At 47.9% G+C, this 61,817-nt stretch overlaps 2 protein-coding genes across 2 annotated transcripts; one reads left to right on the top strand and one right to left on the bottom strand.

Moving 5' to 3' along the window:
* Window positions 1–3,491: 3,491 nt before the first annotated feature.
* SPHK1 (sphingosine kinase 1) lies at window positions 3,492–6,940 on the top strand. Its single transcript, XM_026860809.1, has 4 exons — window positions 3,492–4,339; window positions 4,644–4,738; window positions 5,002–5,117; window positions 5,655–6,940. The coding sequence occupies exons 1-4, from the start codon at window positions 4,297–4,299 to the stop codon at window positions 6,436–6,438; spliced, it is 1,038 nt and encodes a 345-aa protein (XP_026716610.1). The 5' UTR covers window positions 3,492–4,296; the 3' UTR covers window positions 6,439–6,940.
* Window positions 6,941–8,829: 1,889 nt separating this feature from the next.
* UBE2O (ubiquitin conjugating enzyme E2 O) lies at window positions 8,830–39,863 on the bottom strand. Its single transcript, XM_026860792.1, has 17 exons — window positions 39,788–39,863; window positions 34,533–34,643; window positions 33,439–33,536; window positions 31,914–31,977; window positions 29,995–30,138; window positions 29,237–29,346; window positions 28,237–28,387; window positions 26,936–27,438; window positions 24,003–24,157; window positions 22,458–22,570; window positions 21,247–21,372; window positions 19,996–20,085; window positions 16,952–17,609; window positions 15,897–16,033; window positions 15,234–15,437; window positions 14,470–14,527; window positions 8,830–12,875 (listed from the first exon to the last, which is right to left on the bottom strand). The coding sequence occupies exons 1-17, from the start codon at window positions 39,797–39,799 to the stop codon at window positions 12,112–12,114; spliced, it is 3,498 nt and encodes a 1,165-aa protein (XP_026716593.1). The 5' UTR covers window positions 39,800–39,863; the 3' UTR covers window positions 8,830–12,111.
* Between the last annotated feature and the right edge of the window lie 21,954 nt (window positions 39,864–61,817).

Genomic DNA, 61,817 nt, shown 5'->3' with positions numbered 1-61,817 from the left:
CCCCCCCCCCCTTCTCTCCGCATCGCTTTGGTTTGATAACTAGGAAAGCTCCAAAGGGCAGCATGTTAACGAAAGGAAAAAAAAAAAAAAAAGTCATCGTTGCTGACGCAGGGAGGACGGGAGCCAGACACCGTCCCCGGCAGGTCCCATCCATCACTTGGGAGCCAGCGAATCCCCCGGGACTCCCCCAAGACTCGCCCGGGGTCCCAGGGCAGGACGGAGAGGTCCGGGTTTCAGTCCCCCCCCGGAGTTGCCACCAGCTCAAAGGGGAGCGGCTGGTTTGGGGGCCAAGTCCCCCAGCCCCTGCAGTCCGGGCAGTGCAGGCTGGCATATATTTGAGCATCTGAGCAGAGATTCAATTATATGCACTACTTCATTTATTTAGCTGTCCAGTCCCACTGATCAGACTTGGAAATTAAGAGGCATGCGGTTAGAGGGATCCTGTCAAATCACATTTAGCCCAGCTCTTCCCTGCTTGGATTTTAAAATGCAGATTTTTTACATGACCTGCAGCTACAAAACAACTTTCTGCTACTCTTCCTAAAGAATAAAAAAATCCAGTGGAAATGGGTGAGGGTGAAACCAGTTCCTCGGCTCTATTTCCAGACTGAACTCTGCAGCTGTAGGTCTCCAGGCATTTTAAAGCCCTTGCCTTTTTGCAGGCCGTGCGAGGGTGCTGGGGCGGGAGCAGCTCATTGCATGGCAGGAGCCTCGGGGGAGCCGGAGGAAGGAGGACGGCAAAGGCGGTGTGGGATTTTGCAGTTATTTTTCTAGCTGAGGGCCAGCAGGATTTGCAAACCTCCTCCCCCAGTTTGGGACAGAGCTAAAAATGCCTCTCGCCACACCCTGTGCTCGCACGCACCCTCACGTGCGGCATCGCGGTGTGTGCGGGACCGATAAGGCCGTGCCGGGAAGCTTCGTGCGAGTCTGTGTGAAGCAATCCGGCCACCCTGTCCCTGTGGGGCCACCAGCCATCCCATCCCGCTGCCCTCTCAGCTCCAGCACCCCCTGGGATAAAAGCCCTGGGGAGAGCTACAGCAGGGAGGAAGCTTCTCCCTCCTTATTTCACCCCAGGGGGACCAAAAAAAAGTCCCTCAACGGTGAATAACCCCAGAGCTGGGGCTGCCCTCAGCATGCAGGGATGTGTCCCACCCTGCAGCTGGCTGGAGGGGGGAGAAAACAGCCCTTGGAGTTGTGTCCTGATGGGGAAATCATCCCCTGGGCCGTGGCACTGAGCTGCAGTTAGCGCTGCTGGCAGTGAGTGAGACCTGGCCCTGCCACAAGCCCCTGTTTTGAGGGGACTCCTTTGCCATGCTCATCCCCTCGGTGTGCAGAGGTGACACTGTGGAGAGGGGATGCAGCCTCAGGCCAGCTGGGTCACCGGGCAGGACAGCCCTGTCCTCTGCCAGCTTGTTACACTTGTTCCCTGTGCTCAGAGGGTTTCCAGAAGGATGCAGGGACACAACGGAGCAGCTGGGGCTGCTGATGGCGGAGCCGCGGCAGCGTGGTCCCCGCCTGAGTGCTGCCAGGACACGTGTCCCGTGGGGGGATGCGGGCGGACGGGGGAGAGCAGAGTTTGTGCGCTGGCAGCAGCTGGAGCCCCTTCCTCCTGCTGACTCAGTGTCTGCTCTGCGCGGCGTTTGAGGTTGAAAGCAACCGCACTGTGCCGGGAAGTGGCTGAGCCTCGCTGAGATGCCAGGGGCCGGCCGGTGTTGCGCAAGGGAAGGGGATGCTGCTGAAATCTGTCCCCTCTGCCTGGACATCGCTGCTGCCGGCTCCGGCTCTGAAGCACCACCCTCCACTTCTGCCACGGAAGCCTGGGCTGAGCCTGGTGCTGCTGGTGTCACCGGTCCCGCATCGGGATCACGTCCCCATCCCCATTCACACCCAGGTACCAGCAATCTGCCTTGTGATGGAGTCACGGCGTCCCTCTGTGCCCTGAGCAGGGTTTGCCTTTCCCCCTCCAGCCGAGGAGCAGGTCCCTGGGGTCCCAGCTGTACCCCACTGCCCAGGGAGGCCATGGGGCTGCAGCCACAGGTCCAGGCAGTATTTTCAGGCAAGACCCAGCTGCAGGTCTGTGTGCATGTCAGAAATGATCGGGCTTTAAAATGCTGTGGGTTTAAAAATTGCATTTAGGTTCTTGTCGTGCCTCGTGCTCTCACTCTGCATCCTCCAGGGATGAGGGGGGGTGGGGGGAAGAGAGGAAAAAGCCCCTCCATCACCGGCCTCCGCAGCTGGGGCTTGAGGCCTCTGTCCTGGGGGCTCGGCTGTGTTTGTCAATAGGGGATTTTAATGCCGGTTGTGACCAGGGAAGGCTCTGGAGGGGCAGGAGAGGGGCCAGCCCAGCCTCGGGGTTGCTGCCCGTTATCCCTGACCCAAGCTGGGGTGGCCTCTGCTCGTGGCACTTCACCACTGTCCCCAAGGGCAGCTGGTCTCCTCACGTCTGGCGCCCACTGATAAGGGGCCGGGGAGGGAGGGGGGCAGCTGGTGGCTTCCTCTGGCCCTGGGTGGCAGCAGGGAGAGCCGGCCCAGCGCCAGCACCTGCACCCAGGCTCAGCCCTGGCTGACGGGGCTCCCATGGGCAGACAGACCTTTGCTGTGGGCTCGGTGGCAGGTCCCAAGCAGGTGGGTGATGGCCTCACCGGATCGTTCCCAGGGGCAGAAAATCAGCCTGACGGTGCTGAAATCAGGAGCGCTCTGTGTGCTCCCCAGGTCTGGGATGGGCACAGCCATGGGATGCTCCAGGCAGCTCGTGGAGCTCTGCTGGCCCATGGGGAAGCCCCTGGCGTGGCCGTCACCAGTGTGATGCTGGGTGTCACCTCAGGGAGTTGGCACATGTGGGGACCTCCATCGCCCCAGGATCCCCTCTCCTTGCCTCCATCCCTGGTGTGGGCAGCAGGAGGGGGTTTAGCTGTAAAACTGCTGCCTGCATGTTCAGATGGCTCGAATCAAAGTGTACAGACAAGGGGGGAGGTGAATGCTTGGACCCAGCCCTCCTGCCCTAGGTTAGAGAGGGGTTCCTGGCCTGGGGCTAGTGCTGGGAAATGTCATCTGCTTGGTTGACTCAGCCCCTGACAGAGCAGCAATTTCTGCTGAGTCAGCAGGCCAGCCCCCACGCCGTCCCGCAGAGCCCACACGCCCGCGCGGGAACCGCTGCCCCGCTGGGGCCCAGGTCAGGGCACAGAGCGGGAGGGGACGTCCCCACCCCCACAAAACTGGCTTCCCTCTGCAGGGCCGGGACTTTCCAGAGGCGCTGCAGGAGCTTGAGGCACTCTGCCCTGCTCATTTTGGGGCTTGGGGTACCCAAGCAGCACACAGGGGTCCTGCCCTCGAGCACGCTGTCACCAGCACCCCTGGGTGCCATCACGTCACTCCTCCTCCCTGCGCCTCCCTCGTGGGGCATCTGCAGCCTGGGCTCACCCCGTCCCCCTGAACGGGGACCACTGGGCTTGGGTGGGGAGGGGGGCTGGAAGTTAGTGGAGAGAGGGCAGAGGGATGTGGATCCCTGCCAGGCTTGTAATTACAGCCCAACCGGGGCCCTCGCATGTGAAACCTGAGCCCCGTGGGGAGCAGGGGAAGCAGAAGCGTCCGTCTGTCGGTGCAGGTGTCTGTCCTGGCCCGGCTCCATCTGGGGTGGATGTGGGGAGTTGGGAACCTCGAGTCCCCCTGGCCCTCACAGCTCCCCCTCCCCGTGCTTGGCTCCGGGTGCTCTGGGGACTGAGCCGTGGGGCCCAGCAGGGAAAACTCAGAGCTGAGGGTGTTTGGGGCCGGGTGCCCCAGGGGGGGTTGGGTTTCAAACCTCCCCTTTGCTTCCACCTTCCCTGTCTCAGCGTGTCCGAGAGCACAGCCAGCAGCGCCCCGCGGCACAGGGCTGTTGGGTGCAGCAGAGCCCCGGCTCCTCCGCGGCATCCCTGGCTTGTTGCGGGTCTCCGGCCTGGGCATAAAACATCTCTGGTGATTGTGGGAGAGCTCCAAGTCCCTGCAGGACCCCGTGTCCCTGCCACCTCCCCAGCAGAGATCCTCCATCCCTGCTCACCTCTGGGTACGGAGGTGGCCCAGGGAGCTTGTGGGGATCCGGGGGCAGCTCCTCGTCCCCTGGGGCTGCGGCAAATGCTGCCCCAGCTCGCAAAGCCCTCCCTGGGCAGCGCCTCGGCCCCAGTGCCCTGAGCCCCACTCTCCCCCCGCCCAGGTGACAGCTATGGGGTGCTGCCCCGGCCCTGCCGTGCCCTGGTGCTGCTGAACCCGCAGAGCGGTGCCGGCCGCGCGCTCGAGGACTTCCAGGCCGTGGTGCAGCCCATGCTGGCTGAGGCCGACATCGCCACCACCGTCTTCGTCACTGGTGAGTCTGTGAGCAGCTCCACCTCCTCCTCCTCCTCCTCCTCCCTTCCCAGGATCCTGCCTGGGTGCTGCCACCCTGGGACAGGCTCCTCCGAGGGCCTCGCGCTCCCCCCGCATTGCCGTGGCTCCAGCGATGGTTTGGACAACGCGATGGGGGGTTGGCTGCGCTCAGTGGGGGTGACTGCCTGACCTCCTGCACCCCTGGGGCTGGGACCCTCGTGGGGGCAGTGGGGCTGGGGTCACCATCTGGGGGAGGGCAGAGGGATGGAGGGCAATGCTCGACATTCCTCTACTTTCACCCGCAGAGAGACCCCACCACGCACACGAGAAGGTGCGGGATGAGGACCTGTCGCAGTGGGACACGCTGGTGGTCATGGCTGGGGACGGGCTGCTGTATGAGGTGAGGGGCACTGTGGGGCAGCCCCCCGGCCAGGGTGGGCAGAGAGCTGGGAGGAGAGGGGTGCCTGCGGCAGGAACCAAGCTTGGAGACACAAAAGTGGGCAGGGAATGGCGAAGGAGAGGTGGCACCTAGCTTGGAGCAAAGCCGGGCAGCCATGGCCTCGGTCCTGCCCTGCCCGACGGCACTGTGGGCACCGTGGGCTCTGCTCCCAGCGGGTCCCTGGCCCAGCCCTGGGTACCAACAGGTCCCTCCCTCCCTTGCAGGTGGTGAATGGGCTGATGGAGCGGCTGGACTGGGAAGACACCATGAAGAAGCCGCTGTGCATCCTGCCGGGGGGCTCTGGCAATGCCCTGGCTGCATCCATCAACCACTACGCAGGGTGAGCCCTGACACCTTGGGGGCACCCACTGCTGGCACCGCACCGAGCTGGGGGGGTGATGAGGGGAGTAACAGGCTGAGTGTGGCTCCAGCCCAGGGGGGTTGCTGGGTGCGGGGATGCCCAGCACAGGGGTGCCCACCTGGGCCTCCACCACCCCGCAGGCAGGTGCTGCACAGGCCCAGCCAGTCCCTGCAAACACCAGTGTGTGTCCCTTTGTCCCCAGCTCCCCCACCAGCCTTTCTGCTCTCTGGACTGAGCCTGGCAAAGCTTTACCCTGAAGGATCCACCCTGGGGCACAGCTGATCCTGCTGTGGGGAGGGCAGGGACTGGGACTGCCCTGGCCCAGCAGCCCCAACTCAGTTCCCTCTTTCAGGAGCTCTTTTATCCTTCCCAGCCCCACCAAACCCTCTCCCAGCAGCTGTCCCAGGGGGACACTGTCACCCAGCTGGGATATGTCCCAGCCGTGACCCAAGGTGGGTTGCACACAGAGGCCCCAATCTGGGTCCAGGATAAACTCACCCTCTTCATCCCCTGCAGCAATGATCATGTCGCCAAGAAGAAGCTGCTGACAAACTGCACCTTCATCCTGTGCAAGGGACTGCACACGCAGATGGACCTGGTCTCGCTGAGCACAGCCTCGGGCAAGCGTCTCTTCTCCTTCCTCGGCTTTGGCTGGGGCTTCATCTCGGACGTGGACATTGACAGTGAGAAGTACCGCCGGCTGGGCAATGCCCGCTTCACTCTGGGCACCCTCCAGTGCCTGGCCAAGCTGCGGGTGTACCAGGGCCGCCTGTCCTACCTGCCTGCTGTCCCCGAGCAGGACACCTCCCCAGCACCCAAGGACCCCCACGTGCCCATCACCAACGGCCAGGCTGGTCACAGCGCGCTGCCCGCGGGGACGGATGCACCCGGAGCTCTGCCCAGCGACTCGCTGCTGGTGCCGCTGTGCCAGCCGGTGCCGCCACACTGGACGGTGGTGCCCGAGGAGGAGTTTGTCTCTGTTTACGCCATCTACCAGTCCCACTTGGGCACCAACCTGCTGATGGCACCGGCGGCCCAGCTGCACGACGGCTGCATCCACCTCTTCTACCTGAAGGCCGGCATCAGCCGCGTGGCGCTGCTGAAGATTTTTCTGGCCATGGCCAGGGGGACCCACCTGGACTTGAACTGTCCCCACCTGCACTATGTCCCCGTCCGGGCTTTCCGCCTGGAGCCACGGGCGGCCGCGGGCATCATGACAGTGGATGGCGAGGCGCTGGCCTGCGAGCCGGTGCAGGGTCAGATCCATGCCCGCCTCTGCCGCGTCCTCAGCGGCTCCTGAGGGGCCAGGTTCGCCCCTCCCCGCAGCGCTGAGCTGCTGGCACGGCCCAGCACGAGGGCGGCAGAGCCTTCCTCCCACTCAGGAACCTCATCCTCCTCCCATAGCAATAGGTGTTGGGGGCTGCGGGCACTCGTCCCCTCGCTTGCCCCCATGCTTAGCTTTACCCCCTTGGGACAGCCACCAGCACTGCCCCAAAAATGAGCTGCGAGCCACATCAGGTACTTGGTGCCAGCAAGACGCCAGCGCGGCCTATCCCGGTACAATATCCCGGCCCCGGGCGGCTGCGCCGGCACAGCCCCGTCCCCTCTCCGGCTCAGACGCACACGGTGGCAGCGCTCGTGTCCCCGCCGCAGAGCCAGTGCCACCTCCCAGAGATGGTCAGGACCAATATGTCTAATACAAGAAAATGGCTTTTTTAAGAACATTTCTACCCAAAGCTTCCTGTAGAAGCAGAATTTATTCTTGTGAGAAATGCAATAAATATCTAGTGTTTGCAAAAAAAGTGCCCCCTGGGTTTTAAATCTGGGTTCCTGGCTGTGGGCAGGGGTGCTGTCACCCCGGGCTGGGGTCACACACAGCCTGGCCACGTGGCCATCAGGACAGGTTTAGCTCAGCACCGCGGCCCTGCGCTTCCCAGGATCCTGCCTGTGCTGCCAGACCTTGATATCTTGGGGCCAGGACCAGTCTGGAATGATGGCCCAGGAAATGCTCCCAGGGAAAAACACCTCAGGAGCAGGACACGGGGCACTGCTGTCACCAAACCTGATTTTTGGGGTGCACCAGTGCCTCCCTGCTCAGCCTTGCACAGGGGCTGATCAAATCCAGGGAGCTCAGCCCTGCAGCGATGCTTTTGGCTATCCTGGGGAAGGTTCAGCGCCTCTGAGCAAGCCCAGGGAAGGGGTCAGAAAAGAGATTCAAGGAGGGGGTTGTTGGAGCCGAGGGGTTTGGCTTTCTGCCGGGAGCAGGGGCCCTACGGGGAACTCGAGCATCCCCCTTCCTGGGGAACCCGGGGCCAGCTGGAGCTCTGCAACAGGTCCCTGCCCGGGGGATTGCCTGGGGGCGGATTACTGAGCCTATTTGGTATAAAATTGCAGTAATTAAACCTCATTTACAGCGCTCAAGTACAAAGTAGAAGAGTAAACACTGGTGGCTGTTTGCATTTATTCATCTGCAAACTATGCAATTAGGATTGCGGAACCGGGAAAGAAAAGCACGATTGTTCCCCCCCAGCCACGTCCCCACTGGCTCCTGGGGAGCCGAGCTGTTCCCGGGCCAGCGAGGCAAGCAGCAGCTGGGAACCACCTCCCAAAATAAAGTTATTTCTCCCGTGGCATTAGGCCAGGCCTAAGAACAGGCTCAGCCATGCTTCGCTGAACTCTAACCGTGTGGAACAGCCGCCACTGCAGGAGGGGGCTGCAGGGAGAGCCCGGGGTAGGGGACGGGCTCAGAGCTCTCGGCTGCCTCCTCAAGTGGGACAGTTCACAGAGCTGAGCCCTTGGGGACTGCAGCACCCAAAAGGCTCGCTGGAGTCCCCTCCAGGGCTCTCCCAGAGACAGTAGGATTGCTCACAGCAGCAGGTTGGTTGGGTTTGCCCATGCCATCCCTTTCCCAGGTCTTGACCCGGCCACTTCTACAACCTGGAGCCCCCCCCCAGCTCTGCCCATGCAGCCCCTCGCTCCTGCCACCCAAGGGAGGGGGCAGCAGCAGCCACACACCCCTCCAGAGGCAGATTGTTGCTGTTTTTTAACTCCAGCAAAGCTGCAAGTCTGACAGTGTTGCCCCTCTACGCTGCCTGTACCAGTCCCCTTGGACCCTGCCTGTGCAGGCAGAATGGGGCCAGGCAGAGCAGCCCTGGGGGCAAATGTCCGTGGGGGTCAAACACCCCCCCAGCACCCAGGAGGGGCAGGAGGTCCTTGGCTGGACATGGCTGCATTTGCCTCCCATCACACACCTGTGCTGGGTCGAGGGGCTGGGAGGGCAGCACCAGGGGAGAGGTGCCAGGGCCCACCAGGCCCCCTGCCAGGCTCTGGGGGCTGCAAAGGGTTTTGCTTTGCTCCAGGTCCAGCCCCATCTGCCAGAGCAGCAGTGGGTTTGCCACCAGCTGTGCTGTGGCACAGGCCAAGCCACCAGCAGCCAGTGCGCACCCCGTGCCAGCAAAGCACAGAGAAAACAAACCAAAAAGAAGCCTGACAGATGTCTTGTGAATCAGGGTTTTGGGGAGCGAGGTCCTGGAGAGCCAGAGGGGCAGCCCCTCACTGCCAGATCTGCCTGGCTCCCTCCGGCCTCGCTGCCCTCCCCACGCTGTCAGGCTCAGCCACAGGGAGCCCGTCCAGCCCAGGGCAAGTGCCAAAGCATGGCAGAGGGGAGAAAGAAAGAGACAACAGTCAGAACTACTCACAGAGGCAAAATTTAATGGCAAGTCATCTTCCCTCCTTTATTACACCTTGGTTAGCCAAACAAAAAAAAAAATTCTGCAGGTAAAAAAAGTTTTAATGGTCACACAGCACTTTATACATATATCATAAGCAACCAAGCATCCACATCTGCACGTGAACGACACACCTCTAAGCATGGCCTCAATAGTCAGGTCTTTTTTTTTTTTTTCTTCATTAAATACTGTACAGAATCAAGGCTACAAACTGATTTTGTAATGCTTCTTCCCTAACCCCAGCACTTAAAACAGTTACAGGCTGCTCTCATTTGTACATCACACAGTCGTGTAGCCAGTTTTAAGGCTAACAATATGCATCATGCTTTGGCTTTTTTTGTGTGTTTTAAATTTTTTTAAGGTTTTAGCCTTTTAAATTTTGTTACCCTTAAATATTACATACATACACAAAAAATTACATAGCTGCAGTGTGCTCACCACCAACCTCATCACCCAGGAGCTTCACATTATCAAAAGCTTTAGAAAATTTGTAAACCTCTGTGCACGCCTCAGTTTGGGACAGCCAGCTACAGAGAGTGAGCGATGCCAGGGGTAGCGGCAGCCAGGGAGTTGTGTCCCCTTCCAGAAGGCCAAGGAAGCCCCAGGAACTGTGCAAAAGCTCTTGATTACGATCAGAGGAAACAAAGACTTCTTGGGCGAAAGGGAGGACACGCAGCTCATCCCAGCAGCAGCGGCGGCTGCCTGCCCTCCTCCCCCCGTGGGTGGGCAGCGTGACCAGCCCCTGCTGCCTGCCCACCCTGTGAGAGAAGAGCTGCAGAGAAGACAAGGTGGGCAAAGCAGGGAAACCCAGAGCTCCTCTATCCCTCCATCCCCAGCCACAGCTCAGCCCTGAGGGGTTTTCTCCCTTCCTCCCTGGCCAGTGGGGCTAAGGACAGCCACAGCCTGGCACAGGAGACAGAGGAAGTCAGCATCTGTAGATCACCAACCACAATTTTGTCTGGTAAGAGGTTTAGTCATTTGCGGAACAAGCCTCTCTGCCTGCCCTTCCCCTGCCCTGAAACAACAGCCTCACCCCTCGGTCCCAATCAGCCCTTTATACTTGAGAGACACACTCGCTCCTGGCTCAAAGGGATTCATTCATTTACCACCAGCCACAGCCAGGGCTGCCGGTTACATACGCAGCCTGCACTGCGGCCCCAAACACCTCTGCACTCCGACGGGGCTCTGCCACGCTGCCAGACCTCCCGCCTGTCAGGCAGGGAGGGCTCTGGGTGCCAGAGCAGCCACGCAGCTGATCCACCTGCAGACCAGCACTACGAGAGCTCTGCAGGCCCACGTCTGTGCTCACAGTCAAGCCCTGCTTCCTCGGGAGCACTGGGAGCAGGATGTGCCTGCTAAAATCCCAGCAGGGGATGGTGATGGAAGGGCTCTGGAGCACCTGGGGGTGGGGGGCAGCAGGAAATAACAGGCACAGGGAGCTGGGTGGGGGGGTTTGGGTCAGTAGGTGCAGACCCTGGTGCTTGGAGGAGCAGAAAGCACTGTGCAAACGTGCTGAGATTCGCCTGCTGTTCTCTGTTTCAAAATGAGAAGGCCAGACCCTGGCCCGGGTCAGGGGAAGGGACACAGCCATACCGAGCAAGAACAAAGGTTTGGTTCTGTCCTTACTTCTGGCAGAGTCATCTGCTCAGAGACTCCTTCCTGGGAAGCCTGGCAACACCGGCTCCCCGTGCTGGCTGGAAGGACCAGGGGACTCTCCCTGACAGACTGTGCTCCACATGGATGCTAAGTGGGTGCTTCTCCAATGCTGAAACACTGGGCAAATGCAGTAGTGCTGGAGTGTGACCTCCCAGCTCCAGAAGTGACAGTAAGTGCATGCTCACAGAAAAAGAGGCTTCGGGAAGGTGTCTTGACCAGCAGACTCTGGCAAGTCACTGCTTCAAAGTGCTCACGGTCACCAGCTCAGACAGTTCTCTCACTGCTGAAACATGGGCTGATCTCACCAGGCACTGCCCGGGGTGGCCAGGCAGTGCTGCACTTGAGATCAGGAGTAGCAGGTGCTGTGCCCACAACACTGCCGGCCACAGCGGGCCCTGGCCACCGCGGGAAACAGCTGGCAAGGGAGGGAATTGGTAACAGTCCACACCAGTGTCTGACATGCTCCAGTCGCTGGCTGAGTAACAGCACAGGAAGGGTCACTAACTGCTGCTGCTACAGCAGGAGCTCGTCAGGACAAGACAGCTCCTTTCCCTTGGGTGAGCCTGGCTCAAGCAGCTCCAAAATACCCATCTACAGCCAAATGACAGAGAAGCAGCAGCCATGCCAGGTTCACCATCCAGACTAGCTGCTAGATCTACAGTACACCCCAAAAATCACTCGCTGCTGCCTGCCCAGGCGAGGACGAGATCCAGGGTTAGGAGTAGTGCTGTGTGACAGCCAGGATGGCTGGAACGAAAGACGCGGATATCGAAGTAATCAGGGCAGAACCCTAAATCCCATGTATTTCTAGAAGACAGGCATGCATGGTGGAGAAAGGGAAGTTTGCCTTACTCTGGAGAAAAAGAAGTGGGGATGGCTAGAATTGCTTCCAAAAGACTGACCAGAAGTTGCAGAAGTGGACAGAAACCCCACAGCGCTGCCAGGGCAGCACAGGTGCTACTCTGACTCTGAGCACTCTGGCTCTGCCTACCAAGTCCTGATCGGAAGAACCTCGTAGCTATGGGTGAACAACTAAGACTAGCGCAACTCCGTATGGTGTAGACAACCTCAATGCAAACACAATCCAATGTCTAAGTACATATAAGACTTCATAAAACCCATGGTAACACCGAGAAAAATGAAAGACTGGGAGGGCATTGCCCTTCACTTCCAGATTCTACAGCAATCACTTCTCCTGGCTTGAACCCCACCAGAACAAACGGCTGGGTGTAGCGCTGGGTGGGAAGAGTCCTTGTGTGGAAAGGTGCCCCAAGATGAAAGTGCAGAGGGAACGTGGCTGCAAGACTGCTTCTGTGCAGGTCTCAAATCTTACCATGGCAGGGTCAAACTCGCAAGAGGAGCACGTACACGGGACAGGGGGAAGGAAGAAGGGCTGGGGGCAAAGAGTTATTCATGCTTAGACAACCTTTCCTTGGAGGAGCAATCAGGCCTACCACCTTCTTTGGAACAAATCAAGCTGAGGAAGAAAAGCTGGAAGGAGAAGCCAGTTTACTGGTAACAGCGTTTGCCAAATTCCTTTCTGCTGCTTTTCCTTCTCCCCTGCACCTGCCTGTCCCTAACCTGACAGTTTATTTGTCCTCTGTCCACTCTGGGATGTTGGCCCCTGCTAAGGCAGCCCGGTACTGCTGCAAGACACCGCGGATGCTTTTAATGAACCCCTTGGACAAAGGGAAGAGGGGGAACCCAATATCGGGGTAACCGCTCTTCTCCGGAAGGAAACTCCTGTAGCTCTTTCTCCTTTTCTTTGGTTTCACACTAGGCTGCAAGGCAGAGTCCTGGGCAGCCTTCCCCTCGTCCGTTCGGTCTCTGGCCAGGTCTACCCCCCTGGCTTGGCCTGTGCTCTCCGAGTCTGAGTACTGTTGGAGATCACCAGCGTTGGGTGTCGAGGTTGTGAACTCCAACTCGTCCAGCTCCTCCTTCCCGTCAAGTGCTGAGTCGGAAAGCTCAGCGGCCGCCCCCTGCTCCGAGCTGCTGCCATACTCCCCTAGCGATCCCACATTGTCTCCAGGGCTCTCTGCCAGCATGCCACAGGCAGAGAGAAGGGAGGCAGAATCCGCCCCATTGGCCTGTTCGTGGCTCCGCTCCACCAGCTCGTTCGTCTCCAGCCAGGACTCGATGCGGGACACCAGGCGCCAGCCGTTGCAGCGAAAATGCTCACGGATTTCGTGCTCAAAGACCTCCACTGGCCTGCGCAGCAGCTGCATCATGGACTGCACCACCCGGATCAGGGTCATCTCGTTGTAGCAGCGGCTGTTCTCGTAGCCCTCCTGGAGACCCCGGTCGCTGTCAAAGCCTGCCTCGTTGTAGTAGGGCTCATTCACTAGTATAAGACCTGCCAAGAGAAGGGGAGACCAAAGGGTTAAGGGAGGAATTTTACCATGAATCACCCTCCCAGGCAGAGACAAGACACTGCTGGGCCCTGATACCTGTCAAGAGGGTTGAGGTTCAAGGGTCACAGTACTGCCTTGCCAAGGCATCAGGACAGCTTTACCCGCAGCCACCCCGATGCAGGCAGCAGGGAAGCCAGGCTTTGACTTCAAGCAGGTTGCAGAGGCCAGGCTGGACAACCAGGGACCTGCAAGATGCAGTGGACTGGTATTGCAAGGGGAGCACTCATGTGAATGGGTCTGTGGCCTCCTGCTAGGGTGGTGGGGATCTTGGACACTACCAGGAGTGGCACTCAAGGTCCTTGGCTGGCAAGAACAGTCTTCCACCAACACAATGCAGAGGGTAAGCAACAGCAGAGGTCAAAAGGAGAAAGGTATCACAGCTCCTTTCCTTTCACTGCCCTCCAAGCAAAAAACAACCCACAAATGCACCCAAAGCTTTTTGTCCTTAAATAGTTTCTTTCTCTTAATCAGAACAAAGGCCAATCTTCAGTAAGAGGCTTTGAGCTGGCCAAGTCCCAGCCTATCCAGCATAGTCCCATCAGACAGGGCAGTTCCGAGACAGTGAATACTGTGACAAGTCACCCATGCCAAGCTTCCTCCTGCTTGCTTCTGGTCTAATGTGATGACACATATGTAGCCAGGCCGCTGGCAGCCTGCCACCAACTCCATTAGAACTGGTGGAGGTGAGATCATGAGTCTCTCAAAGCCCAGGCAGAAGGGAGGCAGGAAATTTTTCACTAGCACCAAGCTGCTCCAGTAAAAGATTTAGCATTTCATTTTCTAAATTTGGACCCTCAGCTTTGTAAATGAGAAAAGCCTTTTCTAGTGGTGTCGTTCCCCCACAGGATACAGGCGGATTGTGAGACTTCAGAGAAGCAGGAGTTGCCTGCTGACTGGAGGCAGGAGCCCTTGCCCTGTATCAAAGGTTTCCAAGTCACATGCCTGGACTCCCTGCATAGAAAGTTGGCCTTGAGGAAGAGATTTGATTTAGTCTGTCTGCTCTCGAACTAGATACAACAGGGCAAAGCCCTGTGGCAGGAAGCCCTGGGGCTGGGCTAGACACACCCTGATTATTCTCTGCTTCGGAAGGAGCATAAACACCATCACCCTGTGCAAAAACATGCTCAGTGTAGGATGGGCGGGTGACTCAGTGGGGATAAAAACAGTGCTGTGGATGAATCTCAGTTTTAGCAACTTCAACCAACTTTGGTAACGGGCTGAGAACACAGTGGTTCACCTTTGTCAGCTCAGAATAACAAGCAAAACAGCTCTGTGCTTAGCTGCCACAGCGAGAAGAAGGGAAAGCATTGTGTCAGAGATCTGGGATGCAGCCAAAAATCAGGGTATGAGAAAAGCTTGCACCTGCTTTGACTACTGAACTGGAGAGATAAAGACACTGCTTTGTCCAGCAAGGTGAGAGCAAAAGGCAGCACAATCCCAACTGGGGTGGCAGACCCTACCTGTGCACCCCCATAAGCCCGCAGCCCTTCCTCCCTCTGCCTTCTTCTGTCCCACAGGCTCTGCAGGAGCATTTACCTTGGATAGAGATGAGTACTTGAAGCAGGCTTGATTTACTGGTCCATCTTTCTGTCCCCTGGAATGCACATACAAACGTGTTAAAGGGCTGAAGCACCATTGGTTTGCTCTGTGAAGACTGTCAGATGAAGCAAGGCCCCAGTTTCTCTGTGCTCCTACTGCTAAGGTCCTCTGGCTCACAGCAGGAACAAGGGACTGACTTGACAAGCATGTGATGTGCTAGTGTCCTGTTGCACCTTATCTTTTGCCAGCACTGCACCCCATCAAGACAGTTCAGCCTGGAACAGTGTAACCCTACACACCAGACACCAGTTCCAACCCTGCCCCAGCCATCCTGTCGATCTACCTGGCCAAAACACAGCATTTCCCTGGCTCTGGTTATTCCAAGTCTCCAGCTGGATGCTGTGTCACACTATGTATGTGATTCATCTGCAGTGTGGGAGACAGGGACCCGAGCCGTGGGAGAACATCCCATGCTTGTGTTGGTGTCTCTGCTCTGCCCAACCGTGATGCAGCCCAGCGGGTCTGTGGCTTCTCATCAAGGAAGGACAGACAGGAGCCAAATACAGTCCGAGAAGCAGCCAAACTACATCAGTTACCTGCTCCAGACATCTAAACAGAGCCCAAAGCCCAAGCCATCCCCAGCTCAAACACCACCTGAGACCAGAAGTCACCCAGGATTCTTGGCTCGGTAAGAAGTGGCTTGTTCCAGAAACAGCCTGGCACAGCCACCACTCCCCACGACAGGGAGAGGAAAGCGTTACCTTGCCTATCCACGTCCCCAGGAGGCTGACACACACTTTGCCATTGTCATACAGGTTGGGATTCAGTCTCCCACTGCACTGGGAGAGGTAGCGGAAGAGAGGCGGGACAGCAGGGTAGATGTTGGGGAGCTGGATATCGAAGAGAAAGAGGCCATCTTCATAGGGTGTGCGCGTGGGGCCTTTTATAAGTGCTGAGAAGAGATCCTGTGGAGAGAGGATGTGATTAACTCGGCCCTTGCAAGAGTCAGCTCAAGGTAACACATCTCTGGGCACCTTCTCCCTAGAAGCTGCACTCGTCCCACGGCCTGATGGCAGACCAAGCCTTCGGATCCAAAGCCAGGCTTCCGAGGACAGCCAGCGATCCCCAGGCTGCTCACAGGTTACACCAGCTCCTCGCTGGCTGCCCCCCCCACACCCTTTCCTGCTCAGCAGGACAGGCAGCCCAGTGGGCAAAGCACCTGAAATAGGGGCTTCCCTCTGTTTCCCACCCTGACTTGAGGAATGCAAAAGCGGTTGTTTATGGTAATTACAGCTGTATTTCACATGCTGCACACATTCCTGCAGCTCTAGCACAAAGGATTAAGGCTAAACAGGGAATTCCAAAGAAAGCAATCCGGATGCTGAGTCCAGCACTAACACAGGCATTTGAGAGCAGACACTTGCCATTCGATCCTCAAAGGTTTTAACCATGATGCCATCAGGCAGGGAGGTGGCCAGGAGAGCCATCTCTTTCCGCACAGTGCTAAAGAACTTCTTTGCTTCTGGGGGCTGGAACTCCATTTTCTTGAAGACATGGGTATCTGTGGGGAAGGAGGAGAATGGGATTAAAGCCTGACTTTGGAAACTACCTCAGGTTCCTTGTGAAGGCAAATCTATCCATGTGTTAAATGTATCGTCTGGAAAAGAAAAGTTGAGTTGCTCTGGTGCTGAGCCAGGAGGCAGCCTAGAGATTATTTGATTTTTCCCCACACTGTACAGCAGCCACAACCTGCACCTCCTGTTCTCATGGTCCCACACAACATCGTGCCTGTGCCCCAGAAGGAGCCCTGTCCCACAGCCAAGACAATGATGCATCATCACACAGACTGATGACCCTTTCTCTGCAAAACCTGAACATAGCTCTCCATCTTTATTTATACACACCTGCAGGATCAGAACAGTTTGGCCACCTTTCCTTCTCAGGTCTGGTCTGGCTGGCTCGCTGAGCACCTCGGGCTCTGCTGTCACCAATGTTCCACAAAACCAGATGCTCTTTTTTATTTTTGGCTGATTAACACTACCACAAGTGAACAAGGACACTCACCCACCAAGGACACCCAGCACAAGAACACCAGCTGTTCCTGCTCTGCTTCTTAACCAATCCATCCCTGCAAAAAAGCCTGAACAAATCCTAAAACTTTCAAGAAAGTATCTGCAATGGAAAGCAACTGAACTCCACAGCCCTTCAAAAGGTAAGTTACCAATGTGGACAAAGGGGAAGCCCACTTCTGTGTCTTGAGAAGTGACAGTAGTGCCTAGAGATACCATCTAAAAGCCAGGTTTAAGTCCCAGAACAGACTGTGCTACAGAAGTTGTCTGCTCCCCAGTTAATGAGCCGTGAAAAGGACTAGGAAGAAGAAAGTATACCCAAACCAAAAGGCCTGGAAGCAAAGGTTTTGGAGAAACATTGAAGGACAGGAAAGAAATTATCCCACACTGGCCTGACCTGACACACTCACCTGGAGCATACTCCAACACAGAGAAGACTTCTCCCTTGGCACTGGTGAAGGTGACTCCAGGCTTGCCTCCACTCTGCTGGCAGAGCACTGGTGTCTCACTGGGCCACTCTGACCTCACTGGTGTCTGTGCCTCTGCTTTTTCTTCTTTCTTCTCTGTCTCCACCATGGCTTCCATCTTTTCTTCCTCTGCAATAGCCACATTATCCAGGGTCTTTTTTAGATTTTCCTGCAGCTTTTTAATATCATCCAAGAACTTCTTCTCCCTAGTGGGTTTTTCCAGCTCCACAGTTGGGGAGGTAGGAGAGCCAGTCAGCAGCTGCTCCACAGTCATATTTTTCAAGCTTTCCAAGATCTTGATGGCCTCCTTTAGTTCCCGGAAGCTCTTGGGGGCTCCGTCCTTGCCAGCTTTCTCTGCAGCAAGATCTGCAACTGCCATAGCCACAGCTCCCTGGACTTGTTCCTCTACTTTTTTCACTTCCTCTGCTGCCGGCTCCTCAGGCTCTAACTCCTCAATTTTTGGGTGGTCGTCTTCCATGAGGCCATTGTCTGTCTCCCAGCTGTCGCTTTCATCCTCCCACTCAGAGGATGCCCCGCTGGTGCTGCCGTCAACAGAATCATAGTCCGACTCCTCAATTTCTGATTCAATATTGTATAAGTGCTAAAGGAGAGCAGAGTTACAAAAGACACCAGAATAGTTAGGATGAAACACAGAGTTTTAGTTGTTTTTGCAACATAGGCAAGTAAGTTCTCCCCATGAAAAAGGAGCTCCCAGCTAGAATTTGTTGGGCTATTTCAACCCCTTCCTCTATACAGGGTGGACTGTGCTTGATCCAAATAATGTGCTCATCAATGACCAGCACAGATTATGAATCAGCATAGGTGGAGGGTAGGGCTAAGTAGGGCATTGGGGGAAAACTAGGGCAAGTTCTAGGCAGGCTGCAGCCATCCCAGCAGCTGGGATCCAGCCACCAAGAAGAGCACACAGGCGCTGAAGAGCTACCTGGATGCCCCAGGGTTTCCAAATGCAGAGCCAGTTCATAACATATTGGGTACTGAGTGTGCAGTAAGCATTTCTGGTCCTGCTTCTGCACCAGCAACCGCCTTGGCACAGAGCCCTGGTTTGGCTGCCTCCACACTCCATCCTTCCACAGAGACAATGCTGGAACCAGGAACACATTCCCATACCAGCTTTCTTCTGCAGCACACACTACTTGCCGTCAGAGCCCTGCTATGCTGCTTTAGCTGTTGTATGTCACTACTGCTTAAAATTCAGCTGGGACAATGAGCCTAACCCAAGTTGCTGAATAAGCTCTTACATAAAACATTCTCTTCCCCTTCACTACTGGAAGCTGAACCCATCCATGCTCTGCCTAGCCTCACCTCTCAATCCTACTTTTGCACATGCTATGTCTCTCAAAAAGTCCCCCTGCAGAGGCTTGCAGACATACTCCAGCTATGAGCACCAACACAGAAGCAGGGGAGCAGAACAACTTTATAGGGCTGTGTTAGGAGTTACAAGATGGAACATTTTATCCAGAGGCCTCTGACACTTGAATGACAGCCCAAGAATCCTCTTAATCTTACAAGATATGACCCCAGAGGCTGAAGTGCATGGATGGACACTCAGTCATCTTGTCGAAGCATTGAACTGAACCAGCACTGTTCAGCCAGTCCTGTGCCACCCAGAGACAAGCAGCCAGCAGAGGTTAGTTGGGTTCAACACAAGTGACTGCAGACAGGAAAAGCCATCAAAACTCACTGCTCTCAAAGCTAATCCAAATCTGAGTAGGAAAGTTAATTAGCCAGTTATGCCATCTTTATTTTTAGAGCTGAGAAAAAGCACCCAGGCAGCTTGTCTCTGGGCGCATGGACAGGCATTGATAAATCACAGTTTTACCAACTGATAATTCACGCTCCTGACATTTCCCCAACTCCCATAATTACGCAGACGAGCAGAATTGAAAGGACTGGCGTGACACAGCAGGAGCTGCTGCAGAGCCCCAGCACCGCAGCGTGAGAACAGCCCTTTGTGGAGCGCACATCAGACCTCTGATTGTGCCTGTGATCCAAGCACATGTGACAACAGGGGGAAGGGACACAGCAGCCTGCTTTGTAACACTAGTCCACTGCCATAGTGCAGGCATTGACTATTCTACTGTAATTAATGCAGAGCTGCTTGGTTTAAAAAGAAATCTTGATCGAGTACTTTCTACTTGCAAACGCATCTCCGCAGTGGAGGCAGTGGTGTTTCTGCCACAGCAATGGAGGTGGGACCCTACAGATGTAGGGCTTCTCTCATCTTTAGGCTGTCTTAATTTGAAGCAACACAGAGAAAAGACATGGGATGAAACTCCGTGTGGAATACTGAATAAGGTTACAATACAGTACAGCAAAAACCTTAGAACAATGCAGAAGGCAAATCAATGGGGTTAAGTGGATTACCATTGTGGCTGTATTTATATTTTGAAGCTTATACTCAACTCTTTTCCCGCCCTGTCCTGGGAAGAGATTTGTGTCTGATCCCTAGGTTAGCTATGGGGACAACTTGGGGCTCTAGTCCAGCTTCTGGAAGAGCTTCTTCAGCCAGAGAAAACACCATGGTGCCATTTCACAAGCAAGATAGAACAAGCAGTCGCCTTCCAGCAGTGCCTTAGTTGGGCAATGCAGCAAACCTGGGCTCAAGTCAGAGTGGATGATCCCTGAGCTCTGCAACCTGCTCTGCAAAGCAGAGGGTGCTGGAGGCAAGGAGCAGGGCTGTGGTCAGAGCTGTGAATGTGCAGCACAGCGTGTGAAGGAAGCAACAGCCTGCTCATACTTTCCTATTTTCTATATTCAAGAGCAGTGATGACTAACTAGTTGCCAAGTCCTCCTGACAAAGGAAGAATTTTCTTGTGGTAACAGAAGTGGGAAGCTACCCTCTCATATGGGAAGGCAGCAATAGAGCAAGATTCCCTTACACAATGAATCTCTCTGCACCTGGGATTTAAAACTAAGATTTATCACTTAGGAATTAAGGGATATCGCGAGCTGGAACAGGACCTCACCTGAGGCAGAATGATAGTCTTGGAGTTATCAGCCCACACCACTTCCACTTTACTGCTGACATCCACACGAGCCACTTGTCCGACCGAAGGCTGTGGAAACAAGAGCAGTTTGTCAGTCCCTTTTCTTTTCCAAGTACTTCAATGCAGAGCAGGAAGGTTTTGAGAAACAGATATTGCCCAGTTGGAGAAGCACCTAGAGCAATGCTTGCAGTCTGCCACAGAAGTGACAGGAGTCCTGGGGTCCCATGTCAAGAGGGAGAAGAATCCTACAGATTGGGTTTCCATGAGAAACCCCACAACACTGCTGTGGAGATGGGAAAAACTCCCCACCCTGCCATAAGGAGGAGAGGACCAGGAGGACTGGTCTGGCAGCAGATCCCAATTTCTGATCGGGCCCAGGGCCATGGCAGAGACTGGGGCTGTGCCAGAGAGGGGACAGGAGCTTGCCCTGGCTGGGGCTGCCCTCTAGCGAGGTGCCGACAGTCGGCCCCTGCCCTCGCACCCAGCCGGGCTCACAGCAGCTTCTCCCAGCAGAGAGCGCGCAGGCGTGAACAGCCAAGTCACAGTTGGCACAGGGTGTGCGCAGTAAGTAGCATCTTGCACTGGAGGAAGGTTATTTAGGTCAGCTGAGCAAGCTCAGATGTGTTTCATGCTGCTGAAACTAGAACCAAGATAAGAACTACACTGTGCCTTTTAACCCTTTCTTAGGGCAGCAGTCTCTAAGCTGGAGGTCTTCCCTGCACAGTAAGGAAGCCTGTTTCCTAGCAAGGAATGTATCCTCTACAGTATAAATTGTTCCTCTTCCTCCATAGGAGATCAATCAGAATTAACACATATATAACAACTCAGATGAAAACCGGAACCCCAGTCTTGACAAATTAAACTGGTTTCACGACAAATCCACCTTCACTCTTGCTCAGGAGCCCACAGAATATTCTTGTATTAGAAGTTAACCTGAAATCCTAAGCAAAAGTTTTATTAAAAACCCTGAGGTATATGTTCAATTCATGTCTCAACTTTGTTCTTGCTCTGCTATAGACTGTCACCAAGGGCAAAGGATTTCAAAGTTGTATCTCCACCAGACTTAGAGATCTGATACGTTACTCATGACAGCAGGGGACATGGATGCAAAAAACTAGCAAACTATGGAGTTTAGGATGCCCATGTGGGGCCTAAGGCCCTCCTATTGACTCTCAATTGTCTCCACTAATACCTGGTGACAATGCAGTCACAACTGTGCCCAGAGCCTACCTCATCCTCCTTAGCTGTGGCTCCATCCGAGTTGCCAATGCGAATCACAATGTCAGTAGTGCGGAAGCGAAAGTCTGGATGATCAGCAATGTCATACACGCTCACATCCTCCTCCTCCCCAATCAGCTGCATAGGAGACAGAAGGCAACAGGTCAGCCCCAGGGTGCTGCACAGACCTTCAGAGCACACCTTCAATACTTGAAAGTACTTAGTGTTGTATTTTGTCAATTTTCAGTTGCTCCAGCCGCCTGCAAGGAGCTGCTAATGTCCCTTCTTGTCACCTCATCCTGTAGCACATCAATCAAGGCACAACAATGAAAGGAAGCAGATATTCTGTCTCATCTGCTCACCCTCACCTTTTCTTCAGGTTCAGTATCACCACATCACAAGATATGCAAGAACAACATTCTATTCCCTTCTGAACACCCAGATTTCTCAAAGCAGTTCACTGGGGTTTACAGGGTTAGAGTTTACTTTTGAAACAATCCAAGGCAACAGGAAATATCTGACAAAAAACTTATCAATTAATGGGAAACATCTTTCCTTTGATTTCTGCTGGAGGATGAGAGGTAGGGGCCAACAGATAATGAGAAAAGGGTAAAGCAGAGCACAACCCTATGCCAGACTGATGTTCCACTTCTGGATGTAAAGGGCCCTGCTCAGTTATGACAATGCAGTCTCCCCATCCCAGGGCAGAAAGCAGTGCACCAGATTTGAGTGGTTCAAGTCCCCCTCTCACCTCCAACCAGACCATAGGCTATCAAGGTGACAGAATACAGTGTTCCTACAAGCTCCAGGAAAAAGATATTAGGGCTGACTATAGGCAACAGTGCCTGGCAGAGGCAACATGTCACAGACTGATTCTCTTTCCATGAACTAGCAAAGACATGGGAATGAAAAATTCTTAAACTGAACTCAAGAAATTAACTGTCTGTGATGACTTTCAGCAAAAATCTTGATCCATACCAGAGCCTGATGTTGACTATGGGATGTAAACCTTCTGCTTGGTCTTTGCTGCCTTGCAGGCATAAACAAATATGAAGCGACATCACCTCTAGCTAAGCCTCCCAGGCCCAAAAGCACATGGCTGTTCCCGTCCTCAAGGACAAACTCCACTAAAGAGCTGACCCTCAGGCTTATCTGTGTTTATCTGTGAAGCTTGTGCTGTTTTCTCTTAGCTGGTTTCAACAGGCACTGGCTCCTGCACTTACCTCCACGTCATCTCCGCTGGATTTCAACTTGAACCACTTCACCACACAGGTACGGCCTATATGGTCACCAGACTGCACGACTCCGTATAACCCGGGGTCCTGGGAGCTCTGAGCTTTTGGTCGCAGTGGTAGGGAAGAAAATAGATAAGTTAAGTGGAGGAGCACAGACTTTGCATAGCAACTGAGGCTGTCGGTTCCCAAGCTCTCATGGCTGAAACCTTCCATTTGTGAATGGCATGAGGAAAAACAGTTCTTCCTACACAGTCAAAATTGCACTCAGCTAACAAGTTGCATTTTAATGGAGCATGGAGTAATGATAAAGTAAGATAATACTGCATAGGACTCTGCCATTCATTTTGGACCATTTTTGAGCTCTATCACCAAGAGAAAACATGCTGTCACCTTAGTGCTCTGCTCTCTAAATTAGCTCTGCACCAAGACTGCCAGAGTTTCTGGACAGACTGGCCAAGACCTCCCTGGGAGAAGTCCTGCCATCTAGAAACATGCCACCCCCACAACAGTTCTGCTCCTCTGGAAAAATGGACTGGACAGAGGTGGAAGAAGGGCAGGATGCAGGAAGGTATATGTGTGTGTATGCATGCACCAGGGATCCAACAGCATCAAAGCTGGGCCTGGACCACCTCTCCAGGGCTGGGCTGTCAGCCAGCACACTGGTATCCAGACATCTTCCAGATTTATCTGGCTGACAAGGATCCACCTCCTGGCATCCTTAGCAGGGGGACACAAGAAACCATGGGCATCCCAGCCTGTTTGGAGAGCACGTTTGATAGAGAGAAATACAGATTTCAAAAGGCCAAACTAGAATAGTGGAGCTGATAACTTGTTTCCACAAACTACACTTAACTCACAAAACCGGTCAGACTATTACTCATCAGAAATGGCCATGCAACACAGCATATTTTTTTGCTAAGCCAGCTTTTCCTCTTCCCAACCTGACAGTATCTTGTGCTCCCCACTGTTCAGAGACTACCCCTGCAAGAAAAGGAGGAGCTGAGAGCCAGATGGTGTGGATCAGTATTTCATATCCAAAAGCTGTAAGTCTCCTTGAACTTATACCATGACCCTCACAAGCATCACCAAACCAATTGGGTGCAGGTGAAAGGAAAGGGATGCAGAAGATGCCTCTGGATCCCAAAACCCTCTGAGAAAAGAAAGAGGGTCATGATAGACAAGCTGAGGTGAGCTTTTCATTTCTCTCCTCATTCTGCCGAGAGCTCAGAGCCATGTGCACTTTCAAGGAAGAGAATCTTAACTTTGTTCCTTGGCCCTTATTCCTTCCACATCTTACATGTTGTCATAGTTCAACTTTAGTATTTAAATAATGGTTATCTGCTGATATTTATGTTAAGTCAGCTGAATTACTGTCTGTCCCCTGTTAGGCTCTTGAGCCTACCTCAGGTGAGTACTACTAAGAGCTGCCCTAAAGTGGGCTACAATGTACATTAGGAGATCCAGATTGAAGAATACTTTGCAATTAAGAGCACATTTGTTCCCTGAGGAGAGTGTTGTTTTGACACCCAATACCTCTTTTGTCCACCACAAAATCCCCAGGGCAGAACTCGTTGTTGTCCAGATGATGGACTGGAATCAGCTCGTTGGAGCGAATGTTTGTCTCCACGGTGCCATCCTGCCACATAACATCAGCTGAAGTCATCGTGGTCACCACTTCTACAGCAACTCTGGGAACACAGAAAGGCAATGAGTTACCAGAGGGAACACACATGAGCGTAACCAGAACATGATGCTGCCGACATCAAGAATCAAGATGGATCTCAGCAACACAAAGGTACACATCAGCAGGCTGGAAAGCAAGTCAGGAAACTCCATCTAGTCCCGGTGGAAGCAGCTACACAGCAGGCTTCGCTGTGACAGTTTCTCAATCACTGCAGACGTCACATTGCTGCAAGTCTATGTTGCAGGACGACTTTCCAGGGAGGCGATGCTGAGCTCACTTTTATTCCTAGTGGAGCAAATTAACATCTACCAGCACCCACTTTCTACCCCTGACAGAGGCATGACAGGAGCTTCATACCGTCTAGTCTGGCAGCTCTAAGGAGTCTTTAAAACTAGAGGAGCATGGGACTGGAAAGGAAAGAAAGAAGCATCCACCTCAGCCCTTCCAGAAAGGAAAAGAAAAAAAGAGACAACACTGAATGTCAGTAAAGCAAAAGGATTTTGTTTAAGAGAGACAAGTCTCCTTCCCAGCTGTTCAAACATACATATGTGTCTCTGCAGGTCAGAAATGAAACCCAAACATGCAACAATGGACCACATGCTGGTACTTCACTGTAGAAGCCTGACAGAGTTGTGTGAAGAGACAAGCTGCTTGGGGGCAGGAGGAGCAGAGCTACAGACTAGCTAGACAGGCTCTTCTAATGAGCCCTCCAACATTTTCATGTCTCCTACAGTACGGAACAAATTGAATTCCATGCCGATTTTAAATTTTGTCTTTATTTTGCTGGCCAGACCTTCCAGACATAACACAAGTGCTGCATTTATGTTGGTTTCCAGTCAAACCATAAAGAAGATAGAATAGGCAAATACAACTGTCTTCCTCCAGCACTATTCTTATGAATGTCAAGAGATATTTTTTAGGAACTAATATGAAGAAGTCATATTAGCCAGCACTCAACAGCAGAAATTGTCAGAGAAGAAAATCTGTACGAGTTCAAGTGTGGTAGGTGACATGCCAACAGACTGTTTCTTGAGGGAAGGGGGAGCATGTGCAGCTGAGGATAAGAGAATGGAAAGGAAGGCCACCCAAGGAAACGTCAGTCCTGTCTGCAGTGCAGTTTATGTGGCTCCACAAACAAAAAATCACCACTTGACATTAACAAAAGTCCCTGTATATCCTCACTAAAAAATAACAAGAGGTCTGCATGCTGTCCAGAGAGCTGCAGCAGGTCACTAAACGATGGTAACGCCACATGCTGAGTTGGCCCCCTGCAGTCAGAGATGCCCATGAGCTGACACATGAGATCTGGCGACTTAACTGCAGCAAGCCCGTCTACTTTGCATTTCTCAGCAGTGTTGGCAGCACACCTACTGATGGTCTCACCAGCTTTGTCTGAATATTCAAACAGTGAAGACCCCTCATACTGAGCTGTGACCAGCTGTCACATATGCCCTTTGAAGTATCAGCTGGGGTTTGACATTCTGTGCTGAAAAAGCCTCTACTATTCTGTGACATGGCCATCTCTGCAAAGTGTCCCAACATCTGATCTCTGCATTTCCTTGTACAGAGATGCCCAGATCCAGCACGGGAATCTCTTGCTGTGAATCACAGAGATTTCTCCCCACTGCCTGTATGGCGCAGAAAGCTATCAGGTTTACCAGACAAATTCTCCTTAAAACCTTTAGTGAAGTAGAGGCACTCAGCAGGGGGCTGAGAAGTGAGAAGTGAAGCAAGAATTAGTTCCCAAGAACTCTATCTCACACTCCCATTTTTTCTTTCACTTGAATACTGCTCTGGTGAGGTTTGTGACCTTCAAATTCAATTTCTCCAAAACCCATGAGGACTAAATGAACAGCTCTCCTTTATACAGGCAAAGCTAAAACACCTAAACAAAATGTGAATGAAGTTTATTGCAAACTGCTGGATCTCTTGAATGTTGATAATGTCACTTTCCTGGGAGGATTCTCACAGTTATCTTGTACTAGTTCATTTCTGATGCAGGATCTGTATACAAATAAGTAGCCATGGGAAGCCAGCAAGACAAGGTACCCAGTTGTCATATGTCTTTGTATCCCCTGAAAATAGTTTAAACATTCTCAAGTTAAAAGGTAAAAGCTGCTGAGATCCAGTTTTATCTAGAAATGGGCGGACACATGCCACGTTCCCTCCTCTAAGCTTAAATCAATTCCTTCAGGGCTCATAGGAAGTGCATTTTGTTCATTAGACAAACCAATAAAAAGTATGCTGCTGGCAAAAGTTGCAGATCTCTTTCCAGAGCAGCGTAAGGATAATGGAGACCACTGCAGCATGAACTTCTGCCAGCACAGACCTCCGTGCTGATCTGGAGACAGCTCTCTGAGGATAAGCTGTCCATTCCTGCTAGCAGGGCCTATCCTCGGCCTCTCTGCAGAAGCTGCCAATGAGGTAACCAATTAGTGTCATGTTTAAGCTGTATGATCTTTATTCACCTGTCTCTTTCTCTGCATACAGAGTCTAGCACAGCAGAGATACTCTGTCGAAGCCCCGAGGCATAGTTAAAACAGAATAGCATCGGTGTCACATCACGTGGCCCCAGTTTCATCAGAAGCTGGACTGAGACCAAGCTGATTTCACACAGGCCACTGCAGTCACCACAAGATAACTGCTGTTGGTTACTACCAAGCAGTGTCCTAACATAAGGCACATCATCATCCCCCCGCCAAGCTGAGGGGGTGCTTTACACCTGAGACCTTCAACAAGGGAGATATTAGCAAGTATACCTGGATTTGGAAATCCAACTCACCTGTCTCCTGGCTTAAACTCTCGTGAAATCTTGGTCTTCTTCTTCTTGTGCTTCCGCTTCAAGTTTTTGATGGAAAGAGGGATGCTCTTCTTGCGGCCAGTGCCGCTGCCACTCTGGGACGAGGCAGTGGAGCTAGCAGAAGAGGTGACAGAACTAGTGTCATCAGTGTCATCAGCTGCCTCATCATCAGCATCTTGCTCCATGGACTGAAGCCGGTAGTCAGATGAGCCTTCATCCTTGAGCAGAAAGGGAGGTTGCTGCTGTCGTGCTGCTGCTCCCCCTTTCTCCTTCCCTGTTTCTTCAGGCTGCTCCTCCTTTCTCTCCCCAGGACTTTGTGCACTGTTGGAAGTGTCATCCAGCTCACACTTTGATCCAGGCTTAAGATCTTCTGATTTTTGGTCAGCAGCTGCAGCAGACTCTTTGTCAGGGGCTTCACTAGTGCCCTGAGACTCCGGGGAGCATGACATGATCTTCACTATCTGCTTCTTCAGTAGCCGTCTCACCTAGAGAAAGTGAACCTGAGTCAGACAATATGTCTGTACACTCAGCAAGCTGCCATCCCACCTGGGGAATTCTACACAGAGGGAAATGGCACCCCGTGGGCCTACACACATTTCACCTGCACCAGAGTATTCTGCAAACCAGCGCCTTACCACTGCTCTACTCAGGAGCAGCACTGGACTAGTCCAGGGAAAGCAAGCTTTGCTCCTTAAGGCTATTTTAAGCATGTTCTGAACTTTTTGTTATGGAGAGTCACAAGAGGCTGCACAAGTTAATCTATGCAACAGATGCAGATATGCAGGGAGGTCACATCCACACTGATGATATCCTGTTATTCTAGGAACACCACTGCTCTACAGCCAGCACTTAAAACCATAGCATGACTCATCTGGCCTAGGAAGCAAAGACTTCTTTCATGTCTCACTGTAGCAAGGATGTAACTGAACAATTCAGCTCCATGAGAAACCTGAGGTCATGCTAATGAAAATGACATGTGTCTAACAGTACGCTGCCAGAGCACACCAGCTCTGACACAGCTTGACCCCTGCAAGGTGACACCTCTGTGTTCAAGGTCCTCTTCATGTTCTCTCGTGGCATTAGCTGCATCCTTCACCAAGTGCAGTCAGACTGCTGTACAAGGTGACTTTGCTGCTGGCAACAACAAGCCATTCCTCTTTACAACCACCACTTCAGGAGTCACATTTCAGACCACATGACTACCAGAAAGGTTTCTGCTTTAGAAGTCACAGCAACCAGAAATTCTTAGAGAAGTCAACTCCTCCCCTGACCCCTCAACTCACCTTTTTGGCAACTGATCCTTCACCCAGGACACAGTTCCTCTCAGGGCATTCACAGGTGATTTTTGCAGGTTCCACTTTGTCTGGGAACACATAGAGGCACCTTTCCCCAAGCTGCCTTTGGGCATGGTCGAAGCACCCCAGACGCTTTACCCTGGCAGAACAGGAGGATGGCCATGAACAAAGTGCAAAAGCAGTAACAGACACTAGCAGCAACTGGGCCCTTACACAAGGCTGGCATGATCTCATGCCAACAGCACTTCTCGTGGGGTGGCAGAAGCTAACACCACACCAAATCTTTTCCAGGCTCAGAATTCTAAAGGAGGACTAGGAATCAGACCAGGGACTGGGTGGGGACACAAAGGGTTTGGGTAGGACACCAGTCACTCACTCCTCTCCCTCTAGCTCCCCCTCCCAAAGACAGCTGCCGAGAGACATTTGAAGTTGGCATTGTTTTGGGTTTTTTTGCCATCATCTGAGAGCTGCTCTCCTCTAGCTTATGAACTCCAGGCAGGAATCACACTGCAATGTGCCATTACTCATCTGACTTTTCTGAATTTTGTCCAGCCCATTTTTGCAGCTGCAGCCTGCAGAGGGCACCAGCTGCTCCCTCAGCACCAGTCTATGTCCAGAGCAGGACATCTCAGCCGCCTACTGACACACAGTGAAAAGATGCAGCCTTGATGCAGATACAAGTGAAAGGACAAGGAAAGAGGCAAGCTGTTGACAGACACTGCTTTCCTCTATGTGCTTGTCAGCTGGAGAGTACCTGGAGAGGACTGGTGGGATTCTAGCCCCTGTGCTGGTAACTCTAGTGTCTGCTAAACTAATTTGGAAGTTATTTGGTCACATTTTTGAAGCTCTGGAATATACAGGCATACAACAAGGAGAAAAGCCCACTGGAAACAGCAGCATTGTGTCTAATCAGCTGGTAGGCATGTTTGCCAAAGCCTGTGCAGACCCTGGGTGCTGGGAGTGAAGAGGGGTTTTCAACTGATCTCACCTGGACAGGTTCTCCTGGCTGATTATTGATGGAGGAGGGCTCACACTGTCAGTACCTCCAGGACAGAAGCTTTTAGTGATCCAAGTAACCTTTAGTTCTACCACCTGTACCTACAATGTAAAAAGAGAAAAGGCAATTTAATTTCAGAGGCTTTCCTAGACCAGTGTCTAGGATCTGAACATTTACACACAGGAAAGCAGCAAACCTGTTTCTATCATTTAAGATGGCCAAGTGCAATTTCACCACATCCAGGATCACTACAGTGCTCCCACAGCATGGCTCTTGGCAACACTGAGGGCTTCTGTAGTTTTTAACTTTGAGACAGACAACATCTGGCCTGGTAAGGAAGCTACAGTACATGCAAATCAGCAGTCCAATGTCAGAGACATGCTAATGGACTTGGAGCTGCTCTCCCAGCAAAGAGTCAGCAACATTTCTCCCTTTTTGGGTAGTATACAACATTAAGTTTCAATAGAAGAGGTGCTGCTACTACCCTAATGATCAGCAGTACTGGCCTCGTAAGTGCACTGGCACACCATCACCTTACAGGGCACCGGCAGAGACCCTTGGGAGGAAAAAGCCAAACCATACTCAAAAGTTCTGTCAGTCCACAATGAGAAATTTGACACCTCAGAAGAACACAGCCACAGCGCATTTGCTCTTGGAAGGTTACCATGGCAAGCTGACTCTGCTCCAAAACGCCAGCCAGGGACTGTTCTGTGCAGAAGGTAGCCATGTGTCAGCTTGTCAGTCCTTACCTCTTCCACCACCACTCTGAACTTGCTCTTTGTACTCAGAACAGGCTTCACACCCGAGAGCCACTGCACACTGGAGAAGACTTTAGAAGGCCCAATGAGGACTTGCCCAGGATAAAAGCCATATGAATCATCAAAGAAGAGACCCTGTGGGGGAAAGGGAGGGAGGTGGAAAAAACAGCACAAAGGACTCATAAGATTTAAGATTCCAGCATTTTTCTTCTCTCATTCATGATCAGTAAGATTAACCATAAAGGTAAAGCCTACAAGTTGCCCATCTCCTAAAGCTTATTCCTTTCCTGAAGTCATCCCAGCAGTTCCTATAGCAACCTGGTCTGACACACATCCAAACAGGACTATGACTCAGTGAGGGAGAAGCAAAGGTACTTGCAAGAAACAAAAGATGCATATTTCCACACAATTGTTCTCAGTAACAGGGTAGCCAAGGTGGGCTGAGTCCTGGGCAAGGACATCCATCCCTTTTCCACATTCCAATTCAAGCACTTACAGCTTTCAGTCAGAGGATGCCTGCCTTTACTCTTTTGTCCATCAAATTACATTTGTAATTACTATTCCTGTCTTAGGTGAATTAGTTAATATGACTGTTCTCTGAAGACAAAACAGGACTGTAAACAACAACTGGTCTCTAGAGTTCTTTCCCACTGATATTTAGAGTGACTTGATGAACTGAAGATTCAGAATGTGGTGGCAGACAGAGCAGTTTGGAGTAGATAAAATACTGAGCACAAAACTGTATCAAGTCTTGTAATTTGTCAGAAAAGGTAAGAACAGTGCTACAAGATCTAAGTCAGGTAAGTATCTAACACAGCAATTCCGAGTACGGGATCAAGAGTAACACTGGAGATAACTCCAGTTATCTCCAAAGTTTCAGACCAAGCCACACTCTCCAGAGGACTAGGTACACTTTAAAGGCAGCTTGACTCAAAACAAAAGTATCTCAAAATTGGGTAACCAGAAGCTGGATGCTGCTACAACATCCATCATCCATTTAACAAGCAGAAAACATACTGCACAACCCAAAGTAGCAGAAACTAAGATACTGGAGACTATCTAGCAAGAGACCACTCCTGTACAGAACAGGACAACCATGGCAGCACATCCTAATTAAACTGATATTCCATTTACTCTTCAAAAAACAGACATCGAATTTTAACAGAAGTGCAGTTTGAGATCAAGGGGACCTTTGCTTTGAAGGCTGGGAAAGGTAAGTGCTGGCCGCATTGCTAATTCCTAAGAATTACATGCCATTCTCAGTCAGCTCCCAATCCGCTGCCGGGAGTGCAGCAAGACCCCACGGATGCTGTTTGGAAGAACAAGCAAACTACTGTCAGCCTTCGAAGGGGAGAGGTTAGATCCCATTATCACCCAGGGAACCCTGTTTTACCCAAAAGCTAGCAAAACCTTCCCCACCACATGACTGGAAAATACCAGTATGGTGGCAGGTCTCCATTCAGGGATGGACTACAATAATGAGAGTATTTTGCGTGATCTGGAAACGTGCAGAACACCTTTTAAACAATATGCCCTTTTTCCAGAGGGGAACAATTTTGAAAGCATTAAATAGAGTAAGAGCCTTTTCAAGCATGTACAGATATCATGAGCAGACAGTGAATTGCCTTGACATCAGCCATCTGACTGCATGTTACACAAGTTGTCTGCAAAGAAAGCAGTTGGATATACTAATTGTAATACCCTCCTCAAAACCTGCTCATTACTAATGTTACCTTTAAGCAACATCTTGTTACACACTTCAAGTGAAGATCTAGTGAAGTGTTTTTCAGCTCTGATGCATCGTTTAATTTTTAGGATTAATAAATGCCTGTATTTTTCCCCTCTCTCTCCCGCACAAAAAGCTTACAAAATTAAGTCGATCAAAAAGACTCTCAGAACCAGAAGCTCACCGAGTCACTGACGTGAGGACAAACGTCATACAGCTTGGCTCCATCTTCTGTGCTCATAGAACACCTGGAAAACAAACAAGAGGCACAGTTGCATTTCCAGAGCCATCCACCTCAAAGCAAACTGCACCAAACTGACTGACACTGCCTGAGTGGGTCTGTCCATATGCTCAGGAGTGTGTCACTGAGCCTTTAAGGTCCAGAGCAAAACTGGTTATAGACAAGCTATAAATGCACTGCCTCATATCTAAAGGTTCCATTCAGCATGTAAAAAAAAAAAAAGTAATATGCAGGGTTCTGCAAAGATTTGTCTGCTGCGAAGATCCCCTTTGTTATTCACACCAATGCTAGAACCTAAAGGCAATCTGGATATACTTGCTTCAGTAATAACTTCATTTCCAGAGTGAGTTCTGGTGGGATTTAAAATGATTCATTAGGAAGAGATTTTGAAAACAGTTCCCTCGCTTTATGTAGCTATGCATGAGCTGGTAACAGATAACCAGCAAGGTTTTAAATTGCACCAGTAACTGCAGGCGATACAGATAGAGAAGCGTAGCTATTTTTCACTCCCAGTTTAACATATGCGTAAGCCTTCCAGCCTGGGCTAACCGAATGCTGAAACAATCAAAATCAGACACATCCACCAATCATCTGTTATAGCTTTTGCATTACTTGCTTCTCAGATTCAGAACTGGCTGCAAGATTGTGGGGTTTTTTTGAAACATCAATGTCAACACTCAATTTACAAGACAGATGGGTCATTCCCCAGCTGCCAGGCCCATAAGCCTCTTGGCCCTCCACTGGTTCCTTCCTTCCCTTGCATCAATAAAAAAAAGTTTGTTGGACAACACAGGCCTCAGTAACAGAGTGAATGTAGTGAATTCATAAGGATTTAGCTCACAAGTAACTGTCCAACATGCACAAGGAACAGAATTAAGATCCTGCTGCTGGCTTTGCAGAAATAAGTTAACCAGCTATTTCTTTCAATATCTCTAACTAAATCTCTCTCTAGAGATATGACTTTGGATTATGTCTTTACTGAAAAAACATTCCCAATACAGTTACAAGTAACAGTGGAAAAAGCAAAACTGTTCAATCTTGGGCTGCTTTTTCATCTTTAGTAACACTAGCCTGCAAGTTTCTACACTTTCACAGACCTTTAAGGTAAGAATCCTCCCTACATCTCAGTGAAGTTAATCCCTCCTACTGAGAACAGGTCTCGAATAAGCATCCACCTTAAACAGCTACTTTTCCAGAGGAGAAGCACTGTTCAAAGACCAATGTCCTTGAGTTCTGGAGCACCGATCTGCTGGGATTGAAAAAAAATTGTCACCTTTCAGACTACAGCTTTTCCAGAGGGTGATAATGAATCTCAGTGTCAGAGAAAGATGTATTCTTACTCTACATCTGAAGATAACACAAGCAGATAACTTGTCAGTATGTGAATGAAGCCCAGTCTGTTTCTAGTTCTAAAATAGATCAGGATTGTGAAAGCCAAGGGGACAGTCTTCAACAGAAAGAAAAGTACCTGGCTCCATTGGAAAGCTTGAGGATGACCTGGTTCTTCAAATCATAGACCTTGCCCAGCCAGCAGTCATAGGCTATGTAGTCACCATACATGAAAGGCTATGAAGAAAACAGGAAGCAAAACCTTACCAATATTGTACTTTGAACCATCAAGTCAGTTCTCACACAATGCAGACTAGATAGGCATCTCAAAGGGATTTATGACAGCAACTGCAGATCTCACTAAACTGGAATTAATGTACACAGAGTTTGCTTGACAGTCAGCACAGCCTGGGTTCTCCAGTTACATCTCAGCCTTTCTCTGGGATTTTTTTCCTCAGATCTTAAGTCAAATGTCCTGTTCCATTCAAGAGGTGCTCTGCAAAGTAGAGGCATACTCACACTTGCCTTCAGTTAATATTAACAATTGATTTTTTAATCACTGAGATTATTTTTATTTTTAAATTATTAATTTATAATAATAAAAATATTACATTTTTAATCACTGAGATTATTATTAATTCTCCATCCCAGAGAAACTTGTATCCTGTTGCCTTTTCACAGGCTGTTTCTTTAGAAGGGTTGTGACACACTGCTCTTTACTCTCAAATTATTTTTTTTTCTCAGAGGAAAAAGAATGATAAAATCCTATCCTGCCTCATCTCTGGAAATCACACACCCACTCGAGAGGGAGAACCAGGTATGTTTCAGACCATTCCAGTGCAACAGAAAGATGCTTGACTCACCTCACCATTTTTATAGCCTATTTAAAAACAATACAGCAGCTCAAAAGCTCGTGCCACTGCCATGAGGCTGCCCCAGTCAGGTTGCTATACCAGCCCATCTCAGTGAAGTTTTCACACAATTTAATGTCAACCTAGCCCTTCAAAGTCAATTTGGTCTCAGCAATGTGATCAGAAACACAGAACAGATGGGAAGATGAGGCGATGCTGTATCATCTTCTTCCAGGGAGGATGCTTGCAGTAAGTTTAAAATAAAACCAAACTGCAGATGCATCTTGCACAGTATGATATGCATGTGTTACTTAAAAGTACAGCAGCATCCCTCCAAACCACCAAGCCCTGGCTCCCAAGTGTATTTTGGCTGCGTTCTCACCCAGATATGTTGCAGGTCTTTGCTGTTGACAGGGTAGAGGATGCAGTTGGTTCCTACCAGCTTCACAGCACACTCTATGTTGACATCAATTACAGTTCCACACTGGCTGTCCTGAAAATGCAGAAGAGAAAGGGTTTATCACCTAGGGAAGGTACTACATACACACATACATGCTCTGTGTACAAATCACAAGTGCAGAGATGAGGAAACTTTCAAGACTAAACTTCCTCTTATCCTTCACATCCTCATTCTGAAGGGGCATTTCACATGACCCTAAGACAACTCAGAAGGTGAGATCACTATTAAAGACCTGTAGTGTTTTCTTCCCAGTTAAAATCTGCAGTGGCTGCTAAAGCAATAGCCCAGACACTCCTGCATCTGACCAAATAAAACAACACTATGTCAGGTGTTCAGTCTTTGTTTTAAAATCTGCCTGTCTCCTTGGTCTACTCAACCAAGCAGATCTCCAACTCCATAGAACAATCCTGCAGGTACTGCCCTGAGTCAAAGGCAGGAGTAAATCATCAATCCCAGACAAGAGAATTCTTTAAAGCTATCTAACTTCTCACGTAAAGTTTGATTTTGTATTGTAGGACAATATGAATGGTCTTCACTTGCTGCCATGAAAAAAAAAATATGGCACCTTTAGTCAGATTTCAAGGTTTCAAGCAAGACAATTTTCAGTTGGTCCAATTATGAGATGGTTGTCATTCTCTCCCTTTTTAACAAAGTTTTTTGGTTTTTGTTTTTTTTTTAATCTTTTTTGTCCCCAAGAAAATAATGCATGCTGTCAAGAGCCTTCTGGGGATAGTTTGGCAGGGAGCACACAATATGTATGTTGCTCACACATATGGTGAAGGCCTGCAAGGAAGGGCTGCTAACCCAAACACTGTCAAATGCAGCAGCTGCCCTGGCCTCCTGACAGCTGGGACAATCGATACTCTTATTTATTAAAGACCACAAGTCCATTATAAAAGCTGACTGAGGGCCAGCATGACAAATGTCCTGGTATCAGCAACTTCTGAAGCTGTCCTTATCTCAAACATCAAGGTCTCTGCTCCAACAGGACTTGAACATAACACTCAAAGGGCTTATAGCCTGCAAGAAGCGGATTTGTTTGCTTAGTCCACTTATAAACATGCTGTTCTTTCGACCACATTAAATATTTATTTAAGGCTTTCAATTGGAGCCCTAGGCAGCCCTTTTGGGAGTTCAGGAGTTTTCTGGTCCTCAACTCATCCAGTCTCATCCTGGGGACAGGTAGTTAGAACAAAGAAAGACACCCTGCAGACACCCGCAGTCCAGGATAATTCCTGGACAGATTGCTCAGACCATTTGGCTGGCTTGCTTTCCACCTGCCTGCTGCAAATCCTCACATCACACAAACCCCGTGCTCCACAGTCCTCCTGGCTCCCAAGGAGGTGGCGGGAAGGAGAATGGGTCCTGCCCCACTCTTAGCTGTGCCAGCACTGCCAGGAGGGCTAGGAGAGCCAGGCTGGCAGAGCCTGAAGCAGTAGGGGCTCATTCCTTCCAGCTGCTCCATCTATCACTCTCATTTCTTTCTAGAAAGCCTGGGAAGCAAAAGAAGCCTTTCCCAGCTATAGTTTCATCATGACAGACAGCAAAGCTTAACATAGCTTGCAGCCTGCACAGGCTGCCAGAAAAGAGCCCAGCAGAGCTGTACCGTAACTCTCACCTGAACAGGGTTTGTCAGAACTACACCAGATTCACAACTATTGCTGCCAGCATGATTCAAGCCATAGGATGAACAAGGCCTGCTCAAAAGCGGCACCTGCCCAAATCTGCTGATTCTGCAGGTGAAAGCACAGCCACCTCCCATGTTTTTCCTACAGATTAAGCTAAATTTAATATGCCCGGTCCATCCCCTGTCCAGGCTTTGCAGTTCAGACCCTCTATTTTAGATTGCTTCGCAGAACAAAAACAACCTTCAAGAAACAAATTCCTTGCACTACACTGAACATTTCAGAGTTAATTTTTCCTTTATCAGTAGCCAACACAACAGCAGCTGAGACATAATACAATCCAACACCTGTGGTTTCTGTGGATCATCTTGTCTCTAGGCCTAGACCCCCTCTTTTATTGATGGTGAAAGAATAAAAGTAATAAAACCAGGACCGAGGCAACTGACATACACCCTTTGCCCATTCTCTAAGTGACTGTTTCCCCCAGAGAAGATGCCTGCACCACCCTACAAGCCTGCCTCCCATCTACCAGTTGGGTGCTATTAGTCACAGGTAAGGGCACCAGGTTTAGCTCAGCTATCTTCTCCTTCCAGTTGCAAAATGCCTGAGTGAGCAGAGAGCACTGTCTGTGGTCAAGAAGGCAGAGATCAATGTTGTGAGCTGCCCCAGAAGCTACAGGGCTGTTGAGTAACAGCTTTCTTCCCTCACCTGCCACTGAACTTTTATTATGAGTTTATTTATTTCACTGTCAATGAAACATTAGCCTGCAACAGGGGAGGCAGATTTGCAGGCTGAAGGGTTCTGCTGAATCACTCCGTGATATTATAGCAGTGCTCAGCAATGCAGTCCTGGAGCGAGAAGTCGCCAACTTGTCTCATCTTCCAGGGCAGGTCTACAGCCAGAGCACAGCTCCCCACCAGCCTGCTCCAATACAGCTGTCCCATCCTGTTCATTAGATGCTTCCAGTAAAGGAGGGGCCAAATGAAGTGACCTGGCATTTCACAGCTCTGTTAGAAAAATCAGTTCCCATCAACCCAGCTGGAAAAGGGAAGTGACTGATCTTTGTTAGAAGGGTTGATGGGTTCAAGTCCCATTCATACCAGATGAACTGCACTCCCCAGACTTTCTTCCTGCTTCTTCTGGTGCCCTGACAGAATGCACCACACTGGAGATACTGAATATTTAAGCAGTGAATTGATGGAGAAGTGACTCTCCTCCTTCCCCACAGACAAGGCTTTAAGGCAGACCAGCAAACTCCCACCTGAGACAACAGCAGCTCCGGAAGCACAGGCTACAACCCCATATCTTCTACCTCCCATCCTTCTACTCTCTCCCTCAACACTCTCTTCTAACAAGGAGATCTTTATACCACCCTCTTATTTCTCTATTTAAAAGGGACAGCATAGCTCAGCACCCTTTGAAGCAACAAAATCCAGGTGTCTGACAGATTACAGACCTACTTCTAATCTTTCCCCCAAATTAGCATATCACCTGGAAAAATGAACTCTGCCACTTTCACCACTTCTCATCCAGCTGGATTAGATTTACAGGCCTAACTGCATTCAGAGAAAATGATCTCATTTTATGCATTACCCCCTGAAGCAGTCTTTCCCCATGCTCTATGAGAAGCACATGAATTTGAGTCAGCTCTCTTCTCTTGAGGAACAGAGGATTTCAAGTCCTTCCCGCTCAAGGTTAAAAACAAGCCCTAAGAGAGTGTGGTGAATACAGAGTAAGTTCCACATTGTGCATTTTCCAGGCCAACTGGTGCAGGGCAACCATCCCACATCCTGAATTTGGCAGGCTGACACTTGCAGATTTTCTATTTTAAATGCTCATGTAATTTTCAGAATATATCTGATTAACAAGTGAAGGTTTTCTTTGGGATAGAAGGGGTTTGTTTCATTTACCACTGACATTTAAAACATACTTGAGGGTAAGGTAAAGCATAAGTCATCTTCATCAGAATTGCTATGTTTTTGAATAGACAGAAGAGACTGAGTTACACGCTCACCATTCCATCAATTAAAAAAAATGAAGTTATAAGCCACTAGTACAAATGATTAAGCAAAATCCAGTGTTCAAACATGCAAACAGACAATAAATGAGTGTGCAAAACAACTGCTGGGTAACACATCGACCAATACACATGCAGCAAGCCAGAGAAGCCAATTTCTGCTCAGATGAGTATGGAAATTGCTAACAAAGGCAACACATTCATGTTTGCCAAGAGGAGAACAACTTGCTGTCCTGAAAGCTTAAAATCACTTTAAGAAGCATTGGACAACAGCTGAGAGGCAGGACTCAAAGTACCCCTCTAAGAGAGAAGGATAAATACTACAGACTCCAGCTGTGCCAGGTACAACAGCATGAACAGCTGATATTTCGATCTGCTAGCTGGTCACTGTTTTGGATTGAAGCACTTTCATAAAGCTACAATTTTAGAAAGATATGTTGACTCCAAATTTCCATTTCAAACAATGATTAAGGAAATATTTTGTTTCAGCATTTTTCAAATTACCCTTCAAGTTATCCCTCCCTTCTCTTTGGAACATTCTGTGAGAATATGAGAAAGGCAATTATTTTTTAATTGACAAAAAATGCTTTATTTAAAAAAGCAGAACACCCAGGCCAGAGAATGGCCTTCCCCATCCCTGCACCAGGCTGCACACCATGTGGTGCAAATGCAGCAGTTAGTGGCCAGCTGCCTGCTTCATCACAACCTCAGTAGCCACATTGCTGGAAGGGAGTCAAGAGAAGATACAGGCATGCACATGGCAGGCCATATGGCTCGGGGTTATAGGTTAGGTGTGAGCAACAAGAAACTGCCAACTTAGCTAAGCTCCTAAAGAGACCACATCTCATCTGATAATCGATACTGAACAACATTCCCACTAATTTCCTATATAAAAAACAAATCCACATATCTCTGATAAGCAGAAATCCTGTACAAGCAGAACAAAGTGACTAGGACTTAAAATAATCCAGAAAGAGCAGAGGTAATGATTGCAGGCTGCTGATGGACCACCCGCTTGCTTTTTGTCAACCTGTGTCAGATGCTTCACCAGTATGAGGATTTGCTGTATTTCTGGGAGAAATTGGACAAGATGGTGCTCACTGTGGATTGAGAGGTCTCCCTGAAAATATTTCCTCCAAATTCTCTACCACAGCACACCAAAAGGCACACAGCAGTAATGTGATCTGCCTCCGCTCCAGTCTCCCTGTTAGGTCTGAGAGAGCAGGTCCGCACTCCTCATCTCTCAGAATGGACTGATTTAAAACTTAAAGGATGGCAGGACAGACAAGCTTCTTGTCTCATTATTTGACATTATCAGGCTTGCTTGCTCAGGAGACCTTTGCAGATATGCAACAGTAGAGAGGCAGCCTGATCAGCATTTCATTTTCAAAGGATGCAGCTAGGTCTATCAAACACACTAAAAATAGAACATGCTCAAAAGCATTACTGTTCGGTTCCATTCAGGCAATTTGGCAAGATTTAGAAATCCATGCAGCAGTACCACAATCAAAAAGGACAAAGGAAAAAGCACTTACACTGGAGCTCATATGTCTGACCACATCTCGAGGGACCACAGAACGATCTTCAAGCTTCAGCTAAGGGGGGAGAGAGACACACAGAATTTAGTGACCCCAAATGGTACTTAGTCAGAAATAACATAACAAAAACAAATGCACAGCATCCCAATCCTCCGGACTGAGAAGGTTTTCAGCAGAAGATGCTGAGCATTTCCATACACAGAGTTAATCCCCTCAGCACGTTCACAAAATCCAGCTGATAGATCTGAAACACAGCAACTAGACAATCTGTCCACAACCGTCCTAAGTCAGAAGACACATCAAAAAGGGTGCAGACATTCTGACTCATTCAAGTGTCCTCCTTTGCCTGCATCATGCATCATTTCCTACCCACATCTAGCCTATGGACTAGAGAAGACAGAATACACAGGAAGCAGCACAGCACACCACAGTTCTGTGTCTCATCCTGCATGCTTTTCACCCAATGATCTGTGGAAATCCTGTTTGGTCTGGAACATTTTAAGCAAGGTACTGTACAGTGAGAAGTCTTAGCTGGCAGGGGAATTGGTGCCAAATTCACTGCAGCAAGCATTTGCTTTGGGAAAAAAAAAGGAAAAGAAATGGCTGTCACTGCACTTAGTAGCCCCCAGGTTCATGCAGGTAACAAAACATCAAGAGCAGCATGGATGAAGTCAAAGCGCTGCTCATACTCCAGCTCCTTCTAAAGCACTTGCTGACTTGCTAGTGCTGGCAAAAGATGCTTTACATATTCTACATTAGTTCCACAGGCCACCAGGAGTCATTACTGTACGGGAAGGTATCACTTATGAACCTCCAGTGATTACTGGTCAGTTAACCCAGTGATGTCCTCCCAAAAGCAGTCCATTATGCTGCTTCAGTGATCTCAAGACTACTTGCAGGCTGTTTCGTTAAGTGATATCAACAAGCTCAAAACTGCAAAACGCAGTTGCCATCCAATACATTAATACACTACACGAGGGATAACATCCTAAGCATACTAACAGGGAGGCGACAAGACTGAGCTCCAATTTCAGGCTTGCTCAGCCTCACAGTAACTCAGTTAAGAATTCCTTCTGCTGAACAGGGAGAAGCCTCATCTGCATTTCAGTGGTCAGGAACATATTTGCATTGGTACATCATTCTGAGCCCTGCAAATACACTAATTACACAGCACATTTTGGGAAGCACCATGCAAACGCAGTTATCAGGGACAGAGCCTCTTTCACATCTCACTTTCAGAACCTGCCTCTCCACTACTGCTGCATTTGTGGCTTCTCCTTGTTGATCCCCAGCCCGAAATCCACTGTGCTTTGTCAGCATTTCATCCTAACCCACACCCTGGCTTAAAGCCTGCTTTACTAAATTAGACATAAATCTATAATCCAAGGACAGGATCCAGAATCAAACTGAAGTACCTGAGTATTTATTGCCTTCTTGACTGAGTGTTTCAGTAAGAGGAAGAGAGGCAGCCAGCTAGGCTTTTAGACCCAACTTCTGGAGTCAGAAATCCACTGGAGTGGGAAACCTGAAGCCTCCCACAGCCCATTTCCAGACTGTGGAAGCGTTTTCATTGCCTCCCACATCCCACCAGGGTATATAGACACACATCAATTTTTATACAGCTTGCTAAAATTATTTGTTAAAATAAGTACTGTATAGATAGCCTCTTAGCATACAGAACCAGGCAGCAACATTCACATTCCAGTAAGTACTCACACGTGAGTAGCAGTTTGGGTATTTTGACTAGAGTTCTCTTGCTGCAGAGCTCCAACTGCATAATGATACTTTCATTTCAACATGCATTAGGGCAATTTAATCTCTGACACATGGTGTTTAAATTAACACATTTCAACATTGAGCCATACTGCTCCGTTCTGTATTAAACTGTATCTGAAGAACCCATACTAACAAGATGATCCAGTGCTACCTGGCACAGCAATATTTGTGTGTTTGTCAGCTCTGGTAAATCATAAAAGTTGTAAAGGAATAGCTTTCCCATTCTGTGATCCTTCCTGAAGGATGTAATCACACAAATTCTTCCCAAAGCAAGGCATAAAACTTTCTCTGCAGGGGGGGCTACATTTAACCTACTTTCAGATCTCTTGATTTTTAAAGGCAGCACAACTATTTTCAGCTTCATGTGACAGACCCACCTGCCTCAGTTGCTAGGATAGCAAGCCAAGTAGTAGGCAGAACGCCAGCATCAACAATAAATACTCAGCAGGTCTGTCATCACACAAAAGACTGTCAAAACCCAGAAGAAACCCATCCAGGGGAAACCAGAATGGCTGTTGATGAACACATGACAGTTCAGTCATTCCTCCTCTCATCTGTTATACCCAGAGTGATGTGATCATCAGCCGAAGGTCAACCCCCTCACTCAGCAGTGATGGAACTCAATATTGGAGAAGCACTTTTAAAATAGGTACTTACAGCTCAGTTGCTATATTTACCTCTATGAAAGTCAGTATTAACATGACTAGTTTTATGTTCTAGTTATGCACCTTGATAATAGTCCCAAAAATGAGAAATACCAGTTCCTCAGATGCTCTCAGCTAGTCCTGCAGTCCCATATGCCAAGCTGGGCTCAAATGTAAGGCATGTTTTATGTTGCCTTTTATAAAAAAAAATAAATTCACATCTATGTACATTAAATAAGGGAAACCAGTGACACTCATCATTGCACACACATTTAACCCAGGCAAAAAGGGACATAGATTAGTGTACTAACTGCAGAAAGTGGCTAAATAGCTCTGGCACCCATATATTTCCTCCACTATTCAGGTGCTGTCTTGGTGCTCAGCACTGAATCAATGCCTGAGCTCCGCAGCAGAACTACTAGTCAACTACAGAACTAGCTGCAGTCTGGAGAACAGCTGATACTTCACCAGGTCTGATGATGCTCTCATACCGAAGCAGGAGGGATACAGAAATTTTCATTTTTGCATAGAGAACAAGGACCAACAGGAGCCTGTTCCCCTGCTCAGCTGAGTCACCTCAAAATGAAATAAGGTAGCCATCACAGCTCTCACCTGAAACTGGGCAGACTAGGAAAGAATGACACAGACCTTTCTGCTTAGCTGCTGATCTACTCCTTAAGCCTTGGTAGTTTATTGCTTGAAACCATTTGACTAATTTCTTTCTTATCACAAAGTTGTCATTTGAAGCAAAATCTTTGTGGTTTGTTTTTGTTTGTGTGGTTTTTTTGTTTGTTTAAATTAACTGCAGAGGTTGAAAGATACATCTGTGACAGTAAGCGGGATCCTCACTTTAGCAAGCAATTCAGCAGCTAGCTGTAAGCAGCCTTGGGCACGGGTGGGCTAAACTCACACTGTAACTCTCTGGGTTTAACCTCTCAACTCCATAAAACAAATGGGAGACATGGGTCCAATTTTCCTCTCCAACAGCTGCTACCTTCTGACAAGCGATCAAAATCAGAGCAATCTATTTTGATGATTTGGAGTAGCCACCAGTGCCAAGTATTGTGGCAGGTAAATAAGTAGCAATCACTTCTGAAGTTTAGTGACAAAAATAGAGGAGTTAGAGATTGATAGAGGGACAACTAGCCTTGGTTGATATGTATCCAAACAGACCCAGTACTGGAAATACTCAGCAGTGGCATAAAACCCTGGTCCCTATCTGCATATGTAAAAGCAGAGCTTAAATCTACTAATTAGCTGCTCAGGTTTGCTTGTAACATCATCAGTACCCAACATGGACAAAACCACCTCTAACACAGTCTAGAGCTACCAGTGTCATTCCCCCCACAATGCTTTATGAAGGGGAAAGACAATACATACACCCTTACTGCCAGCACATCTCTTCCTTTCCTTTTCCCATACAGTCTCTTTTTTGCATGGGGCAGGAGTCTTGATCTCTTACTTTAGGAGAAATAAAAGAAGGTAATTCTGCCTACAAATGGCAGCATTTGGTTTTGCTACTGCCACATTTCACTCTGACTGAACAATGTTGTCAAAGGAGATAATTATGAACAAACTGTCCCCAGCTCCAAACAACCCAAAAAAAAAAGCTTGGGAACAAGCTTAAATGCAGAAGGGAACCACAGCTTTAAAGGGTGAATGCATCTACATGTAGTCTCAAATACACTAGCATGCACCTTTTGCACAGGCTCCCTTACCAGCTTTCAGAGGAGCCAAGTACTCAATGGCTCTTGCAGGTTCAACCCATGCTTGGACACCAGGAAGGCCAGGACACCTTGTCACTATGATTCATCACTGCCTAAGGCTGAACTTCAGATCACAGTTCCTTAATCTTCAATACCATGACACAGACTTGGGAGCACACCTTTCACCTGGACCAGCCATGGTTTTATAACTGCATTTCTGCTCAGCTACTGGGCAGTAGAGAGTGCACCCTGGCTATGGACGATCACACCTGATGCAGTATAATGGTTTAAGTTCATATTGGCAAGCTTTATCAGTCAGTGCTATCTCATAACTGCAATGTCTGACCAATAAAGAATAAAATTTGCTCAGGGTGCTAGTGTGATCCCACAGCCTCTACCTCCAACACAATCACTGTGGTGAGAACATCAGTTTCTATTCCAGACACATTCCAGATTTTACCCTCCAAAACAAGAGCTCTGGGAATAAGCACATAAGGATGGAGGAGAAAAAGCAGCACACACCCACCCTCCCTTGGTAACTGCTTATAAAAATGGGAATACAAGGTACCACAAAAAAAGAGGAAAGCACAATCCTGGAGATGAAACTCTATACATTTACCTGAACTGTAGTATGATGGTTGAGATGTTGACATTCAACTAAGAGTCAGAAGTCAACTATTATGGAAGTTGCTTCTACCATCTGAATTAATGACTCTGACTCTGCTAGCAGTGGTCACCACCATGAGGGCAGGGAAGCCAGGCTTTGACCTGCACAGACCTGCTACTGCTATTTATTATGGGCTATTTCTCCATCTCACATGTCCCAGCACTTTTCTCATACATCTTGTGTAACTGATCTCATTTAAACCACTGTTTCCAGGCTCTCCTCCTACATTTGCAAACAAAAAAATAAAAACCAAGAATTACTTGCAATTTTATAAAGCATGTCTTGTAATAGTGATGGTGAGTTCTGTCAGGGGGACTAAGAAAGTGTGAGGGGGAAAAATAATAAGTAATGTCTTTTGGATGTATTACTTTTTTTATGGTGCCCTTTTTTCAGTCAAGTCAAGGTATTATGCACAGAAACCATGTCACACTTTCCTGTGCTAATGGACAAACATCATGATGGAGGAGAGATGAACTAGATGTCTGATTTCTGTCCAAGTTTAACAGTTAGGATTTTAGTCTCACACATATCAGGGGTTCTTTAAACTGCACTAGAGAATGTTCCTGGCAAGTCAACTGGCTGAAGCTTTCTGGAGCTAAAAATTAATCCCCTCCCTGGGATATCCCTTCAGGTCACCAGCTCCAACTGCCAGTGTCCTACAATCCTCACACTAGGTTTTTTGTTTTGAAGGGACAGCACCTCCATGTTAGCTTGGAAGTTGTCATGGAAACTTCTATGTTCAGAGGAAAAAGAAAAACAACAGGTTAAGAGCAAACCATAGGGAAAGCAGTCTACTGCAGCAACAGGGAACAAGGCACTGCAGAGTTCTCCAAACCCCAGAATATACTCAGACCTAAATTGAAGTGCCCAATTCTGTGAAAAGATAATCTTGCTTCATTCAGTTGACAGACAGGCTTGTCAGGTCTTTCAAATGACCTGGCCTCTCAGCACCTGAAGTCCACATGAAGCAAGTGATGGTGGACTGTATTTCCATGCCATTTCTAACCCTGAAAGTTATTAGGTACTCTTCTCTTACTGGAGGTTAAGGGGAAACTTCCTTTCTACGCAAAGCAGCTCCTAGTACACCAGCAACTCTAGCCCTGAGCACTACTAGAAAACAAAATTATGCCAACTGATGTTATGGCCAGCTGTAACGTGGAACAGCTCAACAGCAGCCTTGGTGCAAGGGTGGTATGGGATGGGTGACCACAGTGGCAGGACAGGAGGGAGCACAGCTAGCTTGGCAGTAGAAAGACCAACTCAGCATTCCCCAATTTTTATTTTTAACTCTAAGGTTTGATTACACACCCAAATTCGCTTCAGCTAAAACAGCAGTGTAGCAATCATCCCAACACAAGCTGTTTTTATATAAACCCAAATGAGGTGTCTAAAATAGCAAGTCAGCTGTCCAAATATAGCATGGAGACAGAGTTAGATGACAAAGGTTCAGAAATTCAAAGACCCAGAAGATTTGAAGCCAAGATATTTTTAATACAATTTCAGTATCAACACATTACTAGTGGCATCACATGCTACTCTCAGGAAAATATGTTCCACATTAAGTTCACTTCCCTTGTAAGACTTCTATTACATTGATCATATCACATTGCACATGAGCCATCTAAAATGCAGGAGGAGATAGGATAAAGCAGCAAGAGCAGAGAATCCCACGAAAGCTCAGATTTAGTTCATACTGCAACATTTGAAGTGCACAAGTTGCTTCACTTCGAACAACTGGAGGTTTCCAACCACACTGGATTTTATGGGGAGGAAAGATGAGAGAATGAGACAGAAGAAAGACTACTAGAAACTTAAGACTCTTGAGAACAAAAATTCTATTACCCAGAAAAGCTCAACAATGACCTAGACAATATGGAGGGTTTTAAAAACAACCCTTGAGGAATGCAGCTGCAAAACTACAAGAATATATCTTCAGCGCTGATTGGCACAGAATTTCTGCCTGTGACAGCTCCTGGCTACTGCTACATGAGAAGCACACGTAGTCTGTGGCTCTTCCAGACAAAAAGTTCAATATCTGTTGAGACAGGAGGTTGTGGAGACTCACACAAAGAACAACTATGTCCTTCTGAGACAAGGTCCAGGCTTCTGCCTGATCAAGTAGCAGATGTCAGTAGTACGTGGTTCTCAAAACCCTACTATAGAACAGGGTTGATCACTGCTCTCCCACATAACTAATGCTTTTAGATGCATTTTGATTTTTAGCCATTTTGCTTTTTAACATAATTTTGCATTTTTATAATATCCTGGTATCATGTGTCATCTCAAAGCACTCACAGCATTATAAGAGGATATTCAGAGTTACTTGAGAATTGCACCAGAAGCTTAAAAAAAAATGTTCAGCATGGCCTGTATTAAACTAACTCACAGCAACCTTGAGTGATTTAGGCACATGTAGCTCTCAGTTGGATTGGTCAAAGCAGGGGAAGGACAGTGAGCAGGATTTTTTCTTCCTGTATTCAGTGCAAAAGAGTCCAAAAGCCTGTTCATGAGGCTGTTCTGGGCAGCGCAAAGCATCCTTCTGCAAAAGGTCAGGTTGACAATTAACTTCAGCTGCAGGAAGAACATAACAGGCAGGGAAGTGCCAAAATACCCCCCAAAACTGAGATAAATGCTTTAAAGGATTTTGCAGAAGCTAAGATGAAATCAAGACAGCTTTGCATCACATGCAGCATTACCTGCAGGCAGTCAACTCATAACGTATTACAATTCTTTTGTTCGTGCAACTAGCAGATCTGAATCTGCCAATCATCCAGCACATTCACAACTAGCAGCACAAAAGATTCACGGCTAAGCATACCTCAAGTAGTGCCCGTCACCAGCAAACTAGTATGGATTTATTCGTACAGTGTGGATATAACACTTTTTCAGAAAACAAGGAAAAGTCATGACCTAAAGTAAGATTTCCTAATTTAGCACATGAAGATCCCATCACTGGTAGGGATAAGCAGAGCAGCTTCCAGCCCCAGGCCATGACACACTGCTCTAAAATAAACTCGCCTGTCACCAGCTGAATGTCTACAACAGCTTTAAAACCCCTGTACTAGGGGAACATGATTTTTTATCAAATTACACACCGATTGTTTACTGGACAGCCAGAGACAGGCAGAACCTGCAACCTTCTACAGTCATTTAGGAAACACACAGCCGGTGACTGCACGGAAGGCAGCAGAGGAGGGAAGCCTTTGCAACACCCACAGGAGATCAGGCAATCTGAAAAATGAGAATCAAATCATTGGCTCCACATCACTGTTTCCTTTCAACACTGCCAGCAGTGCAGGAAGGCTTGTTACACAGGCAACTTCAAAATCCAGCTGTGTCATTAGTTCTTATCTCCCAACAGAGCAAGCCTCCCCAGGGACCTGCAGCTCTTGTAAGATAAACTGACTGCTCTTTAATTTGTCTTTATGACATATTATGGAGACACAGAAACCTGAAGTTGTGCCACTCAGCTGAGCTCCTTGCAACTTAAGGCTGAAGCTCCCTGAGCTTCCACTATCTACACACCTACCTGCAATGGACTTGTAGCTACCTGTCCCTGTCTACGTTTCTAATCACCCTACCTGTTGGGTTTTTTATTTCCCTCCCCATTATTTTTGGGTGGTGAAGTTCTTCGGTGGCAGAGTATCTTTCCATCCTCTGTAGATAGAAAACTCCTCCTGCAGCACAATTCTGGTCCTTCACTCACAGCCATATGCTGCAGCATCTTCCCCCTCTCCCAACAAATACCACCTTGGAGCCTTCTGGCAGAAAGACACTGAAAGGCTCTACTTCCCTTTTCCAAGAAATGGAATTCGGATAAAAAGTCTGAACAAATCATCAGATGCAATAAAATTTCAGTTTAATTATAATGGGGGTAAATGCCGTGCTTCGGAGCAGAGGAATCTGGCTTTAACATAAATCTTTTGCTTAGGAGAAGTAAATCTTTTACTTGGATTTCCCTTGTCCAAGACTGTCAAGCATTATTTATTATACTGACAACAAATCACTTCTGTAGCTCTGCAAATTTACATGACATTTTGGAAAACACTGCAAGACAAATTCCCTGACCTGGTGAACACAGAAATCTAAAAACAAAGTACAAGGCAATAATTCAAGGGAAGAAAGACAAGACAGCAGGAGGGTTACTGGGTTATTATTTAAAGGAAAAGAGGAAGGTTTGCAAGCATTTCCCAGCAGAAGCAGCAATGTGGTTGGGAGAGGAGAGGGTCCTGTAATTACAGCAAGGAAAGCTGCACAAATCCAACTTGCTCTCCCCTTCACTTGGAAGGTAAATCATACCTATAACCAGCAACATCAGCTTTCAGCTTTTCAGCATCCTTAGTTTCACATTTGTATCTCATGTGTGTAAAAGTTGAGCACCACCACTCATCATGAAAGGGATGCGGGAACAGGGAACCCACTCGCATGTGAGCCTGGGTTAGGTGCCTCAAGAAGGGGTAAAGCAGCAAAGACATCCTGGTACCTAAAGCACCAGCTCTGGCTTTGAGGAACAGGACCTCAACAGCCTACTGAGCTTTCTAGACATGACAGGCAAGAATGATCTTCAGTGAAACTGGGAAAAGTCTGACTTTGCTCAATCTTGTCATCAAGTGCTGCTGAATTATATGTTCAAACAGGCTTACACCCCATAAACTCACATCAATCAAAAAACAGGTCTCTCCATCAGGGAATGCAAAGCAAACCCTTTGTGTGGAAAAAGGTTTACAAAACCTTAGAGGAGACCTGAAAAATAATTCAGACAGAATGAATATGATAATGATGCTTAGCATAAAGATATGGAGGACTAAAGTTTAAAAATACATCACTATGACTACAAAATATGGAAAGATCTTGTAAGAGAAGATTTACTGACTAGTAAGTCTAGCAGTAAGACACTTAGTCCTACGGGGAATCTTTCAAGATGTCCCCAGTTGCAGGACTTAATCTAAACATAGAACTTTTCTTCTGAGCAGCAGTTTATAGGAAAAGATATGATCTCCCTCCTAAGAGTTTATACTTCTTGCTTCAAGTACCCAGTCTTTTGAGTATATCAGTTCCAGGAAAAACAGCTGCTTAAAAGACAAGAGAGGCCTAAAGGATCTCCTCTAGGTGCAATGTCCCAGCAGCACAGATTATTACAGGACACCCCTCCTCCCATTTTCTTATAGTAAGATGGCTGATTAAAAGCAATATTGTCCTGCTACCTCTGCCTAAGAATTTGAGAAAAGCTTGATAAAGAGCAGTGCTCTAGCACCAGATGGCACTGTTACCCGAAAAAACCCACATGAGACTGCAGTTAAAGACACAGCAGAAGCTGGCTGGAAGCAGTAAGCAGAAAAAGTAAGACAACATTTTGTCTCTACATCAGCCAGCACTTCTCACAGACAGGCTGTCTCAACGCTCCCTCAAGTAAAGCCTCATCTGAAACACAGGTCAGAGCTAGCAATCCCCACCAAGAAGAAAACAGCCATGAGGAACAGACACCCAAGTCCAGTTTGTTGAGAGATGCCCAGTTCAAACAGGATCTAAGGGGATGGCTGTGAAAACCTTGGTGAATACCTAACCATCCAGGGTGAAGGTAATGGTTGTGCTGATCTTTTTGGTAGTATCTAACAAGGTCTAAGTGAGATGCATTTAACTGTTAGAAGAGAATCCCCTAAGGAGAAGCTCACCCACATGCTAGCACCAACCAGGGTGACAGGGAGACAGTAGAAGCCCATTTCAGTCACTGGTCTCGATTCCTGGGATTCCCAACAGCCCCCTGTTTTAGCTTGCCAATTAAGCTGTGCTCCTCCTTGTGTGCAAAGAGTCTGTCCAGCAGCTCTTTCAGTTACCTGAAGCTAAAAGATTCCTCAAATTGTTGCCTTGGGAGGGAGATGGCAGTTATGCAACAGGTTTTTTACCCTCTTGCTGGGCTGTGCTGTGGTTACCATCTGGACAGCATCAACAGTGTAGGAACTAGTCACTCACCACTCTGGGTGGCATCTGAGGCACACTGCCAGGTCTAGAGGAAAGAGTGGGGCTGCTCGAACCTCTATCTGCCTTTCCAGAGGATAAAAAGGATGCTGCGAGGAAATCTGTGTGGCTGTTGCTGACCAATTCACTCCTGAGGCACAGTAAGGGACACCACACCTTTCTACATCTTTGGGAGTAGGAATAAAGAGTGAATCCATGAAAAAGAATTCCTTTGCTCCACACCTGGAGCTCTTTTGCTGAGCTGAAACTCGACACTGCTAGGTTGGTGGTAACTCTGTGGTAGGGAATGAAGCATCCTCTCTCCCCCTGCTATCAGTGTGCAGGAGAAACTCCTCATTAGCCTGCAGCAAAAATCCACCTTGCAAAAACTGCCAGGGAACAACAAGAGGGAGACATATCAACAGAAAATCACCGTGTCTGCTTTCCAGCTGGTTAGCTCATATGCTGCTGCTGTGAATACAAACCAGCCATTTAAATTAGCTTCTAATTGTTCACAATTATTCAGAGACAGCATAACCTGCAAGCAGCTTTAAGACGGCAGGCAAGTAGGAGAGAAAGAACAGTTTAAGATGTCTTAACAAGATTCACATATTCATACTTTGCAAGTCTCACGGCCTACAATCTCCAGCAATGCTGCCTAACAGACCCCCTCCCAGATACGTGCTTCGCATTGCAGAGGAAGAGAACCCATAAGCGTTTCTACACCTCAGGTTTCTACTCTTTATTGCTTCAGTTTTTGGACTGGTTCAAAATTAAACCAATAATATTTTGGTCTACCCCAGTCGTTCACAGTCTCTGCACACACAGGCAGTTTGAGCAACACTATTTATAAAGCTGCTTAAAATTCTGGACACAGCCAGAGCTCTTTGATAGGATGTCAGCCATGCGACACCCGAACGTAGGAGGTTGACACAGGATGGTTAGTGTAATACAGCCCACTCTCCCTTTCTTCACCCACAGCCTCCACTACCACCCTCACCGGAGTCCCTTCCCCCCAACACAGACAGTAACATTTCACAATCGCTGCAATTTTCTCTCCTAGGATAGATGGAAGATATTAGCCTATTATCCTTAAATCCCTAGTGTGCCAGTTTTGGTTCACACATTAAGACGCAATGCAAGTCCAGTCTGCAGGTCAAATGGCTTTAGGAGACTGAATTCAGACATACCTTAATGATGAAATTCCCTCACATTCAGCCATGTTTGGACCCAGAGGTACAGCACTGCCAAAGCCATAATACTCATCTAGGTCTAGGAACTGTAACAAATTTTATTTAAAACAGGTTATTTTATAAAGTACAGAACCTCCGAGAGGAGACAAACACTGAAAAGTGATGTATAAATAGCTGTAGCTGAAAGCACAGCAAATGCTGTGTCATGCTACACTCCCAAGTCACTCCTGGGCAGCAAGTGCATGGAGCTGACTGGTCTCTGTTGTAGCTTCTCTGAGTTTCATGCCTGCTCCAAAATGAGAGCATCCCCCTGGAGAAATATTCTGGGTTGATCTCGCATGCAGAATGCATTCCCCAAACACACTGCAGTGCCTTACCGCTTTGATACGTGTGTTCTGCTTCTGTCTGAAGCCCAAGGAGAAGAGACAGAGCAGTGGATTCAATGAAGCAGATCAGGACCTGGTTAAATTAGCTGGGAAATACAGGATGCTCAGGCTGGAGATGGGGGCAGTTTTCATAGCTAGTGATTAAGAGTGCTCAGGGAGAACTCTGAAATTTAGCTAAAAAAACCCCCAAACAGTACCACTGCCTCCTGGTCAGGACATATCCAGGGCAGAGGTCTAGAGTCATTCCTCCAGTCCCTCCTTGCACAGAGCAAATGCAAGTGCTGTTTTAAGAGGTACAATGGCTAATACTTAGCTGCAAGACACAGTAGGTGTTCTGCAAATGATTTATGTAAAATAACATGCCTTCTGAACCAGCTGTATCCACAGTTAAGTCAGATACTGGTTTAAAAAAAAAAAAAATCAAACCCTTTACAACCAGTTCAAGAAACCTCTGGAATGCTACAGAGAACCCACTCAAAATTCAGCGGACAGTGTGGGTTCCCCGTGCATGCATTTGTTTCTGATAAACAGCAAAGCCACTCCCCCAGCTCAGACTGCAGAAGAGTGTGTGAATGCTACTGGGACAATGCAGCACAATTGCATCATTGCCCAAAAAACCTCAGCTGCATTTTCTATTCACTGAAAGAGTTTCAATTATCCCCCCCCATAAATGCTGTATTGGCCATTACAAAAAGAAGGAACAGCCCCTACTGAATCCATACACCAGGCTACAGAAGCCCAGTTATTTAACAACTGATTTTCTGCAATCCCTGCACTGTTACATGCCTTTTTATTCAAGGAGTGAATTCATCGCTTGCAGAATGGCTGGGGGAAGACTAAAACATCTCCCAGACACAGCAGGTTTAATTCACTGCCTTCTGTTTGTGCATCCTATAATACAGAAAAAACCACCCTTCAATTCCCTTCAATAACTCAGAAAATCTCACCAGGACCACTGATAGCAATGACGCAACAGGTACAGAAGTGTTAGGCCAGACACCTAACACTCCTGGAGCAAAGGACTGTTTCACAGCACAGGCAAGTCTAGTGGACTGAATTTTTCTTCCTTACTATCTCAGCCAGAGCACAAAGCTTTCAAAATCATATTTATACCCCATCAATGCAATCATACAACACTACTGTATCATCTTGCCTTCAGGTGTTTTCTAGGCTGCTTCTAAACGATTTATCATAAGCTCTCCAGATTTGTGTCAGCAACCCAAGACAACACAGCATTTGACCAGCAAAACATCCAACATCCACATGGAAACACTACTCTCCTCTCCTCTTACTCCACAGGTATCCATTCAGTTATTTAGCAGCACGTTTGATGTGACAGTAATTGAAGATTATATCTTGGGGAATCTTCTATCCTGTCCCTTCCCTGGCAACTGAGCAACCAAAAAGCACATATATAGATGGCTCATAGAAGTCACTGAACTTGCTTATAGCAATATATATGCTTATAGCAATAACATAGAAACCAGAGGAGCAATAAAACCAGATGTTCCCTGGTTTTGTATGAAGTACACACAGTTCCTATTCTAAACCTGCTGAAGTTAGATTATTAAGTACCTCTCTGTACACAGGTTTCAGGGGAAAAAAATCATTTATACCTGCATTAATCTTTGCCAGAGGGATTTTCCTTTGGATATAGCACACAGATAACAGTAAACTTCTTGGAGGAATACATCCTCATGCTTTTCAACTCCACACATGCTCTACAGCACAATGTAACCCAACAGCTGTATAGCAATCACAAATTACTGGGAAAAAATATTTCCCAAGATGCTCAAATCCAATTTTCAGTAATGGTTTAAGCATTCAGGAGACCCAGCAACAGAAGAGTCCTCAGGGGAGTAACACACCTCTAGTACAACCAGGAAACCATGAGATCTTCCATTTTAAACAAGAGGAGTGTCTCAGAGAGACTTGGAACTGCCCCTTCACTAAGCATTTCCAAAAGGTCACTTCTTACAGTCAAGCAAAGGGAGACAGGCTGTTAACAGAACTCACCTTGGAGCTATCTTCCCATAAATGTCAAAGAATTAAGTATCAGAATTTTCCTAACTGGGGTTTAAAACTGTTTTAAGGTATGTTTTGCTGCATCCCTCACCTCTGCTGATAGATCAGCAAGCTGCTCCTAGCAGGTTTTTAAAAAATTCTCCTCTGAATCTGTACCCCTTCAGCAGGAACAGAGCTCTGTTCTCTTCCTGGCCTAATATGACAGACATCAGATAGCAATATCACCTGTAAGATATCTGAATGCAGATCTGGTTAGAAAAGATGCTAAAATGGCATTGTGGGATATCACATTTGACTCAGCAGCTCTGTCAAATATTGCACACTTATTAAGTGCCTTTGTTCCCCTCCTATCCTTCCTACCCCTCCTGTAGACCTGCTAGCTCAGCCTAAGGCCTGAGATGAGCTGAGGTCTTTCATCTTAAACATCTTTACTGCCTCCATGGACTCTCTCAGGTGTAACCTGACTGGCTGTAAGTAGCTCTGCTGAGGATGCCCTTAGAGGAATAAGTGCTCACTCCAGACAGCATGAGCAAAAAGCAGTAAAAGCCTGTTTGCCTGAAGTCAGCAGTTCTGCCTCTAAACAGACACACAGCTAGTCAGTGAGAGGCTTTTCCTTTTTTTTTTTTTTTTCCTCATTCCTTTTAAAAGAAGCATTTGCCTTTCAGAGCAGAAAGGCACTAGATTCCTAGCACAGATGCGATACTGAGTCTTGCATTGTACCTGTGATGACAGCCTCTTGGGAATATCTTAACCAAGAAGAAAAAATACTAAGGACAAATGATGCAGCTAATCAATTACAAAGCCACTGATCCCTGTCCCTACAGTGGCATGACTCCAAATGTATGATCTGTACATCTGGATGCCTTCACATCTACACACCAAAGAATAAAAACAGTCTGGTGAACACCTAATCAATAGCCCCATCTGCAAAAATACATTTTACCTTCTTATACCAAGTCAGTTATCCTTGACAGGGAGCTCCATATTTCCTGGAACTGTAATTCACTTGATGCCTACTTCCTAAAATGACCTTTTTTTTGAGGATATATTGCTATGCAAATATACAGTAGGAAAGTGCGTATTTTGCTTTAACACCAGACTGTTATGTGCCATATACATAACATGTTCCTTGCTTTAATGACTTCAGTTATAATACTGGAATTTCAGTCCATCACAATCCCAGTGAAACACTGAGCCATAAATACAGCTAGAGGAGGTTTGCAAACACTACAAAAATACCTTCACAAGATGATTGACAGAGCTCTGCTCCCCTTACAGCTGGAGCAGTGCTCTGCCTCCTCCTCCTCCTCCCTACCTCCAGCAAAATGGAGGTGAACTGAATTCTGCCTCTGATGGGCACTGCCATGGTGAGGACCCTCCTGCAAACCCTTGAAAGGGGGAGAAAACTCCAGGCCTGTGACTGCAGAAAGGAATGACTGGACAACAGATTTCAGAGTCACTGAAAAGCATGAACTGAACAGCAGCAGCAGGACTGTAAGCAGAACTGCTCTGAGGTGTCAAGTTCCAGCCATATTCTGGGAAAGGTCATGGGTTGATAAGCCTTAGGCTGCATTATATGGCCTGTCATTCCTAATTAAACATACAAACTAGGTTCTTCCTTAAAATTGCCTCTACTCATTAATTGCCACTGTATATTCTTCAGATTTGGCAGGCTCCTGAATACAATGTGTGACCTCCAGCAGCAACTCTAAGTCAGACCAGCCATTACCTGGACACTCCTACGCTTACAACAGTGATTTGTACTTGAAAAAGGTTCCCCAGCTTTGCAGGCCATGCATACACAAAGGTACCGTGTCATCAGCCACTGAAATGCAGCTAGTGCTGCAGCTGAACATGGTAGCTATGAAAAATCAGGTGCACTGTTAAACAGTGGACAATAATAAACCAAGAACGTGGCACTTCTCCATTTGAAGGTGTACACTCTGTATATACTCAAGACACTGCCAAGATTTAAACATTGAGTATACAGAAGCAGCAGCAAAAGGGATACTTTCGCTCTGAATATGAAATGACACGCTGTGTTCTTATCACAACTAAAAAGATCAAGGAAGCACCTGATGCAGCAGAATCCTGTAGTGAAAGATCCTCAGCCGTGAACATCTGCATAATATAACCACCAACGTTAGACTCACTGCTGACAGGCATTTGATGTCTTTTTTTTTTTTTTGGACAGACCCCTTCTCAGGTGTGCATTAGATCTCCTGCATGTTACAACACACACCTTTGCAAGAGATTGATGCAGTAAACACAGAGCACCCTTCTCCTCCCCACAGAGCCAGCTTTCATCCCACTTAATTCATCTGTCTGGATTCATTTCTCATTACCCTGGAGCTATGTGCCTGGCCAGTCGGCCATGTATGCAACATTACCTTTATCCTATCTGGTACTTAACAGTGCCTCACACCTCACTGCTTTCCTCCTTTACCCTCGCCTTGGGCACTTGAAGGCTGAGAATACCAATTTGGACAGAGAAAACGTGGCAGACAGGAGGATGCACTGGTCATGATGCCAGCCCTAAAGCCTTAAGAATCACATGTGCCATGGCATTTAGTAGGGCTGAAGCAGCTACTTAATTAGGTTTGCTTAATGAGTCATATTAAATAGTGTATATGTAAGAACAGGTTTTCTATTAGTGCAAGGACCTCACTGGATTATCTAGGTGAAATGCTGCCATTACAATGGACTCTTCTTTCATTTTATATACTTAACCATGACCTACATTCCTTTGCTCAAAGGAGGCCCATCTCCATAGGGAATGTGCCTCATTAATCAGCTCCAGCATTTTTGCAGGGTTCAGCAGGGATGGATGGGCTTCATGTCTCTTCAGATAACACACGGCTTACAGAAGCTCCACAAGAGAATGTTAAAAAAGCCATCAACTTCAAGTAAGGGCAGGCAGTATGTGCAGCCTGATCTGACCAGCACCCTCTGCTCCAGAGACCACTGGGATTGATGTAAACCAAAGCCTCCACATGCCCCCAGTGAGCCTGGCCAGCTGATTTACCTTGTGCAAGAGTTAGTCTCCTGGTGAAAATGTAGTCAAGATCAGGAGAAGTCTTTGGGGCAGTCAACAACCTAAACTCTTATCTCTACAGGAAAGGAGCCTATGAGCCATTTATTAGTAAAGAGAACACAGACAAGCACACTCACCGGCTGCATTAAAATACAAAAGGGAGCAGCAACTCACATGTAAGGATTATACCTTAGCCTTGTTTTCCAAAAGTTCTGGGAATTCCAAACTGCTTCCAAGACACAGCCTCTCCTCTCTACTAATGTAGAGCCAGCAAAAGCCAATCTCCCACACCATCCTCCCTACTTACCCTAAGAAAACCCCAAAAACCAGAAAGCACCACAGAAGGCTCAAAAGGAGGAGTCTGTACAAAGATGCTCTGGGGCAGCGTGCCCAGGGAGCCAAGGCCATCCCTGAGGGCTCTCCCAGGCTGCCCAGGGCCTCCCCAAGGCACAGGAGGCAGAGACACAGCCTGCCTGGAGGGCATCAGGCTCCAGGGACAACAGCTCATGTCATGGACATCAGGGCTGCACCAGGAACTGAGGAAGGGCTATAAAAAGCAGTGACAATCACACACTGCACTACCACAGCCTTTAGAAAACACTAATTTGATCAACCCATCCTCCCCATCAGGACATGTTTCAGATTTACATTTTTTTTCAATCCTGTATCAATTTTAGATATTTGAAAAGGCAACAATTTTTACAAACTAAACCCTATCATTTTTTTGCCCCCTCCATCACCACTAGCAATAAAGATCCCAGATACCTCCGAAGGCTGTTAGCTTTGTTGATGCATGATGCAGAACAGGATACGCCCAACACTGCAAAGCTCAACAATACTGACAGCAGTAAAAATAACTCCTGCTTTCGTATACTAAGCAGTTAAGATCAGGAGGTGCACAGAGAATGTGCATACAGTAAGCTGTCACAAAACAACTAGGATTATGTTGCACAGAAACAGGTCTGAGATTTAAACAGATATGAGATCACCAGGGGCGTGGTAAGAAAGTCATAGATGAAAAAGATCCCATGATTTTCCCTTTTATTCACATCATCCCAAACAGAAGAAATTAAGGAGACATGAGGCTTAAAGTTCCCTCCAACTGGAAGGAAACAAGCACGCCCTCTCCTTTGTTATGGTATAAACTCCTTTCCTTCATACAGCTCTACCGAGATACAGGCCAGTGGGTGTTGCTGAAAAGGGCCTTGCCCGCACTCACACCACATCCAGACCCAGGCTACCCACCGCAGGACAGACCCAACCCTTGAAGGACCCACCACCACCACAGGCACCTCCTACCACATCCTGCTCCCTCGCTGCAGCACTGGCCCCTCTCAAGTACCTGGTGCCATTCAGCATTGCACCTTCTCTCAAACTCCGTCCCATGTGCCAGACTTGGGGAAATGGAACAGATCCCAAACTCAGCTGTGTGCAAGCGCGTGCTTACACCGTACTCTACTAGAGCATGACAGGCTCAGCAAGGGATGAAGAGGTGAAGTCTGCTCATCTTCCTCCCACTCCTCACAGTCTTTTACAGAATTGTCATTTTCCTCACCATTTTTAAGTGTTTTGTTTTCAAGTCTCAGAGAAGCATTACCTGGGAGTACAAAGCCATTAACTAGCTACTTCTGGCCTGGAGTCCAAGCAACTGGGGGAGGCAAGGACAAGCAGACTTTCCAAAGGCTTCAATCCATGAGGCACTGCCTGCCCACAGGGTTACTACTCTCTACACAACAAGAAATAACCACTCACTGAAAATCCATACAGAAGGGTTTATGGAGCTCACTGAATGGCATCCTCAAGGGTCACTGAATATAAGCATGCAGTCAACTGATCTAATCTCTTTGTTTTTGCCAATGTTCAGAGCTTAGACCAAGATAAGGTTACTTTTCACAACTACCTAAAAACATGAAGAGCCCACAGTGAAACACCTGTTTTAGAAGCAAAACTTAACCCTAGATTTTTAGAGAAATTTAAGCCAACATTTATATTTAAGCGGAAACATAACAAGAAGGGTCTCCCCTTTTGTGTACCTGATCAGCAGTAACACAAACCATTTGTGACCAAGTCCCATCAGAAATACAAGTCATCTCTGAAACCATCTCCCGTCTGCAAGGGTTGCACTGATGGATGATTTGTATTGAAGTACTACAATAATTAGTAAATTATTAATTGAATAGAAGACAATCATACAGGTCTCCTATCAGAAATCTGCATTTTCAACCCAAGACAAGAAGGAAACGCTTAAGGAAACTCTCTTACCATCCTGATTTCTACACTCATCAGGATAGAGCCTCCAACTATATTCTTACCACACTTAAGTCTTCCACAGAGAAAGCACAGGTTGTTTCAGCCCCAAATACAGAGTTCTTCCTAGATTTCAGTCTGGTCAGCAACCTAGACTGAGACTGTAATACAAAAACGGGAATTACTAAAAATAATTTTTAGGGTGGTGTGGTACATGCTTGCTCATCATGCTTGAGTCTTCTGCCACAGTCACATTCCAGAACCTTTTCAGGATTATACTGTCACCACAATTACATCACCCGCAGGCGTCAGCACTAAGCCTCCTTGACAGTCACAAGCAGGGCAATGCAGAGATAACTTCCATGGGCTTTGGTTGTCAGAGATTTTTACCAATAACTTACTAGCTCACTTAATAAAGCAATAGTGGTAACTACAAAAAGGAACTCTCCAGACAGGTTCTCCATCCAGCCACCTAAAGCCTTTAAGCACCTCAGAGTTAAAGCATTTAAGTGTCACACACCTTTTGAACTGGAACAGCCCAAAGATCAGAAGTTGGCTTAGAAGTCAAAGCCTATAATTCAGAAGTCCCAGATCTATCTCATCTAGCAAAGATGATTTTGATGCAGTAGCTTTAAAAAAAAAAAAAAAGATGCCAATGAATTTTCAAAAGAAGCTGCTGCTCTCACCTCAAGAGTCAGTGATGATTGGTAGAGTTCATCATCTCAGAAAGCGACTGTGATAAAGGCAAGTAAAATTTGCAATTGAATCCTGCTTCTACCACATGCACCAATTACAGACCTCTCCACAAAGTTCAAGTAACACTTCAGGGCTGAATGGATCAAGACAAACTGCAATTTTCCTCTTGCAGAAAACCTCAGCATCAGAAGTCTAGTCCCACAGCAATACTGCAGAGATGGCATGTGATGGATAAATATTTCAATGGGAAAGTCACCATAGCTTACTCTTTCAGAGGATGATTATAAAAAGAGAATTGTGAAAATACTTGAACACTGCACCAAAAAGCATATTGCTAGATGTTACCAACAGTCTGGGCACTCAAACAACACTTCATAATAATGGAAAAAAACACCATTGTGATGTGCACAAAAGTAGGGAACTGAAAAAGTGTACAGTTTCCTAAAAAAAAAAAATTACTTATGGTGGGGGAGTAAGGTGGGATAAAAACAATACGTATCTGTGACATTTTAGCAACAACAAGCAGCTTTTGTGAATGGAGCACTGAGACGATTCAAGAAAATATTAGTTTCAAAACACTTTTAAGAGAAGCTCTGATAAACAGCTATCTCACCATTACAACATTTCTTGGCAGAGATGTGCATCTTTCCATATATCAGACAAAGCCAGACAATGCCTCTCTCTGCTCAGCGACATGCATTCAACCCATCGCTCAGATTTCACCCAAGTGATATTTCAGTAGCACCTGACCCCAGTTAAAACAGCTATTTATAGCAAGGTGGGTGTCAAGAAGGGTAATTTTACCCATCACTCAAGGCCTGGGTGCAAATCACAGACCTCATGTTGTCTTTTATGATTAAAAGTTCTTCCTCTTCCTGAGCTCTAATGGAGATTTGCCACTTTGTTAAATCAGAGCATAGCTGAACATGACAGGTGTCTTCTTTTCCTGAAAGCACAAGATAAACTCAAAGGCAATGTTTGGATGAGGCTAAACTGGAAGTATCAGTACTAGTTATGCACATAGCATATACTAACCTTGCAATGTTCCTTGTGGAGCCTCATTTCCACATAGGAACATAATAAACATCCTTTGTTTTACTCTTCAGAACACAGATAATCCTGCTTCATTTCAAATACCCTAGATCAAGTTAGTGGAAAATATGCCTTTTTAGCTCACATACCAGTGTTGTTCATTAGCAGGAAAACCTAAAAAAAAAAAAAAGCTCAACATCACTCCTCAGTTCAGATACAACACTCCCAGGCTAGAAGGTCATATTTAACCAATTAAGCATTTTGAGAACATCCAGAGATTTTTTTCTGACAGAACTGGAAAAACAAGAGGGCAAGCAGATGCCCTGCCAGACAGGAAAGGCAAAGCATTAGACAGGTCTGCCACTGTCCAGAGCAGGGTAGGGACCACTCTCTTAAGAACAAGCATGCCATTGACCTGAATAACTTAACTCCTAGAGGAAAATAAAAATAGCAAAGATAAGGGATGTGAGGATAAATGGGTGGGGAGAAAGTGTCCTTGAGGTACCAGAGATCTTGGTGTGGGGAGAAAACTAAGCCTAATCAAAAGGCATGAACAGTTAAGGGTCTCTGAAGCAGCAAAATGGTTAAAAAATAGGAGCCATGAAAACAGATCTGCTACCACAACAAACTTTTGTCTGCAGTAGCAGTGACACACCTGATCCTCTT

Source organism: Athene cunicularia (genome assembly GCF_003259725.1).
Source record: "Athene cunicularia isolate RWA chromosome 18 unlocalized genomic scaffold, athCun1 chr18_part1, whole genome shotgun sequence".
Taxonomy (NCBI): Eukaryota; Metazoa; Chordata; class Aves; order Strigiformes; family Strigidae; genus Athene; species Athene cunicularia.
Note: the sequence above shows the minus strand (reverse complement) of the source record. Positions and strands in the feature narration are given on the sequence as shown.

Bases quoted from the DNA above. Each gene is read 5' to 3' on its own strand.
- SPHK1 (XM_026860809.1), top strand. From the start codon at position 4,297: ATGCTGGCTGAGGCCGACATCGCCACCACCGTCTTCGTCACTG. The intron at 4,739-5,001 runs GTGAGGGGCACT...CCTCCCTTGCAG, and splicing joins GGGACGGGCTGCTGTATGAG to GTGGTGAATGGGCTGATGGA. The intron at 5,118-5,654 runs GTGAGCCCTGAC...CATCCCCTGCAG, and splicing joins TCCATCAACCACTACGCAGG to CAATGATCATGTCGCCAAGA.
- UBE2O (XM_026860792.1), bottom strand. The intron at 31,978-33,438 runs GTACTTTTCTTT...TTTGTTTTCCAG, and splicing joins AAGCTTTCCAATGGAGCCAG to GTGTTCTATGAGCACAGAAG. The intron at 28,388-29,236 runs GTGAGATCAGTT...CTGTTCTGCCAG, and splicing joins AGCCAGGAGAACCTGTCCAG to GGTAAAGCGTCTGGGGTGCT.